Source organism: Bufo gargarizans, chromosome 9 (genome assembly GCF_014858855.1).
Source record: "Bufo gargarizans isolate SCDJY-AF-19 chromosome 9, ASM1485885v1, whole genome shotgun sequence".
NCBI classification, from domain to species: domain Eukaryota; kingdom Metazoa; phylum Chordata; class Amphibia; order Anura; family Bufonidae; genus Bufo; species Bufo gargarizans.
Window position 1 is genome coordinate 115,842,642 of NC_058088.1, and position 72,089 is coordinate 115,914,730.

At 45.3% G+C, this 72,089-nt stretch overlaps 1 protein-coding gene across 1 annotated transcript; it reads left to right on the top strand.

Moving 5' to 3' along the window:
• Positions 1-23,520: 23,520 nt before the first annotated feature.
• Positions 23,521-57,315, top strand: LOC122919634. The gene is made up of 8 exons (XM_044268771.1): positions 23,521-23,646; positions 44,059-46,818; positions 48,735-48,915; positions 48,995-49,087; positions 49,584-49,856; positions 54,663-54,703; positions 56,347-56,416; positions 57,029-57,315. Exons 2-8 carry the CDS (start codon positions 44,386-44,388, stop codon positions 57,097-57,099), a joined length of 3,162 nt encoding a protein of 1,053 aa, XP_044124706.1. The 5' UTR covers positions 23,521-23,646; positions 44,059-44,385; the 3' UTR covers positions 57,100-57,315.
• Positions 57,316-72,089: the final 14,774 nt, after the last annotated feature.

Genomic DNA, 72,089 nt, shown 5'->3' on the forward strand with positions numbered 1-72,089 from the left:
CCCAGTGATTGATGAGTCTGACGGTGGCACAACTTGGGAGTGCCACCGTCAGACTCATCAATCACTGGGGTGAGAGAAGAGGAATAGTAACACGACACAGCCACTGCCATACTGTACCCTGATGGTTGAACAACGTGCAGAATATATTTGAAGAAGGACGACACAGATCCTGGAATAAATCACATGTAAGATCCCTGCGTACGACATACCGCCAGGCGTAGAGGCGTGCGGCCAACAATACGGAGATCCTCTAACTAGCACTGAACAAGTGTGACGCCCCTTCCATAAAAAACAACTCCATCAATCAAAAAGCATGTATTTCTCTTTTTTTTATTAACAACCCTAACTAAATCTCCCCAAGGTGGTCATAGCTCTGGTGGCTACTAGATGGAGCCAACACAGAGCACAGAGCCATGGACTGCACTGCCGGCAGTCACCACCAGAGGGAGCCTGCACAATTCAACGCTGCTCATGGACTGTATCGGCTCCAGCGGCCACCAGGGGAAGCCCACACAGTTACCAGCCGCCTGTAGCTCGTGCAGACAGCAGAGGAGACTACAAGCAGGAACGCACGGGTAAGTGTGCCGCAAGATGACATGGGGCAAGTGCGGGCATAAAAGGGGGGGGGGAAACCATGCTGCTGCCAAGGACCCTGCCTAACTAGTGGCACAGCGGCCTGTGCCAGACATTGAAGGGGGGGGGGGGAGAAATTTGAATCAGGATCACGCTGACCCCTGCACCCTACGATTCATGCCACGTGGGAGCTGAAGCTGCCTGGCAGACGCTCCGGTGCAGTGTTGCTCCCCCTTTACCTAGGGAGCAGGCACTGCCGGCGGGACTTGTGAGAGCGAGACTGCAAAGCGTGGCAGTCACTTACCTGATCCAGTAGCTTGCGCACAAAACGAACTTCTGGGGGCTTGACCAGAGGCAATCCTCACGCACCGAACGAGGCCAGAGTTTGACACGTCGTTCATTGAAGGAGGGGCAGAGGTGACATTATATAGGCAACCGTGCCCCTCCCACAAATACAGGCCAATTAATCGGCCTTAACACTTATCATTTAAATTTTTACCACCAGGGGGCGCTTCTCCCCTGACCACAACCTGCAACGGAAAAGGTGTATCACTGTCACCACATATTTCATATGGCATCATATTTTCCTTATGCATTTCCACACTCTTGTCACCATCACTTTGCACTTTACCAGCACCATTGTTATCAATGGTCAATATTCTTTCCCCATGCAGGTCAAAGTGCAGCTCCCTTAGAACTTCACTTAAAGGGACAAGTACAGGTTCTGCAGGAGTTTCCTCACTATCTTCAGAAGTGTCTACCTTACCCCACAACAACGACACAATATCCCAGCCCAACATCACATCATATATGAACATATTTGTAACATCAGGTCCACAATACCCAGTTCTCACTGGAGTCTCACACTGAGTGCGAACCACCGTATAGTCGTTATTATCCGCATGACTGTCCCGCACATCTATCATTTGCGGCTCAGTCTCCAGTCCTGGTATCTCAACACCTCCCGGCTTGGCAGATAGCAACACACCATAGTTCACGGCTTCTGAAGCCCCAGGGCACTGGTCAGCAACCTGCCCAGTGTCCAGAACCGTGCTCACTGTCACTTTGTCTTTTACACCAGAAAACACGGAACAGTCTTACCCACAGATGTCACTGGTTCGGCAGTCTCAGGCGATGAGGGAGAGCCAGGAACATCTTCCCCGAGGTCACCGTCCTTCTCCTGGACATTAGGAACCTCCTGCCTTTGATTCCTGGTTACCTGACTTCTGACCATAGGACAATCAGGTTCACACTTTGTGACTTGACGGCATCTCCAGCAGCGCTCTCTTTGTTGCAGGACAGCTGCCTGCCGTTGTGGTTGGTTGCACCCGCATCATGGCTCCTCCGGACATCCTTTTCTTCCCGACAGTTGCCCTTGGCGACGCCACACATCACCTTTTTTACATTTTTTCAGCCGCATCATCGACACTTTGGACTTTTACAAATTGTCCACTCAGCTTTGCATGTTTTTTCTCCAGGACCCACTGCAATGGCGTCCTCAAAGCATCAGCACAGCTGTTACCCTGGTAAACGCTTTGGGTTAGGAGTTCTCTTTTTCTTTCCTAATCCTCCATGAGTTTTTCATGCTCCTGCTGCCACTTCAGGTGCCTTTGGTTAGCCTCCAGATTGGCCTGCCTCGGCTGCTCGGTGAGATCCTCCATCCACCCCATAGCAACAGACAGCCCAGGCATCAGAAAAATTTTCTGCAACAAGTCCACTAACAGAGACCCGGCCTCCAGGTGTCTCACTCTCAAGAGACAATTTCAGCATTCACAGTCTCTTTTGCATTGCAGACATTACAGTTTCTTTCCCAGGGCTGCTGGCCCTTTAAATCCACACAGCAATTTCCTTTGCAACACACAGAATTCAGCAGCACCTGCTCTTGCCGTTGCCCCTAGCAACCATTTTGTCTCCTTTCAGCAGGAACGTTTGACCGCATCCGACACCAATTGTGGGGGGTTAGCTCTTCTCTGGGGGTCATTCTCACAGGTTACTTCACCAGACACGGATATAATGTCTAAACAGTGCATTTATTGTGCAACACCAGCCACAACAAAATGACAAAATAATAAACACTTACCCGGCTAGGCTCTAACTAACACAGAGTTTCCTGACTCACCTAAGTTACAGTTCACACCCTGTGAACTCGTGCGGCTTTGTCAGCCAATGTCCCACAGCCTCCTGGCTGTACAGAGCACAGTACGCCCACTGTCTCCAGTTCACGGTTTCTTGTGGGGGATTGGGGCTCAGTAGTCTGACTGACTATGGCCCTGCGACCCTCCCAGGCGTCGCTGCGTCCCCCAACTCCAGGCTATCTCCCAGCCTTGTGGTCCCTCAGCCTTGCCCAGCTGAGACCACACAGACAGAGCCTCCAGGCCTCTGTCCACAGGTAACACACTCCCCCTTTCTGACACCCTGGGAGGTGCTTTATGCCAGCCTGACTACATCCAGATGGTCTCACCTGTGGTGGAATAGGGGCGTGGACCACACTATCCTCCCCTTCCATGCCTCCAACCTGCGTGAGACCTGTCACTGTCTCACACTGGGTACGGCTGGACTACTGGATTCTGGCTCACTTGCAATAAAATGAGTGTTGCTAGTAGGATTAATTGAGGGAATTAGTAGCAATAATTGAGATCCAGACTTGGAATATAGTTCAAACTTGCCTTTACTTGAGGAAGCAGTAATCCATGTGAGATACAGCAATAGTCTGAAGTTCCAGCAGGTATTGGCAATGTGTGGCAGGAATCTATCTTCTGCTTCTATCATGTGCCTGGAGCTCTCTTGCAGGATAAGTCATCTGCTTGTGGCTCTGTAAAATGGCAGGAATTACTATCTTCTGCACTATCTTCTGCTGTACTGGGGACTGACTAGCTGAGGAGGAATCTAGCTTCTCCTGGTCTCTAGACGGTACTCACAGTTGTGCTCACAGGGTATAGTTCTTCCTGGAGTTCTGGAGGTGGCTGCTTGCTTTCTACCAGCTGAGGCTGAAGGGCTCAGACTGGGAAGGATGATCTTTGGTCTCAGTCGAGACAAGATTCTGGCTTGGGATCCATAGAACTGGGAGCTCCTACTTGCACAGCCGTTTCCTAGCCGGGGTGGCTGGCACACTAACTTCCTTCACCACCCATGAGGCAAGACATGGGCGAGCCCACTCTGCACAAAGAGGGGGAGCTAAACTGGAATGTACTATTCCAGTCTAGATACACTAAACTGTACTAAGTCTCTGCTAAAGACATTGCTGCCACCTGCTGGTGTACATGGAAATTACAGCAAATACATTTAACAAGGGTTTCAATGCACATTTGTGAGGATGTGATGTTAAATTACACAGGATGACAATGCAGATACACTTAACAGGTTGTATCGGGGTAAAAGCGTTTCGTAACATAACTCTGGGATGTTACATTCCCCCTTACTTCGAGTTAAGCCACCCTCGGCTTATGCTTAGGAGGGAGAAAAAACAGCTCTGGGGTACCCAAATAAGTACAAAATGCTGCGTGAATTAGACATGTATGACATACAAAAACAAACATGAAACATCTATCCCCAGGTTCCTGTCTGCATGAGTAGGGTATCCAACATACAGTTTCCCTCTCTCTCTGTATAACCACTGAACCAAATACTGCACTAAGAAAACATTACTGACTGACTTTGAAGTGTTCTGGCCCTAAATCACCAAAGAAAGCATGGGGGTGTCTTTACTCCGTAATCCCACCATTATGTAATGGAATGCCCGCAAATGAAATGGTGGCTGTCACCACCAGATCTTTGAGAAGTTCTGTTAGACGTTCTTTAGTACCTTCTGCATTATCTTCTTTTGTTTTGCTTTTGTTTTGACATCTCTCCTCCCTCTCCCAGCTGTCATCTATTAGCAGTGATTGCCTCCCTATATATCTCCTTCCCATACTGCCTTACCTTGCGGTTTATACAACTTCCTGGAGTGTGCTGATGCTAGAAGCTGTTACTGCTGCATCCACAAGATAAGTCTGTTTCTTTATTTCTTGTGGGCTTGATCCTAGGTGACCCTGGCTCCCTCTGTATTAAGTGTAGGGAGCCGGTGGTCGTGTCCCCTCACTATTATAGGGTGTTCAGGTGTCAAGGTGTCATACAGTCGAGGAACGAGGGTATGCAATTTTCTACCATTGAGATTTTTGCATAGGCTGAGCAGTAAGGGAGAGAGCTAGGACTGTTACAGGGCTTAACCTTTTGTTCCTTAGTTTTGGTTCAAGTCAGTCGGATCTTCATTTGTGTCTTCTAGTTTTCTGTAACACCATACGTGACATTATAAACCACCAAAACCGTCGTAAGCATGAATCCGGTTTCAACCTTGATTGACCGCATGCAGGGTCTTTCACTGGAGGTAGCAGATCTCCGGAAAACTGTCTCTCAGTTTGAGGTGACCATTTCTGCTTGCATTCATGGAATTTGTTCTGAGCCTAAAATCTTGCTTCCGAATACGTTCTCCGGGGGTAGTGAGAATTTAGTTCGTTTTAGAGAGGTATGCAAACTCCATTTTCGCCTACTTCCCCATTCCTCTGGTGATGAGGAGAGGAGGGTGGGGATCATCATCTCGCTACTCAGGGATAACGCTCGGTCCTGGGCCTTTTCGCTGCCGGTGGGGGCATAGCCCCTCCGTTAAGTGGATGAATTTTTTTTAGCCCTGGGTCAGATATATGATGATCCGGATCGTATTTTTCTAGACTGCATCTTTTATGCCAGGGTAAACAGTCCGCAGAGATATACTGTTCAGAATTTCAGAGATGGGCAGCTGATACTGGTTGGAATGATGCTGCACTCCGAAGTCAATTTTACCATGGTCTTTCAGAGGGATTGAAAGATGCATTTGCCTTTCATGAGAGACCTATCTCTTTGGAGTCTGCCATGTCTCGGGCCGTTCCAATTGACAGGCGTCTTAGAGAGAGAGGAGAGATCACTCCTTCCTGTCATACTCAGTCCAACGACAGTGCGGCGGTCTCATTCAGTGCGCAGGGGTCTCTGGCTCTCTCAATCCCTTCTGAGCAGGAGCCCATGCAGCTGGGTTTGCTTGTCTCTGACAATAGAAGATTCAGCTCTCAGAGGAGGGATTGTTTCTGTTGTGGAGGTATAAATCATTTGGCAAATGTTTGTCCCTCTAGGCGATTCAGGCAGTTTTTTTAGAGTAATAAAGGAACAAAAAGAAAAAAATCCTCTAAAAACGTTTCATCTGTTACTATTGGCAAGGTTGATGCGGAAATTTAACGTTTTCCGTTTGCTTGTAGTTCCCGTTTTGTCCTAACTGCCAGGGTGGCGCTAGAGAGCAAGAACATTTTTTGTGAGATTTTTGTAGATAGTGGAGCAGCTGTCAATCTCATTGACAATCAATTTGCTATAACTCATAGTTTCCAGGTGCGCACTTTGGGAAAGGATATACCTGTTTTTGCTATTGATTCCGCTCCACTTTCCCAGAAATCGTTAAAGGGCATAGTTCACAATATCCGTTTGATTGTGAGTGATACTCATGTTGAGGATGTGTCATGTTTCATCCTAAGCGGGTTGCCTACTCCTCTAGTGTTGGAGCTACCCTGACTCACTAAATATAACCCCACCATTGATTGGCAAGCGAGGCAAATAAATGGTTGGAGTGACTTTTGCAGAGAGAATTGCCTCACGACATCTGTTTCAGAGGTTTCTACTAAGACTGTACCATCTTTTCTCTCTGAATTTTCGGATGTGTTTTCTGAGAATGGTGTTCAGGAGCTGCTCCCTCACAGGGAGTACGATTGCCCTATTAATCTCATTCCAGGAGCCAAGCTGCCTAAATCTCGTTTATACAATCTCTCCCAACCTGAAAGGGTCGCTATGCGTGCTTATATCTCTGAGAGCCTGAGAAAGGGACACATACGACCCTTGAAGTCACCTGTTGCCACTGTTTTTTTCTTTGTTAAGAAAAAAGATGGTTCTTTAAGACCATATCTGGATTTAAGGGAGCTGAACAGTATCACAATTCGTAACCCTTATCTGCTTCCTCTGATCCCGGACCTGTTTAACCAGATTGTTGGGGCTTGGAAGTTTTTTCCAAGTTGGATTTAAGAGGGGCATACAACCTGGTCAGGATCAGAGAAGGAGACGAATTAAAGGCGGCCTTCAATACCCCTGAGGGCCATTTTGGTTATGCCTTTTGGTTTGATGAATGCTCCAGCCGTCTTTGTGAACAGCATTTTTTATTATTTAATGGGGAAATCTAGGTATCTAGATGACATTTTGATTTTTTCTCCTGATTTCAAAACTCATAAGGACCACCTACGCCAGTCAGGTCTTGCTCATCCTGCGGGAGAATAAATTGTAAGCTAAACTGGAAAAATGTGTGTTTGCGGTTCCAGAAATTCAATTTCTGGGGTTTCTTCTCTCCGCTTCTGGTTTTCGCATGGACCCTGAGAAGGTCCGCGCTGTGCTTGAGTGGGAGCTTCCTGAGAATCAGAAGGCGCTGATGCATTTTTGGGGTTTTGCCAATTATTACAGGAAGTTTAGTTTGAATTATTCCTCTGTTGTTAAATCACTCACTGATATGACTAGAAAGGGGGTAGATTTTTCCTCCTGGTCGGTAGAGGTGCGTAAGACCTTTACTAGTATCAAGGAGAGTTTTGCTTCCGCTCCCATCTTGGTACAACCTGATATCTCTGCCCTTCATAGTTGAGGTGGACGCTTCTGAGGTGGGTGTGGGTGTGGTCTTGTCTCAGGGTCCCTCTCCTGCCAAATGGCGACCGTGTGCCTTTTTCTCGAAGAAACTCTCCTCTGCAGAGAGAAATTACGATGTGGGAGTTGTTGGCCATCAAGTTAGCTTTTGAGGAATGGCACCATTGGCTAGAGGGAGCCAGACACCCTATTACCGTGTTTACCGACCATAAGAATCTGGCCTACTTGGAGTCAGCCAAGCGTCTGAACCCGAGACAGGCCAGATGGTCTTTGTTCTTTTCAAGGTTTAATTTTGTTGTCAGGTTCCGCCCTGGGGTTAAGAATGTGAAGGCTGATGCCCTGTCACGTTGTTTTCCGGGAGGGGGGTGGCTGGCTCTTCGTAAGTCGGTTGAGGGTTTTGTGGCAGCCTGCGAGACCTGCGCTCGTGCCAAAGTCCCTCATTCACAGCCATCGGGTCCTCTCCTTCCGTTACCCATTCCTTCCCGTCCTTGGACACATCTGTCCATGGATTTCATTACAGACCTGCCTCGTTCCTCGCGGAAGACTGTGATTCTGGTGGTGGTGAACCGTTTTAGCAAAATGGCGCATTTTGTTCCTTTTCCTGGTTTGCCCAATGCTAAAACGCTGGCGCAGGCATTTATTGATCACATTGTCAAACTGCATGGTATCCTTTCAGACATAGTCTCTGATAGGGGCACGCAGTTTGTTTCCAGATTCTGGAAGGCCTTCTATTCTCGCTTGGGGGTTCAGTTGTCCATCTCTTCTGCTTTCCATCCGCAGTCTAATGGCCAGACAGAGCGCGTCAATCAGAATCTGGAGACATATCTGCGTTATTTTGTGGCGGAGAATCAGGAGGATTGGTGTTCTTTTCTCTCCCTTGCTGAGTTTTCTTTAAATAACTGTCCGTCAGGAGTCCTCTGATAGGTCACCATTTTTTGGTGCATATAGGTTTCATCCGCAGTTTGGAACATTCTCTGGAGAGGGGGCTTCTGGTTTACCTGATGAGGAGAGATTCTCCTCGTCTTTGTCATCTATTTGGCAAAAGATTCTGGATAATCTAAAGAGCATGAGTGAGAGATATAAGCGTGTGGCGGATAAGAGACGTGTGCCTGGTCCCGACCTGAATGTTGGTGATCTGGTATGGTTGTCTACTAAGAATATCAAATTGAAGGTTCTCTCCTGGAAGTTGGGTCCTAAGTTTATTGGGCCTTACAAAATCTTGTCTGTCATCAATCCCGTTGCCTACCGTCTTGATCTTCCTCAGACTTGGAAGATCCATAATGTTTTTCACAAGTCCCTATTAAAACCTTATGTCCAACCCACTGTACCCTACTCTTTGCCTCCTCCTCCGATTGTGGTTGATGGTAATCTTGAATTTCAGGTCTCTAGGATTGTTGACTCTCGTATTGTCCACGGTTCTATTCAGTACCTAGTTCATTGGGAGGGTTATGGTCCTGAGGAGAGGATGTGGGTTCCAGTGGCGGAAATTAAGGCCACTCGTCTTCTCAGGGCATTTCATAGGTCCCATCCTGAGAAGGTGGACTCTGAGTGTCCGGAGTCCACTCGTAGAGGGAGGGGTACTGTCACCACCAGATCTTTGAGAAGTTATGCTAGACATTCTTTAGTACCTTCTGCATGATCTTCTTTTGTTTTGCTTTCGTTTTGACATCTCTCCTCCCTCTCCCAGCTGTCATCTATAAGCAGTGATTGCCTCCCTATATATCTCCTCCCCATACTGCCTTACCTTGCGGTTTATACAACTTTCTGGAGTGTGCTGATGCTAGAAGCTGTTACTGCTGCATCCACAAGATAAGTCTGTTTCTTTATTTCCTGTGGGCTTGATCCTAGGTGACCCTGACTCCCTCCGTATTAAGTGTAGGGAGCCGGTGGTCGTGTCCCCTCACTATTATAGGGTGTTCAGGTGTCATACAGTCGAGGAACGAGGGTATGCAATTTTCTACCATTGAGATTTTTGCATAGGCTGAGCAGTAAGGGAGAGAGCTAGGGCTGTTACAGGGCTTACCCTTTTGTTCCTTAGTTTTGGATCAAGTCAGTCGGATCTTCATTTGTGTCTTCTAGTTTTCTGTAATACCATCTGTGACAGTGGCTTTATCCTTTATTCCCTTCCCTGCACCAAAGTCTGAGAAATTTGGCTTATAGCACGATCACTATGGTGACTAAGGGGTAGCTAAATTGTGGCTCTAAGGCTTGAGGTACCATACCTTAGGCAAAGGCTCAGAAGGGGAGGTATTTAGCGTCTCCATGCACTTCTGGCAATGTCACAGGAGGAGGGTAGTATAATCCCATGGAACTCCTGGAAATAAAACACCTCAGGATGGGAGCAATCTTGAACATATAACAAGCGGGAAGGAGGGGTCTATGACTACTAACCATTCCCGAGGCAGTGGGGTTACTCGTGTAGTAACTGGACCTGCCAGGATTTACCACTTGGTCCTACCCTGGGTACCTAGGATATATAACACCGGGTGTAGGCTATCAGTATTAAGCATCTGTATAAAGGCAGTCTGTATGAATAGAGGATAGAACAAGAGCTGTAAAATAAGGCATACTGAGTAAGTTGCTACATTTTTTGTAAAGTGCAATTGTCATAAATAGTGCAGGAAGGTCACATTGTGGCACCTAAAAGAGAATACACACAATGGGCATGTTATACTTGAACGTTACTTAAAATGTAAACTGGTACAATTAGTGCAAAAATATTAAATAGAAACCACAAAGAGCTTAGGTAATATGTTCAAGTCTTTTCTTTGGGTGCAAGCTTTTAACGTTGCAATAAACATTTTTAGTAAAAGTAGTGCAATTTTATTAATTCAAGGGTAGGCTCAAAAATAACTTGAGTCCTTTGACTTGAAGTGCTTGACTGTGAATCCTCTGGAAACAGGTAAAAAAGTAAATTGTAATCCACAGGACAATAAAAGTTAATTGTAATCCAAAGGAGGTATAAAATAGCAGCTTAAGAACCATAGTTCCACAAGGTTTTTATGTAACCTGAGAAAGGGGATAAAACAATGAACTTGGACGTGAGGGATTAAATGCTGATGGGGGGAGTCCTTACAGCTCATGACCATTAGGGTGAGGACAAACCAGGGCAACCTGAAAGAGAAAACGTTAAAAACACAATGCCAACGGGTCCTCAACCGTCAGGAACAGTCCACGACATGGCTCCCAAATAGTCCTTTATTTTAGAGGAGGATGCATTTAGAGCTACTAAAGTGCATCAGGGGGCGCTCTTGCCTCTGGTAGCTCATGGTTGCAGCTGTGGTAGTGCGCAGCTGTCCTCAAGTGGCGGCTTTTGGTGTTGGCTGTGCAGACAGCCTGGAAAAAGCAGCTGTAACATGTGCAAGTCGGGTTCCCTAGACGGTGCAGAGGTGGTTAATACCTCCGGCTGAAGAGGTTCTGGAAGGCAACTTGCAGGTGCCTGGGGCAGCTTCCAAGGAAGGACATAAGGTTGCACCCTGAGGTTAAATGTCAGCACAGAGTTATTTATCTGGCCCACTCGTAGTGTTGGTGGTGCAGCCAGGACAGGGATAAGTGGTGCAGGTTCTGGCTGGGGTTGCTCTCTGAATCTCAACCTGCCGTCTGGGGTTTCTTGCAAAGATCTGACTTTCCCTGCAGAGCCTGGGTCTTCCTGCCAGGTCTCTGGGGTGACTGCAGGGGTTAACGGTTTGTCCAGCAGAGTCACACCAGCAGCAAAGGGGCCTTGGACTGAGCGCATAGGGGTGTATTCCACCTGGTCGCCCACATACAGACTGTGGCGGGCCTGCGGCAAATAGGGACGCTTCACAGAGTGGCGGCCCACAAACATTTCTGTTCCAGAATAATTGTCCTGCAGGAATCCCACTCCGCGCTGGACAGAAAACCAGAGGACTGTCCCTGTCTGTCTGGTGAGCTTAGGATCGCCAGGCTGGGGGTCGTCTAAGACCTGTTTGACCCACTCTTCTATATTGGTCTTGTATTCCCATGGGGTCTGGGCATAGGCGGTAATCTCCCAAGGGACCTCGGGGTTAAGGCATCCTGGTTTGGTGATAGTAGCACTGGGCGGAGGAGTGGAAGTACCGTCCGTCTCCGCCGGCGGAGCAGGGGTAGGCCTGTTGGAGTTATTGGGACCCGCGGGAAGCAGTGCAGGGGCAACTACGGACCGGGCCTGGGCCTCAGGGATTGCGTCTGCTCCTACCTGATGTCACGGCCGGGCGGCCGGTTCCGGTGCCTCCTGGTTGTCATCACGGGATCCAGGTGCCAGACTGGTGCAAAGCCTGGGGGCTGTGTCAGCGGGAGCAGGCTCAGCGTCGGCGACCATCTTGGGGGACGTCTCGCCTTCGACGCTGTCTGCAGTAGTGGCGAAGGGATCCACTGCCTCCGAGGACTGGACTGGAGTCACGTCTTCTTCCGCGGGAGCGGGAACAGCGGCCTTTTCTTCTCCGGCGCTGGTAGCAATCGGGGTTGGAGGCTCCGTAGCCGCGGAGGGATCATTTCTCTTTACCAGTTGAGAAACTTAAATCTCTGGTGGGTGGTCTTCATAAACAGGCTCTCCTCCAATAACCATTTGGTTCCATTTTGGTGAAGGGAGCACAATCTTCCTTGGCTCTTCTGTCACAATCAGTGCAGGAAATGCAGGAAGTGAGGGTGGAGCCCAGAGGGAGGAGTCTGCACTCCCTTGGCTTGCATTTCAAAGTTTTTGGTGGGCAGGCTTGAGAGTTCCCGCTTCTAGGGGGGCGTAGTCATCATTTCCGTGCTCTTAAAAGCCATGAAGACACTGCACCATGAGGGAAAAATGACTGATTAACCTTTGCAGTGCTGACGCGCACAATGCAGCGTTTTCTGGTGCCGCAATGAAAGTAAAGTTTTCTGGTGCCGCACAATCTGTAGATCTTGCAGTACTGTAAAACATGCAAATTTATCCAGTTGAGCATACAATTGGATCCGGTTCTGTTGGCCTACAAATCAGTTCTGTTGGCACACAGCTCAATCCTGTTGGCACACAGCTCGATCCTGTTCCAGTGACGCCAAAAATGCAATAAGCAGGACCGTGGTACGGTTACGCGGCCGCCAAATTATGCAGTGGGTCCGGATATGGGTATAGAAGTCTATAGCTTTTGTTTGTGACGCCAATTGCAGTGTGCGCAGGGTACAGTCACAGAGCCCTTTAAGGTGTTGCAACTCACGTACCAGGTTAGGAATGCCAGAGTGGAGTAATGTCTCTGTGTGATAGTGGCAATAGTGTCAACAGTGTATCCTACTACCTGGGTACGGCTGGACTCCTGGATCCTGGCTCACTTGCAATAAAATGAGTGTTGCTAGTAGGAGTAATTGAGGGATTTAGTAGCAATAATTGAGATCCAGACTTGCATCCCCCACAAAGAGGGGTGAGCTAAACTGGAATGTACTTTTCCAGTCTAGAAACACTAAACTGAACTAAGTCTTCTGCACTATCTTCTGCCTTATTGGGGACTGACTAGCTGAGGAGGAATCTAGCTTCTCCTGGTCTCTGGATGGTACTCACAGTTGTGCTCACAGGGTATGGTTCTTCCTGGAGTTCTGGAGGTGGCTGCTTGCTTTCTACCAGCTGAGGCTGAAGGGCTCAGACTGGGAAGGATGATCTTTGGTCTCAGCCGAGACAAGATTCTGGCTTGGGATCCATAGAACTGGGAGCTCCTACTTGCACAGCCTTTGCCTAGCCGGGGTGGCTGGCACACTAACACTAACTTCCTTCACCACCCATGAGGCAGGACATGGTGAGCCCACTCTGCACAAAGAGGGGGGAGCTAAACTGGAATGTACTATTCCAGTCTAGATACACTAAACTGAACTAAGTCTCTGCTAAACACATTGCTGCCACCTGCTGGTGTACATGGAAATTACAGCAAATTCATTTAACAAGGGTTTCAATGCACATTTGTGAGGATGTGATGTTAAATTACACAGGATGACAATGCAGATACACTTAACAGGTTGTAGCGGGGTAAAAGTGTTTCGTAACATAACTCTGGGATGTTACAGATGCATTTGTCCATGGACTTCATCACTGATTTGCCTAGTTTCTCTGGGAAGAAGGTGATTTTGGTGCTGGTGGAACGCTTGAGTAAGATGGCGCACTTTATACCATTATCAGGTTTGCCCAATGCCAAAACTCTCACTCAAGTGTTTATTGATAATATCGTGAAATTACACGGCATTCTCTCTGATGAGGTGTCTGATAGGGGGGAGCAATTTGTTTCCAGGTTCTGGAAGGCATTCTGTACTCGTCTGGAAGTTCAGTTGTCCTTCTCTTCCCCCCTCCGTCGAATGGACAAACTGAGCGCACTAACCAGAATCTGGAAACGTATTTGAGGTGTTTTGTCTCTGAGAATCAGGAAGAGTGGTCTTCATTTATGTCTTTGACTGAGTTTGCCTTAAATAACCGTAGACAGGAGTCCACTGATAAGGCTACTTTTACACCTGCGTTTAGGTGCGGATCCGTCTGATATCTGCACAGACGGATCCGCACCTATATTGCAAACGCTTGTATCCGTTCAGAACGGATCCGTTTGCATTACCATGAACAAATTTTTTTTTTACTTACATTGAAAGTCAGTGGGAGGCGGATCCGTTTTCAATTGCACCATATTGTGTCAGTAAAAATGTATCCGTCCCCATTGACTTACATTGTAAGTCAGGACGGATCCGTTTGGCTTAGTTTCGTCAGACGCACATCAAAATGCTGCAAGCAGTGTTATGGTGTCCGCCTCCAGAGCGGAATGGAGGCTGAACGGAGGCAAACTGAAGCATTCTGAACGGATCCTTATCCATTCAGAATGCATTGGAGCTGAACTGATCCCTGAAACGGATCTCACAGGCGGACCCAGAAACGGCAGTGTGAAAGTAGCCTAAGTCACCATTTTTTTGGTGCATATGGGTTTCACCCTCAGTTTGGTACCTTTTCTGGGACTGAGTCCTCTGATATACCTGAAGAGGAAAGATTCTCTTTCTCATTGTCATCTATCTGGCGGAAGATTCAAATCAATTTGAAAAAAATGGGCAAAAGATATAAACGTATGGCTGAAAAGAGACATATGACTGGTCCGGACCTGTGTGTGGGTGATTTGGTGTGGTTGTCCACTAAGAACATTAAGTTGGTTGAAAATACCCTCTTGGAAGTTGGGCCCAAGATTTATTGTTTCCTTACATACGGCATACATATTAGGACATCGTCAGACATCATCCACAACTCCATCCTCCGTCAGGCAAAACTCCATCAGCCCTCAGACATCAGACAAAACTCCGTCCTCCGTAAGGCAAAACTCCATCAGACATCAGACAAAACTCCGTCCTCTGTCAGACAAAACTCCATCAGACCTCAGACATCAGACAAAACTCCGTCCTCCGTCAGGTAAAACTCCATCAGACCTCAGACATCAGACAAAACTCCGTCCTCCGTCAGGCAAAACTCCATCAGACCTCAGACATCAGACAAAACTCCGTCCTCCGTCACCCAAAACTCCATCAGACCTCAGACATCAGACAAAACTCCGTCCTCCGTCACCCAAAACTCCATCAGACCTCAGACATCAGACAAAACTCCGTCCTCCGTCACCCAAAACTCCATCAGACCTCAGACATCAGACAAAACTCCGTCCTCCGTCAGACAAAACTCCATCAGACCTCAGACATCAGACAAAACTCCGTCCTCCGTCAGGCAAAACTCCATCAGACCTCAGACATCAGACAAAACTTCGTCCTCCGTCAGGCAAAACTCCATCAGACCTCAGACATCAGCTAAAACTCTGTCCTCCCTCAGACATCAGCCAAAACTCCGTCCTCCCTAACTCAAAATACGCCCTACTACACACACTCTTCACCTGACGGAGCTGCTAGCTGCTGGAGAGGCAAAGGACCTGTGATGACGTCATGACCATGTGACGAGTCACGTGTGTGGGAGGGGTCAGATGTGCACAGCAGCTGGTAGAGTGTACAGAACAGTAGCCATCAAATAGAGCTCTGCACTAGAGATGTGTGTGTAACCTGCATGTAGCAGAGCTGTGTACTGTGTTACAGGGATGTATGTGCAACCTGCAGGTAGCAGAGCTGTGTACTGTGTTACAGAGATGTGTGTGTAACCTGGGAACTATAAAAAAGTGTAAAAAAAAAAACATAAATATTCAGATCACCCCCCTTTTCCCAAAATTAAAATAAAAGACACATCATGGGTTTCGCAATGTGTAAAAACGCCCATTGTATAAAAATATATTCCCCATACGGCAAACAGCAAAACAGAAAAAAAAAAAGAGTCCAAATGTCCGATTCGCCGTTTTTGGTCACTTCATTTGCTACAAAAATGTAAATAAAAAGTGATAAAAAAGTCTTAAACACCCCAGAATGGTATCAGTAAAAAGTTTAGATTGCCCCGCAAAAAATGAGCCCCGACCCAGCTCCGTACACATAATTACAAAAAAGTTATGGGGCTCAAAATATGGCGACAAAAAAAATCGGATATTTTAAATTTTTTATCACTATTAAAACGCAAGAAAAACTATACATATAAGGTATTGCCGGATTCGATCTGACCTGTAGAATAAAAGTAACCAGTCAGTTTTATCGCACATCGAATGTCGTAAATAAAAATCACGTAAAACTGTGGTGGAATTGCTTTTTTTTTTTCAACAGGAAGAATGGGCAGTTTTACCATCTGAGAAAATAAAGAGCCTCATCCACAACTACCACAAAAGACTTCAAGCTGTCATTGATGTTAAAGGGGGCAATACATGGTATTAATAACTGGGGTGTGTAAACTTCTGACCAGGGTCATTTGGGGAGTTTGTGTTGTGATTATGATTTATAAAGAGTAAACACCATAAATGGCTTCAGCCGACCACTAACCACGAGCGAGAGAAAAGTGTCTGTGTTATCATTCATATTCTCTGAACAATGGTTAAAGGGGTATTCTCATCTTAATGATCACTGTTACATCTGTTAATGATTTGACAGTGATAATTTTTCTAAATACATTTTATTACCCAATTCCCATCCTTTTTTAGAAAATAAGTCCCCTCTTACCTGATGTTGTCTTTGGTCTCCCCTGGTCACGGCCACCTCTCCTGTCGAATCCAGCCAGGCCACGCTTGCGCAGAAGACGGAAAATTCTCTCCCGGCTGGGCCGCGCAATGTCCTGAACGCGCATGCCGCTGCGCATGCGCCATGATGACTTCTTCCTGGCCAGTATAGTACAGAGCCGCGAATGCGCACGCCGACTCTGTACTATACAGGCCAGGAATAAGTCACCAAGGCACATGCGCGGCGCTGTGCGCGTTCAGGACATTGCGCGGCCCGGCCGGGAGAGAATCTTCAGTCTTCTGCGCAAGCGCGGCCCGGCCGGGAGAAGAATACAGGAAGTGAACGTCACGCTCAAGGAAGGCAAGTATGAAAAAGGGAAGATGAAAATACCCCTTTAAGAAATCATAAATTCTGCAAGGGTATGTAAACTTATCAGCACAACTGTAAGTAGCTCTGTGATATAAATCTGTGGAATATGGGAAGCACAAGAGGATGTGCACCTTAAATCCCATCTTTGTAAGGCCTCTTGCACATGGCCGCTGTGTGACTGTGGTCGTATTGTGGACCACATACTGCGGTTCCGCAATACACAGGGCACCAGCCGTGTGCATCCCGCATCCGTGATGTCGACCCATTCACTTGAACGGAACAGAAACACGGATCGGATCCCCACAGAAGCACTACAGAGTGCTTCCGTGGTGTTTCTGGCCATCCCTCCGCACAGCAAAAAAGTAGAACATATTCACGGACCCATTCAAGTTGAATGGGTCTGGATCTGTCCCGGCCGCTGCACGCACGTTGCCCGTGCATTGGGGACTGCAAATTGCTGTCCCCAATGCACGGAATGGACCAACAACGTTCATGTGCAAGAGGCCTAACACTTGTGATCTGTGTGAAGCGGCATATATGCATTCATGTTGCATGTATTTATTAATTAGGGCTACCAATTCTGAGTAACTCGGAGTGACAGGAGATTTACAGAATCAGATTTTTTTTTTTTTGTCGTCATATTTTGAGCTCTATAACTTTTTGGGAATTATGTGTACAGAGCTGGATGGGGGCTCATTTTTTGCAGGGCAATCTAAACTTTTTACTGATACCATTCTGGGGTGTTTAAGACTTTTTGATCACTTTTTATTTACATTTTTGTAGCAAATGAAGCGACCAAAAACGGCGAATCGGACATTTTCTTCTGTTTTGCCGTTTGCCGTATGGGGAATATATTTTTATACAATGGGTGTTTTTACACATTGCGACACCCATGATGTGTATTTTTTTAGTTCTTTTATTTTCATTTTGGGAAAAGGGGGGTGATCTGAATTTTTATGTTTTATTTTACACTTTTTTATAGTTCCCAGGTTACACACACATCTCTGTTACACAGTAAAAAGCTCTGCTACATGCGGTTACACACACATCTCTGTAACACAGTACACAGCACTGCTACATGCAGGTTGCACATACATCCCTGTAACACAGTACACAGCCTGCTACATGCAGGTTACACATACAGCTCCGCTACACAGCACACAGCTCTGATACATGCATATTACACATACAGCTCTGCTACACAGTACACAGCTCTGCTACATTCAGGTTACAAATACAGCTCTGCTACACAGTACACAGCACTGCTACATGCAGGTTACACATACAGCTCTGCTACACAGTACACAGCTCTGCTACATGCAGGTTACACATACAGCTCTGCTACACAGTACACAGCTCTGCTACATGCAGGTTACACATACAGCACTGCTACACAGTACACAGCTCTGCTACATGCAGGTTACACATACAGCTCTGCTACACAGTACACAGCTCTGCTACATGCAGGTTACACATACAGATCTGCTACACAGTACACAGCTATGCTACCTGCAGGTTACACATACATCTCTGTAACACAGTACACAGCTCTGCTACATGCAGGTTACACATACAGCTCTGCTACACAGTACACAGCACTAGTACATGCAGGTTACACATACAGCACTGCTACACAGTACACAGCTCTGCTACATGCAGGTTACTCATATAGCTCTGCGACACAGTACACAGCTCTGCTACATGCAGGTTACACATACAGATCTGCTACACAGTACACAGCTCTGCTACATGCAGGTTACACATACAGCTCTGCTACACAGTACACAGCTCTGCTACATGCAGGTTACACATACAGCTCTGCTACACAGTACACAGCTCTGCTACATGCAGGTTACACATACAGCACTGCTACACAGTACACAGCTCTGCTACATGCAGGTTACACATACAGCTCTGCTACACAGTACACAGCTCTGCTACATGCAGGTTACACATACAGATCTGCTACACAGTACACAGCTATGCTACCTGCAGGTTACACATACATCTCTGTAACACAGTACACAGCTCTGCTACATGCAGGTTACACATACAGCTCTGCTACACAGTACACAGCACTAGTACATGCAGGTTACACATACAGCACTGCTACACAGTACACAGCTCTGCTACATGCAGGTTACTCATATAGCTCTGCGACACAGTACACAGCTCTGCTACATGCAGGTTACACATACAGATCTGCTACACAGTACACAGCTCTGCTACATGCAGGTTACACATACAGCTCTGCTACACAGTACACAGCTCTGCTACATGCAGGTTACACATACAGCTCTGCTACACAGTACACAGCTCTGCTACATGCAGGTTACACATACAGCACTGCTACACAGTACACAGCTCTGCTACATACAGGTTACACATACAGCTCTGCTACACAGTACACAGCTCTGCTACATGCAGGTTACACATACAGCTCTGCTACACAGTACACGGCACTGCTACATGCAGGTTACACATACAGCTCTGCTACACAGTACACGGCACTGCTACATGCAGGTTACACATACAGCACTGCTACACAGTACACAGCTCTGCTACATGCAGGTTATACATACAGCTCTGCTACACAGTACACAGCTCTGCTACCTGCAGGTTACACATACAGATCTGCTACACAGTACACAGCTCTACTACCTGCAGGTTACACATACAGATCTGCTACCTGCAGGTTACACATACATCTCTGTAACACAGTACACAGCTCTGCTACATGCAGGTTACACATACAGATCTGCAACACAGTACACAGCTCTGCTACCTGCAGGTTACACATACAGATCTGCTACACAGTACACAGCTCTGCTACCTGCAGGTTACACATACAGATCTGCTACCTGCAGGTTACACATACATCTCTGTAACACAGTACACAGCTCTGCTACATGCAGGTTACACACACATCTCTAGTGCAGAGCTCTATTTGATGGCTACTGTTCTGTACACTCTACCAGCTGCTGTGCACATCTGACCCCTCCCACATACGTGACTCGTCACATGGTCATGATGTCATCACAGGTCCTTTGCCTCTCCAGCAGCTAGCAGCTTCGTCAGGTGAAGAGTGTGTGTAGTAGGGCGTATTTTGAGTTAGGGAGGACGGAGTTTTGGCTGATGTCTGAGGGAGGACAGAGTTTTGTCTGATGTCTGAGGTCTGATGGAGTTTTGCCTGACGGAGCACGGAGTTTTGTCTGATGTCTGAGGTCTGATGGAGTTTTGGGTGACGGAGGACGGAGTTTTGTCTGATGTCTGAGGTCTGATGGAGTTCTGCCTGACGGAGGACGGAGTTTTGTCTGATGTCTGAGGTCTGATGGAGTTTTGGGTGACGGAGGACGGAGTTTTGGCTGATGTCTGAGGTCTGATGGAGTTTTGCCTGACGGAGGATGGAGTTTTGTCTGATGTCTGAGGTCTGATGGAGTTTTGCCTGATGGAGGACGGAGTTTTGTCTGATGTCTGAGGTCTGATGGAGTTTTGCCTGATGGAGGACGGAGTTTTGTCTGATGTCTGATGGAGTTTTGCCTGACGGAGGACGGAGTTTTGTGTGATGTCTGAGGTCTGATGGAGTTTTGGGTGACGGAGGACGGAGTTTTGTCTGATGTCTGAGGTCTGATGGAGTTTTGCCTGATGGTGGACGGAGTTTTGTGTGATGTCTGAGGTCTGATGGAGTTTTGGGTGACGGAGGACGGAGTTTTGTCTGATGTCTGAGGTCTGATGGAGTTTTGGGGGACGGAGGACGGAGTTTTGTCTGATGTCTGATGGAGTTTTGCCTGACGGAGGACGGAGTTTTGTCTGATGTCTGAGGGCTGATTGAGTTTTGCCTGACGGAGGATGGAGTTGTGGATGATGTCTGACGATGTCCTAATATGTATGCCGTACTTACAAAATCTCTGCCATTATTAATCCGGTTGCGTTTCGTCTCGAACTTCCGCAGGCTTGGAAGATCCATAATGTGTTCCACAGGTCTTTGTTGAAAAACTATGTAGAACCTGCTGAACCATCTCCCTTGCCACCACCTCCTGTCTTGGTGGATGGTAATCTGGAGTTTCAGATCTCCAGAATAATTAACTTGCGTATCCTTCGTGGTTTCCTTCAGTACCTTGTACATTGGAAGGGTCATGGGACAGAAGAAAGAATGTGGGTTCCGGCAACTGATGTCAGTGCTAGTCGCCTTCTGAAGTCTTTTCACAGGGCACACCCAGATAAGGTCGGTACTGGGAGCCCGAAGGTTACCCGTAGAAAGGGGGGGGGGGTACTGTTACTGCCTGCCCTGTGAGAGATCTGAGAAGATCGGATAGACTTGCAGCACGTGAGTCTATCTGACAGGTATTTCTGTGTTTCCTTCCTGTTTGTGGTTGTGGGCAGGATATCACCTCTCCACAGGTTCTGCTCATTAGCCGTTTAGGAGGTTCTATTTAAGTCCACCTCTTACTGCTGACTTTGCGGTTGATATTTTCCTTCTGGAGTTCTATACTGGTAGTTTGTGGATCCTCTACTTCCCGCTTATCTCAAGCTAAGTCCTCCTGTTTTCTCCTTTGTGCGTGTGTTGCTGCTAGGTTTCAGGGAGACGCTGGTCCCTTCACGATGGAAGGTACCAGCTGTCTCATTCCCTTCTCCCTAAGTTAGGGTTTGCTACAGAGTCAGCAGGGCTTAGGTTCCAGCGTATGAGTTTGTTTACCATCAGGACTTGCTCATACTGTCAGCAGTCAGGGAGAGGCTCAGGGATTGTTAGGAGGTTACCATTCCCTCCTCCTTAGCTTTGGGGCCTAGTGTGTTTACCTGTTGCTGTTTGTTTACTTGGTGTTCTTCTTATACCCACTTGCCATGACACAAGGACTTGGGTGTAAATGTGTGTACATAGTTTGTCTTAGGATTCTGATTTTTTGCGGAGCTGAGACTTGGCCACTCTAAGGTCCAAAATAATAACAGAAAAACAATATATGCACAGTGACCATCGTGGATTGCATAATCTAACTACATTCCATTAGGGGGTGAAGCTCTTTGGTTAAAATAGTTAAAAAGTTGGAGTTCATCTATGAGATAGAAGTATCTGCGGAGTAAAAATTTTTTGTTCCTAATCTAGTCTCTGACATTCGCTGAAACGGGCTCCCCAGCCATTGTGTTGCTTTCAGATGATGCTAACTCATTTGGTGATGTAAGTACCTTCATTCTGGATGCAGTTATAATTATGTAATTAGTTGTTTTGTTTTTGTCTAACCTTTGTACATTTTCTTTTTGGTGTTAGTGTCTTTACCTAATTTTGCTAAAAAGGACATACATTTGCCTAATTATCCTTATTCCTTTAATAAATTTATGTAATTATTTTACTATTCCTAAAGTGGTGTGTGTAGCCTCTCTGTAAAGAGTATCTGAACCTGAAATGGTATATTTGTTAGCAAGTTACCTAATTTGTTAGCAATACACATGGCTTTTTTCACATATCTAGTAGGAGATCCGGCAGGCTGTTCTGGCACAGAGCAGCCTTCTTCTTCACCTCCAGACCCCATTGCCTGCAATGAGGTCCAGCGGTGATCCGGCTGATTTCCAGCATAAATGCCGGGTCTGTTTTATCTGTGAAGTTGTCTGTAAAGAATCCGTGTTTGGTCCGTGTCTCATCTGTATTCCACAGACATTGCTCAGCTGAAAATTAATTTCCAGAGCATCTCCTACCAGTGGTCATGGATGCTACCTATGCTGTGTCAGTGATTTTTCATGGGTTCATAGGCTTCACTGGGCATCTTCGGGCCACATCATGGACCAAAGTAGTGCATGGTGATTTTTCCCCCGAAAAAATACTGATATGTGAACACACACGTTAAAATCAATAGGTACGTGTGTTAACAGCATACATCAGTGAAAACTGAAATGTGAACGAGGCCTTAGGCTGTGTTTACATCATGTTTTTGTCTCATCATAGAGTTCCACTGTAAAAAAAAAGTGTAAGTTAGGGTACTTTCACACTAGAGTTATTCTTTTCCAGTATTGAAATCTGGTAAAGGGTCTCAATACTGGGAAAAAACGCATCAGTCTTGTCCCAATGCATTCTGAATGTAAAGCAATCCGGTACCATTGAAATGTATTAATGCCGGATCCGGTACAAAGTGTTCTGGAAATTGCAGCATTGCCAGATCCGGTTTTCCGGTCTGCGCATGCACAGTTCTTTCTAGCTTGAAAAAAATAAAATACCGTATCCGGATGATACTGGAAAGACAGATCCGGTATTTCAATGCAAAACAGATCCAGAAAAAAAAGATATCTGTACACGGATTTCCGGATCCATCAGACAGTTCCGGATTCTTCTAACGCTAGTGTCAAAGTACCCTTAACGTATAATTTTTTTGCCGGACTCTGCAGGAGGGAAAAGCCCAGTATGCTATACTTTTGTATCCTTTCCCCCCCCCCCCAACTTTATTGTTAAACAGATGTCAAAAACTCTGATCTGATCCAAGCCTGTTATTTTGCTGAACTTTGCAGATGGAAAGTCTTTTCCATCCTTTTTCTTTCCAACAAATACAAACATGGGGCAACTATGTGATATGAAGAGCACTAAGAAAGTAACAGTCACGACAGACGCTCCCTATAGTCTGGTGGACTGGCAGGCGATAGGTAAGCAGTCAGAGGACTAGATACATATTATATCTCTGGTATTATCTACAGCAGAACTCTTCTCCGCCGCTCCCGCCCCACTGCGCATGTCTCTCAGGTCACACCGTCAGGCGCCGTCACATGACTCCCAGTGACCTCCGCTCCTGATCCGCCCCCGACAAATCTAATTGGTGCGCTGACTTTTCGTCGCCACTAGCCATTGGGTGGTTTCGTTGTAGCCTGGTCACGTGGTAATGAGAGACCAACAAATATCGGGAGCGCGGTTTGAATTAGCATTTGAAGCGGTTGATCTGTTTTTGCCGTGCGGGAGTTACCGTAGGTGTGAGCCGCTGTGCACACTGACTCCTGGGGCTGACGGTAAGTGGACGGGTGCTCCATAGCGGCTGTATGTGGCAGGTCACTATGTATCAGCTGAGTGCGCTGCCCTGGATATTATTCCGTTTCCAGTACAGGCAGTGTGGTCCTTCGTGGCAGTACAGGGGCCCCGGTCGTGTGATCACCTTCATCCAGGTCCCTGTTACTGGTCTGCCATCCTGGGTGATGTGGTTACTTGCAGGGGACCACCCCTATATATGTGACAAGTTACTGCGCTGAATCACTCTGGTTCATGACATTGTGGAAAATAAGTTCCACATTTTTTCGCACTAAATCGCAAATCCATTATTCTCACCCTCCTGCACGGGAAGCAGACAGTGGTCCATGGGTGCAGCCACTGGCATCTAATGTGTACAAGCACTTTAGTCCCCCAGATGGGCATCACCTGACAGTCCGGTCATAGTCGCTGTATCAGACAGGGCAGAGGGCGTCTCCGGCTGTGACCGGACTATCGGGCGGCTGACTGTAGTGACAGTCACCAGGTCCGCGAACACTCCTGACGAAACGTCAACCTCCGCCACACTGCCTGTGGTCTGCACAGTAGGGGTTGTCAGAGGCACCGTTCAGAAAAACTCCAGTGGGACACTTTACCTAGCACTGTGACCTCTTGGGTCTAAGGACTGGTGGGGATCCCAGTTTGAGAACCCCTTTTTTGCTGTAACACATAGCAGTTATGATGCAGACACCCAGGATTGTAAAGGGGTGCTCCAACCTGGAACATAAAACTAGAAAACGCCTGACAGCGTCAGGTTCTGGAATCAGCGAAACGGACTGCAAAAGGAAAAGCAGCTGCCCCCCTCCATTTACTGCTATGGGAGCCCCAAAAATACAGTACTGGCGGTAACATAGCCCTGAACGGCGACGCTGCCGAATGTGTCTGGCGTTATCTGACCCCCATAGGAGCCTCATAGAGGCACTCCTATAGCGTCAGTGTCTTAATGATGTAATGGGGGACACTATGTGATATATATCTCTATCTTACACTTTATAAGAGAGAGTAAAATAATTTAAAGGGATTCTGTCACCTCCCCTAACCCAAAATTGGATTTTAAAGCAGTCATGCAGCACAGCTTACCTTGAATCGGCTGTGCTCTTCTATCTTGTAATCCGTCCAGTAGTTTGAGAAAATCGACTTTTATGATTATGCAAATTAGCCCTGAAGGTGCCCAGAGGGGCGTTTTGTACCCCTTAGTGTGCCCAGTAACGCCCCCCTTACAGTGCCCAGCAAGCCTTCCTTCCGACTGCCTAACCTCCCACAGCCTCTCATCCCTCTCCTCCCCCTCCCTCACGGCCGAACGAACTCTCGCACAGGCGCAGTGCCCAGTGACGTCCAATGCTCGCTCTTCCCTCAGTCAGCAGGCTCTGCCTCTGTGGTTCGCGGGTTAGACCCGGCAGCAGATAGTAAAGTGTGTGGGCGGGGCTTTCTCCTGGCGCAAGAGCACGCTGGCTTCTTCCGTGGTTCCTTTTACGAAAAACCTGGCATGCAGCATACGTCTGCAGCCTAAGTTTGCTTTAGATCTTAAGGCAGAGGGTATAGGCGCAAATGGCGACAAGAGTACAAAGTCTTGTTGCCATTTTGCAATTCTAAGTCGCATTGGCGACCATTTTGGTCGCCATCTGGAGCCCTGTTAGGGCAGGCACATTGGTAAATCTCCCCTTTTATGGTCCACATTATGTAGAACTTCAGGGATGAAGATGCTTCCTCTGGTAATGACAGGATATTGCAGCAGTCTGCATAGGTTGTCCCAGTCATTGTGCATTTCTCTAATGGGCTTGGCTGCGTTTACTAAAAAACTAAAGGCCCCTTTACGCTGCTTGATGTTTGGGCAGATTATGGCTAACACGTGTGTGTTTGAATTCTCGTTAGCAATAATGTGCCACTGAGCAAGCAAACAATCGTAATGGGATCATTGATGCGGACATCTAAATCGTCGTTTGCTGCCAGCGAACAATGATTCTGTGTAGGGTTGAGCGATGTGCACAGAAATATCGATAATTTTGTCCCGGTATTGATACGATACCGGGATTTCAACTTTTTTCGATACTGGGCTGCGCAGTCTAGTATCTCTGAACATGAGCGTGCTGCTATCAGCAGTCTCTCCCTCCCCCTGTGCTGCTGCCACCAAAGAACGGAGAGAGGGGCGGGCGCACTGCGCCACTAATGATGGGACTTTTCTTGAGTCTGGACTTAGTTAAGTTTTAGGCTACCCAGAGCAGCGCCCACAGATGTCCCAGCACTTACTAATCTTCCTGGGTGCCGCTCTGTTCGCCCGCTGTGACCCCATTAGTCTCCTGCTCCATATGCTAATTACTACCGGAGCAATGGGGAGGAGACATCGGCTTCTCTAGTGGGCGTTCCTTCTCCCTGGCTGTAGAGCTGTCCAATCACAGGGAGAGGGAACGCCCACTAGAGAAGCTGATGTCTCCTCCCCATTGCTCCGATAGTAATTAGCATATAGAGCAGGAGACAGTAATGGGGCACAGCGGGCGCCCAGGAATAATAGTAACTGCAGGGAGATCTCGGGCGCAGCTCTGTGTAGCCTAATAGTTAACTAAGTCCGGACCCATATAAGGTAGTCTTTAACACATAATACAGGAGGCAGGTGCCGGCAGCAGAATCACATAGTCGGCATTCTGCCTCTGACAGGGAGCTGCGATCAGCGGCAGTTAACCCCTCAGGTGCTGCATCTGAGGGGTTAACTGCCGCTGATCTGCTGCCAGTACCCGCCTCATGTATTTGTGGCAGTGGCAACAGTCCCCTCGCCTCCTCTCATTGGTCATGGTTTCTGATCGGAGCCCTGGCTGTGTAACCCTGGCACATGGCAGCCAGAATGCTACTGAAGTCCTGGCTGCCATAGTCGGCTCCCTGTGCACAAAGCACAGGGCAGCAGGGTGAGTGTGAAGTCCTAATCACCCTGATAGAGCTCTATAAGGGTGAATAGGACAAGGGATGAAAAGATGGTTATTAACCTCTTCAGGACACAAGGCGTCAGGTACGCCCTGTGTATTTCGGATCAGACGGGCAGTGACTGGAAGCCGGTGCCTGCTCAAATCATTGAGCAGGCACCTCAGCTAAATGTGCGGGGGGGCGGTCCCGTGAACCGCAGGTCAATTCAGACCGGTGGTTTGCGGCTTTTTATTGTGCAGGTGGTGGTGGTCCCCATGGGGCTGTGGAGGGGACCTGACCCGATGCCTTCCTGGGGCATCTGCGCTGCCTTCTGGTGACGAGCCTGTGAGATCCAGCCCCCTGGATCTCACAGGCTGGAAGCTGTACGAGTAATTAGGGGTGGGCGATATAGGCGATATGGGTTTTGAGCATATCGCCGGATCGCGCTCACCATCTTCTCCTGAGCCGGCACAGAGAAGGAGGGAGTCCCTCCCTCCCCACTGTGCACGGCTGCCGCTGACCACCAATAACAAAAGAGGAGGAGGGGAGGGACTGACAGTAAATCATTGAGTTTTCACGATTTCAGTGAGCACCTGAAAACTCAAATCCGATTGGTATATTCTAACCCCCAGGCGTTCCCATGGTGACAGGGACGCTTGCCTGGGGGTTCGAATATACAGGGCCCCACCGCTGACAGTAGAACATTTAAAAACTAATCAGTAACTTTATTAATTGGGGGGGGGGGGGGTCCATGGATGTCACCGTTTAGGGGAGTGCACTCGGCTCCCTGCTGTTGTGTGCACAAAGCACAGGGCAGCAGGGAGAGTGTAAAGTCCTATTCACCCTAATAGAGCTCTATTAGGGTGAATATGACAAGGGTTCTACGTTCTAGCCCTTAAGGAGGCTAATAGTTATTAAATAAAAAGTAAAAATAAAAAAGTTTAAACACGCCCCCTCAATATAGAAAACAATATATTGCATATCGCACATGCTTAAAATGATATTGCAATATAGATTTTAGGCCATATCGCCCACCCCTATGAGTAATACACACTATTACTCATACAGCCAATGCATTCCAATACAGAAGTATTGGAATGCACTGTAAAGCATCAGACCCCCAAAAGTTCAAGCCCCAAAGTGGGACAAAAAATAAAGGCCCCCCCCCCCCAAAAAAAAAAAATTAGTTTCAAGTAAAAATAAACAAATGTTATTTTCCCCAAATAAAGTTAAAAAATAAATAAATGGTGAAAAAAGACATATTGGGTATCGCCGCATGCGTATCGACGGCTGTAATAAAATAGTACCAATCTAACCGTCGCCTCATCCCGCAAAAAATGAGCCCCTACCGGAGACAATCGCCCAAAAAATTAAAAGAAACTATGGCTCTCGGAATATGGAGACACTAAAACATGATTATTTATTTTTTTTGTTTAAAAATTGAAATCATTATGTAAAACTTGCATAAATAAAAAAAATTGTATACATATTAGCAAAATTTAGAAAATGGGGGCTCACTCACTGTTCCACTAGTGGAAAGGTGCACTGCCCCACAGCACTCCCTATTGCTGATGGAGTAAAATAAATTGGATTGAATTGGGTGTCACTCAATATCGTGCAACCATATAGACAAGTTGGATTATATCAGAATAATCTTTATCATATCACACTCAAAAATATTCATGACATGTTGCATAAATCAATATACATTAAAAATAACACATATATTAAAACCTTGTAAAATAGCTAAAATTCGATAGCACAGAGTCCATGAGAAGGGGCTATTTGGCCGTGACTGTTGACAAATGTTCCCAAAATTTGTAGTCCAAAGACCAATGCAACTTATGAGTCACACAATTGGTGACAAAGTCATTGATAAATCCGCAAGTTATATAGCAGCTGTAGGTCACACAATTAATGGAAGAATCACTGGTGAATCCACAAATTGTATAGCAATATTCAAATTTGCACTATATTCACGGTACTTTACCGCTCCTATGGTCGGTCCGCTTGTACACCAAGATTTTTCAGTGCGGTGCTCTATTGTGAGCTGCAAGGACCTGTGGATAGTCTATGTATAGAGTTCCCCACGCTCCTGGATATTCGTTATGGCGGTGCAGCTTGGTTTCACCGCTCTGACCTGCCAGTACCTGTGTGGCGTCCCACGTGGTTTGCTGGGCGGTCAGGTGACTTGCAAATCCAGGCGGGGTTTTCAAATTTCTTAAAGCAACTATGGAATAAACCATCTGCACTAAAGTCCTATTAGGAATATGCGGTTATAGGTGCTTCCTTCTTAGTAGTCCCTCACTGTCATTACCATATGCGTTTTCGGGGTAAAAAGACCCCTTCCTCAGCTGTGTAGACAGTGATGGCTGAATGTCCTTTTTTATATATCAGTCTTTAAATTGTGCATTGCATGTTGGGACAGTGAGGGATTCAGAAGATATGGATTTCAATTTTAGGATACACGGTTTAAATTCTCATGCATCGATTTCAAAGACAATTCAAATTCGGTGCCATGTATGAATTATAGAAACGTATAAAGAACGCATGTGTTTTTTTTTTTTTGTTTGTTTTTTTTTCATATTTTCGATATTTCTTAGTACCATGTATAAATTACAGAAGCTTGTAAAAAATGCATATGCGATTTCATATTTTCAATATGTTTCTCTTAATAAAACGATTCATATTAGTGGCTAAAAGATAGAGATAGATATCAAGCTAGAACCATATGTGTTTGAATCCTAAATATATAAACATATACAATTTAAATCCTAAATATAAAAAGACCATAAGATCAAACAACGCATCATAAAATTGAAAAACGCATATGCAGTTTCTTAGCTTTTTTTTTTGTTTGTTTTTTTTCCCCAAAAATTTTAAAGATGAAATTGGAGACTGATGGTATTGTGTTGGAATATGGTTTGTATATTCATCCTCATATGGTATAGTGGTATACAATAGAGGTGGGCATGGAGTATGTGGGGGTGCGGGCCTACCAGGAAGGGGAGATCTGGGTGCTGGAAAAAGAGCCCGACACAGATGTCCCATTCGTGATAGACCAATGCCCCTTTAAAGGAACCCAAAGAGTTCCATATCTGCATTCAAACCCTTTGGGATTAGGGTGTCAAATTCGAAAATCCTCTTTAATCCATTTCTTGACATTTTGGAGGATGTGGTTCCCCCTCTCCATGGGTATCCGACTCTCTCAAGTGCCATATACGTAAGGGTAGATGGATCACTTTTATGATGGTCCCTATAGTGCTTGGATAGAGTGCAGTTCATATCCCTTTTTTATGTTGGTAACATGTTCTGATATTCTCTTTTTTGGTCCGTTTAGTTCGTCCTATATATTCTTTACAACATTCTATCAGATATATCACGTTGGTTGAATCGCATGTTAGGCCCTCATTGATGTTTAAAGTAAATGTGTTTTGAGTTGAAACTGCTTTTTGGATTTTCTTAGGAAATGTAGTAATTCTACAATTAGAGCAACGCCCACATCTGTGGAAACCATTAAAGGATAGCCAATTCTGTTTGTTTTGTATACCTTGGCTTTTGTTTTTTATTGAAGGGGCAACCTTTAAACCCAAAAATTTAGGATTCAAACACGTATGGTGATAGATACCGTAGATATTTTAGCCACTAATATGAATCGTTTTATTAAGAGAAACATATTGAAAATATGAAGAGATCGCATATGCGTTTTTACAAGCTTCTGTAATTTATACATGGTACTAAGAAATATATCGACAATATGAAGAAAAAAAAAACCACTTGCGTTCTTTTTCTATAATTCATACATGGCACCGAATTTGAATTGTCTTTGAAATCGATGCATGACAATTTAAACCGTGTATCCCAAAATTGAAATCCATATCTTCTGAATCCCTCACTGTCCCAACATGCGATGCACAATTTAAAGACTGATATATAAAAAAGGACATTCAGCCATCACTGTCTACACAGCTGAGGAAGGGGTCTTTTTACCCCGAAACGCGTATGGTAATGACAGTGAGGGACTACTAAGAAGGAAGCACCTATAACCGCATATTCCTAATAGGACTTTAGTGCAGATGGTTTATTCCATAGTTGCTTTAAGAAATTTGAAAACCCCGCCTGGATTTGCAAGTCACCTGACCGCCCAGCAAACCACGTGGGACGCCACACAGGTCCTTGCAGGTCAGAGCGGTGAAATGAAGCTGCACCGCCATAACGCCATAATATCCAGGAGCGTGGGGAACTCTATACATAGACTATCCACAGGTCCTTGCAGCTCACAATAGAGCACCGCACTGAAAAATCTTGGTGTACAAGCGGACCGACCATAGGAGCGGTAAAGTACCGTGTATATAGTGCAAATTTGAATATTGCTATATAATTTGTGAATTCACCAATGATACTTCCATTAATTGTGTGACCTACAGCTGCTATATAACTTGCGGATTTATCAATGACTTTGTCACCAATTGTGTGACTCATAAGTTGCATTGGTCTTTGGACTACAAATTTTGGGAACATTTGTCAACAGTCACGGCCAAATAGCCCCTTCTCAGGGACTCTGTGCTATTGAATTTTAGCTATTTTACAAGGTTTTAATGTTATTTTCAATGTATATTGATTTATGCAACATGTTGTAAATATTTTTGAGTGTGATATGATAAAAAATATTCTGATATAATCCAACTTGTCTATATGGTTGCCTGATATTGAGTGACTCCCAATTTGTATACATATTAGGGATCATCGTGTCCTTGACAACCTGCTCTATAAAAATACCACATGATCTAACCTGTCAGATGAATGTTGTAAATAACAAAAAAATAAACGGTGCCAAAATAGCAATTTCTTGTTACCTTGCCTATCTTACCAGCAAAACGTCCACCCTATCCCGTAGTTTCAAAAATGGGGTCACTTTTTTTGGAGTTTCGACTCTAGGGGTGCATCAAATGGGACATGGTGTCAAAAAAAAAAAAAAGAAAAAGTCCAGCAAAATCTGCCTTCCAAAAACCGTATGTATTCCTTTCCTTCTGCGCCCTGCCATGTGCCTGTACAGCAGTTTACGACCACATATGGGGTGTTTCTGTAAACTACAGAATCAGAGCCATAAATATTGAGTTTTGTTTGGCTGTTAACCCTTGCTTTGTAACTGGAAAAAAATTATTAAAATGGAAAATCTGCCCAAAAATTTAAATTCTCAAATTTCATCTCCATTTGCCAATAACTCTTGTCATTTACCCTTTAGGTGTTGCACGTTTGTAAAATCAGTTTTGAATACCTTGAGAGGGTAGTTTCTAGAATGGGGTCATTTATTTTTGGGTGGCTTCTATTGTGTAAGCCTCACAAAGTGACTTCAGACCTGAACTGGTCCCTAAAGAGTGGGCTTTTGAAAAATTCAGAAATTTCAAGATTTGCTTCTAAGCCATGTAACATCCTCCAAAAATAAAATATCATTCCCAAATTGATCCAAACATGAAGTAGACATATGGGGAATGTAAAGTAATTTTTAATTTTTTTTGTGTGTAGGTATTACTATGTATTATAGAAGAAGAGAAATTGAAACTTGCAATTTTGGGCAAATTTTGTATTTTTTTTATAAATAAAATTTTATTTTTTTAACTTCATTTTAAATTTGTCATGACGTACAATATGTGACAAAAGAACAATGTCAGAACGGCCTGGATAAGTCAAAGCGTTTAAGTTATCAGCACTTAAAGTGACACTGGTCAGAGTTGCAAAAAAAATGGCCTGGTCCTGAAGGTGAAAATGAGCCCTGTCCTTAAGGGGTTAAAATGACAGGTGGGCTCAACACGTTTCTGGGGGGGAGTGATAAATGCCCCCCCCCCCCCCTTCTTAATCAGGAGCAGTACAAGGTAAGATTAAAAAAAGGCAAATGCAGTCAGAATAATATAACTTGCCAAGGAGCCTTAAATACCCTCTCATAAGACCATGTGTTGGAAATGGAGGTGAGAACAACATCACTTCCTGTGTCAGGGAAAGTGTGCATTTCAGAGTGGTACAGTCTCCAATGGTCCAGGGTTAACATAGTCTACTCTAGGGGCTTAAAAGATGGTAGCTGACCTGGGGCTGCAGGGGAAGCACTAGTTTCCTGGGGTTTCACTACATATAGGTAGAATAAAAAGGATCTGAACAGGACCAGGCTGTACTTCCGGTCCCAATGGTGGTGGAGCGCAAATGCAGCCGTGCGCTTCCGATGTGTTCTTATCATTGTGATTATTAGGTGACAAGGCGTAAGATTCTATCTATAATCTCTCCTTTCTGTACAGAGCTGGCTTTTCTGTCTTTCCCGTCATCTGGGAAGCAGACACTCATCTCTGCTCAGTGACATTATAAGCACTCAAAGCTCAATTCTTTTCTTGAGCTACTTTCGCACTAGTGTTTTCAATTCCGCTATTGAGATCCATTAAGAAAACTGAACAAAACGGAATGCACCAAAATGCATTCCATTCTGTTTGGTTGCGTCCCCGTCGTGGACAGAATAACTATGCAAACAGCGGTTTTCTATCCTCTGTGGTGCGGTGCACGGCCTGACACACATTGTAAGTCAATAGTAATTGATCTGTGTTCATGACTGATGAGTTATGGCTATAGAAGACCTAATACAACCATATCTGTTTATGACAGATGCATCAGGGCTCCAGATGGTGACTCCTGCACCCCCCCCTGCTGTTGCCACCAATGGACTGATGGCAGAAAGGAGGAGGGGCGGGCTGTGGTCACTGCACCACTAGTGAATATATTGTATGCCTAGGTGTCCCTAGATTTGCACGTGTCATTGATATTAAAATGTAACGTTTATTTCCACCTCATCACCACGACGGCTACAAGGAGATTGACCCCTGTTGGGGCCAGGAACAGAGAGGGTTTAAATTCCCCCCCCCCCCAAAACACCAGTGTTTCCTGTCCCTACAGAGGACAGGGGCAGAGAGTCTCCCTGTGGGGAGATGAAGATGGTTCTTTTCCTGGCACCTACCCCTGCCCTCCTGCGGTCGGCGTACTAATGCTGGGCAGGGGTGAAGGAGGGAGGCCTCGCTCCATTATTAGATGTGAGCGCTGAATGCGTCCTGTACGGCATACCTGGAGTCTGTGTGCGGTCATGTCAGCTGAACCCCGCTCCCCTGGAGACCCTCCTGTGCTGCCTACTGTAAGTCCCCTGTGGGGAAGCGCTTGTTACTCTGCTACTTGATCTTAGACACTGTACCAGGTTGCCTACTCCTCCTCCACTTCTCAGACTTGGGGCTTTATCTCCATGGCATTTATTTCATGGCTGATAGGGATTATTTCCCCAAGGTTCCTAAGGAGGCCCAGAAAAAAATCAGGAAACAGGCCAAATGCGTGTCCTGCCTCAAACTGCTTCCGGACGATTATCACAAACTCTGCAAGGACTGCATTTCTAGTGTCATTGAGGTCTATGATCCATGATGAAGTGAAGACCCCCCCCCCCCCCCCTCAGGTAACCCGCCTCCACCTAAAAGGCAAAGGGAACCCTCTCCCTCCCTATCTGACCCGGAGGTAACAGGGGAAGATGCCTCTACATCTAGAGCCTGGGAGGACGAGGTTTCCTCTGATATTGACACGGCTGAGTCAGAGAGGAAATTTTGTTTCCCCTCACCCATGACGGCACCCCATGCGACCAGGGACCTCCCATCCGGGACAGGAAACCCGAGAAGATAAAAGGTTCACACCCCCACCAAGCACCAGTTCAGGTTTCCTGTCCTCAGGATAGGAAGTCCCTGGGAAGCTCCTACGTTGGTTCTCACCTGCAACCGGGGGGAGGCCCAGGTTCTTATCCGGTGGGTGGCCTCCCCCAGGTGGTGAAACTCTCTCCGGGGCTGCTACCTCCAGTCTGGGTTTTCTCCCCCACATCCCGGCGCTGGTCCGAGGGAGCCGCTGTGGCCGTGTTCAGGCGGCTTCCCTCCTTGCTTCCTGTCGGCGTCGGAGGGGGCGTCTCCGCATGCGCGCGCCCCGACGCGGGGGGGGGGGCTCGACCTGGAAGTTGGAAAAGTGCCAGTGTGTGCCCTGGCGCGTCTTTTAAAATATAAATGGGGCAAGGGGTGAACCCAGCCGGCTGATGTGGCACACAGTGTGGTGCTGAAGAGGCTCTTTTGTTTCCAGCAAGATGTCAGAGCCTGTAGACGGACGCGCCGAACCCCTGGAACCCTCAAGGCCCGCTAGTCCGGTACCAGTCCTGAGGAGTGGGGGCTAAAAGATCATTGGTGAGATGTATCTTTTTCTTTATTAATGGGGTGTTATCTGCTTGGTTTGTTTAGGTGGCAAAGACCCCCCCCCAAAAAGTGGCCTCAAAAACGAAGCATAAGGAATGTGCAGGATGTAAGGTCCCCCCTAGCATCCTCCTATTCTAAGCCGTTATGTACCCCATGTATTGATAAGTTGGTAGAGGAGGAATCCCAAAGACTTTCCAAAAATGAGATCTTTAATAAGATCTGAGGTCAAAGCCTCCTTAAAATCCTTGAGTAAGAATCGCCCGCAGTCTCCGGAAAAATCTCCGGATATTAGAGATTCGGATATAGACCGCTCTGATGTGGAGGAAAGAGAAGCAGGCCAGTTACACTCTAATGACGCCACTTCGTCAGCAGAGGAAGAAACTATTTTTCGCCCGAAGATGCCCAAAACCTCAAAGCGGTCAGAGCAACCATCTAACTGGAAGAGGTGAAACAGGCTAAGTCTACAGTAGATATTGCCTTTCAGGGGTTAGGTCCCAGGAAGCAGAGGGTTTTCACCATTCACGAGAATGTTCAGGCATTAATTAAAAAGGAATGGAAAAATCCTGATAGGAAGTTTTTTATTCCAAGCTCCGTTAAAAGAAAATATCCCTTTGACGAGAAAGTAGCAGCTTGTTGGGACAAGGCCCCTACAGTCGACGCTCCGGTGGTGAAGATCGCCAAGAAGTCTGCTCTGCTGTTTGATGACCTGGGTAGCCTGTCTGATCCTCTTGACAAAAAAGCGGATTTTTATTTAAAGAAGGCCTGGGAATTAGGGATCGACCGATATTGATTTTTTTAGGGCCGATACCGATACCGATAATTTGTGAACTTTCAGGCCGATAGCCGATAATTTATACCGATATTCTGGGAATTTTTATTTTTGAAAAAAAATATTAAAATTCCCACAAATCTGCTGAAAATTAATGTTTATTGTTAATGTGTATTTTTATTTTTTTTTGTAAATCTTTCTTTTTCATTTATATTTAATATTTTGGTGTTTTTATTTTTATTACTTTTTTTTTTTTTTTAAACTAACTTTTAGCCCCCTTAGGGACTAGAACCCTTGTCCTATTCACCCTGATAGAGATCTATCAGGGTGAATAGGAGCTCACACTGTCCCTGCTGCTCTGTGCTTTGTGCACACAGCAGCATGGAGCTTATCATGACAGCCAGGGCTTCAATAGCGTCCTGGCTGCCATGGTAACCGATCGGAGCCCCAGCATTACACTGCTGGGGCTCCGATCGGAGGAGCAGGGGAGAGGGGATCCTGTGGGGGGGCGCACTGCGACTGGGGTGGGGGGGGAGGGGGGGGGCGCACCACTGCTTAATACTGGGGGGCAGGGGGGGCGCACTGCGCCACCAATGTCTGATACTGGGGGGCTTGGGGGGGGCGCACTGCGCCACCAATGAAGCTTAATCTCTAATTTATTCATATACAGGAGGCGGGAGCTGGCTGCAGGATCACATAGCCGGCTCCCGACCTCTATGAGCAGTAGCTGCGATCCGCGGCACCTGAGGAGTTAACTACCGCAGATCGCAGCTACAGCTCATAGAGGCCGGGAGCCGGCTATGTGATCCTGCAGCTCCCGCCTCCTGTATATGAATGAATGTGAGATTAAGCTTCATTGGTGGCGCAGTGGCCATAGCTCCTCCCCTCCTCTTGTCCCCTGTCCTCCCATTGGCTGGAGCGGCAGCAGCAGCACAGGGGGAGGAGACACTGCTTCCTTCTCCCCTGTGCTGCTGCTGAGGGAACACGGAGAGCGCTGTCAGCAGCGCGATCTGTGTTCCCAGGACGTTATCGGAATATCGGCAAAATAAATGCCGATACCGATAACGTTCAAAATCCTGAATATCGGCCGATAATATCGGTAAATCCGATAATCGGTCGATCCCTACTGGGAATCATCCTCTACCTGCCTCCCTTCCTACCTTTTTTAAGGTTGTCGTGTTTTTTTTTTTTTTTTTTTTTGCAGATGCCTCCACAGATATAGTTAGGTTCTCAGCCAGATCATCCGCCATGTCCAGTGCAGCTAGAAGAGCTATTTGGCTGAAGTCCTGGAAAGCTGATCAGGGTTCAAAGGCTAGATTGTGCTCCATCCCCTGTGAGGGTGACAGGCTCTTTGGGTCGTCCCTTGACGATATACTTGAGAGCCTCAGACAAGAAGAAGGGTTTTCCAGCTCCTCAACGCCCCCCTTTTTTTTCGTAGGTTCCAAAATAAAAAGCAAAGGGGTAGGCAGTATGACAGAAGGGAAAAGGATAAATTTCCTAAGCAATCCGGAGGTTTCCTTTTTAAACCCAAAGACCCAAGGATAAGCAATGACGCCGAACCCCAGGTAGGGGGAAGATTATCTTTCTCCCAGCCTGGAAGACGATAACCAAAAAACGGCTGGATCCTGGGAGGGATTGGAGAGGGGTTCCGGCTAGAGTTTCTGACCCGTCCCCAGGATTCGTTCATAGAGACAGATTACCCCAAGGATCTAGTCAAGAGACAGGCCTTAGAGTCAGAGGTCTTGCTGCTTCTACAGAAAGGGGTGGTTGTCCCAGTTCCGCAGGCAGAGAGGGGCAGGGGTTTTTACTCCCCCCTTTGTTTTTGTTTTAAAAAAAAAAAAAAAAGGCTCCTTCCAGGTAATCCTGAACCTGAAGAAGTTAAACAGATTCCTCAGTTACAAGAGATTTTGCATGGAGGCCATAAGATCGGCCATAGATCTCATATCAAAGAATTGCTGGATGGCGACTCTGGGCTTAGAGGACGCGTACTACCACGTGCCAATTCATGTGTCCTCCCAAAAATATTTGAGGACAGCAGTCTGGGTTCAGGGGGAATGTCTACACCTGCAATGCAGAGCCTTGCCCTTTGGGGTTTCACAAGCCCCAGAATCTTCACAAAAGTGATTGCGGAAGTAGCCTCCTTCCTAAGATTGTCAGGGGTTCCGTTGCCATATTTAGACGACTTCCTGTTTATTTCCCAGACCAAGGAAGGATTGATTCAAAACATTGGGGTTTCCTGCGCCCTGTTAAAGAGCCTGGGCTGGAAAATAAATTGGGAAAAGTCTTGCCTGACACCATCTCAGACTTTTGTATTTTTAGGCATCCTTTTAGACTCCCGAGTAGAGAAGACCTTCCTCCCGTCCGCCAAGATTTTCTCCATCAGGGAGCATGTTTGGGATCTTTTCAGATCCTACCTCTGCTCGTTCAGGAGGGCAATGGCAGTACTGGGCCACCTGACAGCAACTTTTCCAGCGGTCCTATATGCGCAGGCCCACACGAGGAAGCTACAGTCATGCATTCTGCGCCAATGGGACGGCTGCAAGCTGTCGTTAGACCGGCTTTTCCACTTATCCGCAGAGGCAAGAGTGTCTCTTCTTTGGACTGTGGCGGAGAATCTCTCAGCAGGAGTACCATGGTCCTTTCAGGATCCGATAGTAATAACGGATGCCAGCCCATGGGGTTGGGGGGGGGGGGGGGGGGGCTCACTCAGAGAACAGAGGTTGGCAAGGGAGGTGGGATTTGAATACCAGAAAAGCCACCTCGAACTTCAAAGAACTAAAAGCAGTAGAAATGGCATTAAAAACGATAGTTTTGGACATATCCTTCAGGAACATAATTCTATACTCGGACAATTTGACAACAGTGGCATACATCAACCATCAAGGCGGAACAAGAATACCTTCTCTGGCAACACTGTCGCCAGATCTTTCAGCTAGCGGAACAGGAACGTCTATCCCTGTCGGCAGTCCACATAAAAGGGAAAGAGAACATAGTAGCCTATTTATTTTTTTATTTTTTTTGTCGCACCCAGCTAAAACAGGGAGACTGGTGCCTAAACCCAGAGGTTTTCTCCCAGTTAACGCAAAAATTCAGCCTCCCCACGGTCAACCTATTTGCCTCCAGGAAGAACAGGAAAGTGGAAAGGTTCTTCTCCATAAATCGTCTGGACGATCCAACAGCTTTAGATGGATTCGCACAGAACTGGTCTCAGGAGGAGGGTTACGCCTTCCCTCCTTTTTCCCTAATTCCACAGGTCCTGAAGAAAGTCCAGAGGGAGAAAGTGACAATTACCCTAGTTGCCCCAGTGTGGCTGAAAAGGTCCTGGTACTCCTGCCTCCTAGACCTAGCAATAGCCCCCCTCTTGGATTCTGCCTCCTCGGGAGGATCTATTATGTCAAGGCCCGATCCTGCATCCCAATCCAGAAATCTTGCACCTGGCAGTGTGGAGACTGAGAGGGAGATTTGGTTAGGTTGGGGTCTGTCTCAATCAGTAGTGTCCACCATTCTGGGAAGTAGAAAAGCTACCACAGCTAGAAAATGATAAGATCTGGGAAGTCTTCTCCTTTTTAGGGATCAATCCTGACCCCTTCTCTCCTCCAAATGTCTCAAGGGTCCTAGACTTTTTTTACAAGCTGGCCTGGATAAGGGGCTTAGGGCTTCCACCCTAAGAGTACATGTGACAGCCTTAAGTTACTTTTTTGATTCTCAGCTGCCCCTTCATCCTTGGGTTAAAAGGTTTCTGTCAGCAGCCTCCAGGATCCGCCCTTCGATAAGACCTTTGTCCCCTCCTTGGGACCTAAACACGGTCTTGACGGCCCTGTCACAGAAACCTTTTGAGCCCCTGTCAGACATACCCATAGATATGCTCTCCTTTTTAAGATGTCCTTTTTACTGGCCATCACTTCAGCTAGGAGGATTTCAGAGATTCAAGCCTTCTCGGCTTTTCCTCCTTATACCCAGATCTTGGACGACAAAGTTATTATTAGGCCTCTCCCGTCCTTCCAGCCAAAGGTGGTTTCGGACTTCCATAGAAGTCAGGATGTTGTTCTTCCATCCTTTTGCCCAAATCCCTCTAATTTAGAAAGGGAGTATCATTGCCTGGACGTCAAAAGATGTTTGCTTGCTTATTTGGAGTCTACCTCGGCCTGGAGGTTGGAAGAAAACCTCCTTATTCAGTTTTGGGGTAGGAATGAGGGGCGGAAGGTGTCCACGGCAGTTATTGCTAGATGGGTAAAAAGGGCCATTTCCGAAGCCTATTTAGCGCAGGGTCTCTCGCCCCCTTCAGGGTTTGGAGCCCACGCCACCAGAGCGGTGGCTACGTCCTGGGCCGAGAAGGCGGATGCCTCCCTGGCCCAAATTTGTAGAGCAGCAACTTGAAGCTCTCAACATACCTTTTTTAACATTACAGGCTCCAACTTCATGCAGATTCCGCCTTTGGTAGGAAGGTGCTTCAGGCGGTTGTCGCGCCCCCCCCCCCCCCCCCCCAGTTCCTCATTAATGGTCTATTTCACTTGGGGTGCCGTCATGGGTGAGGGGAAAACAACATTGCTTACCGTTAATTGTTTTTCTCGATACCCATGACGGCACCCCCAAAATTTTGAAGTCCACCACAGCCTTCATGGCAGATGCCTCGGCCGAATCTGTTACTTCAAAAATGAAGCTATGCTCCATCCCATTTTCAGGGGAATATGTCTTTGGCCCGGTCTTGGACCGTATCCTTGAAAAAGCCGCAGACAGCAAGGGTTTCCCTGAGGAAAGATCCTTTAAAAGGAAATATCCCTTTCGGGCCCCCTTTAGCCAGAATAAACCCTTCAGGGATAAGGGACAGTCAGGGCGTTAAAGCTATCCTAAAGGGGGCAGGGATAGAGGTAACCCCTCCTCCTCCCAAAGTAAGTCCTCCGACAAACAATGATGCCAGCGTGGGGGGGAAATTGAGGAAATTTCTGACTCCGTGGGAGTCCATTAGCCCGAATCCTTGGGTCCGGGACATCATAAAATTCGGTTACCGAATCAAACTTTCCTCATCTCCCCCAAACAGCTTCATTGCGAATCCAAGCTCCTCCAGTATTCGTATAAAAATTCTACAGGGAATTCAGAGCCTTCTAGCTATGGACGTGATAGTACGGGTCCCTCCTTCTCAACTGGGGCAGGGCTTCTATTCAAGCCTTTTTCTGGTGGAGAAGAAAGAGGGGTCTTACCGTACAATTATAAACCTGAAAGCCTTGAACAAATTCATAACTTATCGAAAGTTCAGGATGGAATCCCTGATCCCCTTAATAGGGAAGAACGCCCTGATGTGCTCAGTAGATCTTCAGGATGCCTACTACCACATCCCAATTCATCCGGAATCCCAGAGGTTCCTAAGACTTGCTATCCAGGAGCACAGGGGGGGTAACCAGCCACTTCCAGTTTACGGCCCTCCCCTTTGGGATATCATCTGCACCCAGAATCTTTACGAAGCTGGTAGTCGAGATGGTAGCCTTCCTGAGACACAAGGGACTAGTGATTTGTTCCATACCTGGACGACTTCCTCTTGGTTGGGAACTCGGAGGACGATCTGAGATCAGACTTACTAACCTTCCTATCTCTCATCCAGGATCTAGGATGGTTGGTCACATCTTGTACCTTCCAGCACTATCCAGTTTTTAGGGGTCATCCTGGACTCCCGGGCTCAACATACCTTACTTCCACCAGACAAGATCAAAAGCCTCCAACTGAAGATTCATCAGTTTCAGAACAGGAGGTCTTGTCCCATAAGGGAAGCCATGAGCCTCCTGGGCCGCCTTTCATCCTGCATCCCGTCCGTTCCCTGGAGCCAGTCCCACTTTCGATCTCTTCAGCTATGGATCCTCAGATCTTGGGACAGACGACAGTCCTCACTGAACCACAAGGTTCAGATTCCCCCCTGCGGTGAAGATCTCCCTGAACTGGTGGAAATGTTCAGCCAACCTGTCCTTGGGAGTCACCTGGGAGAAGACCCCCCCTCCCATCCAAGTTCTCATGAATGCAAGCGGAAAAGGATGGGGTGCTAAAGTGGGAGGTCACTTCTTTCAGGGCTCCTGGATTCCGATAACCCGCTCCCAATCTTCCAACTTCAGGGAGCTGGGAGCGGTCCGAAAAGCTCTGAAGGCGGCAGAAGCCCTCCTTGTGGGTCATCACATAAAAATACTTTCCAACAATACGACGACGGTGGCGTACCTTTCTCATCAGAGAGGCACGAGATCGGAGAAGCTGATGTCCATCGCAAGAAAAATCTTCGACTGGGCAGAGTCCCACGTGAGGTCCATCTCCGCAATTCATTTGAAAGGGATACTAAACGTGGAGGCAGACTATCTCAGTCGCCAGTTGATAGACCATACCGAATGGTCTTTGAATCTGGATGTGTTCCAGACTCTGGTGGGAAAAGTGGGGCACTCCACAGGTGGACCTGTTTGCCTCCAAGAAGAACGCAAAGGTGCCAACGTTTTGTTCATTGAACCCTCGAGACAACCCTTGGGCTCTAGATGCGCTGACAATTCCTTGGGACTGGAATCTCTGCAACGCATTCCCACCCTTGCCTCTGCTTCCCAGGATAATTCAAAATCTCAACCTAGAAAACTCGACTCTGATCCTAATAGCTCCCTATTGGCCGAAAAGGAGCTGATTCCCTTCCTTAAAGAACCTATCGCTAGAAGACCAATGGCCTCTTCCCTCCAGGAGGGACCTTTTTTCATCAGGGGCCGATACTTCACCCAAACTCGAGTTTCCTCAAGTTATCTGCCTGGATCCTGAAGTCCAGAGGTTGAGATAACAAGGGCTTTCTGATCAGCCAATCATCGCTGGATCAGATTTATGAGAGCTGCTTCCCGACTTCGTCCCTCCCTGAAAACCAGGATCCCCAATTGGGACCTCAATATGGTGCTCACAGGCCTGACCCTCGCCCCGTTCGAGCCCTTGGCCAGTTGGAAGTTGGAACCCTGGAAGTTGCTTTCTGCTCCTGATGACATGCTAATATAGGGGCATAGAAACGCATTGAGCATATGTATAAGGGTTTATGTGTAAGTGAATAAGGGGAACCTTGGGTGTTATGGTTAGAGGTGCTGGTGGTTGTAACAATCATAAAAAAATAAATAAAATAAAAATGCTCACCATTGAATGAAACATCCCAGGGAAACCTAAGTTTGGTGTTGCCTGTGTATTAAATGGAGAGAGACATAGTATGTGGGGATACACAGTATTTAAAGGGGTTGTCCGGGTTCACAGCTGAACCCGGACATACCCTTATTTTTCACCCCGGCAGTATCCCTGAGGCTAGCATTGGAGCATCTCGTGCTCCGATGCTCTCTTGCTCTGCACTAGATCGTGCAGAGCATTGGTTCTTTTGTTTATCATAACACACTGCCGGGCAGAAACTTCCGCCCGGCAGTGTGTTCGGTGACGTCACTGGCTCTGATGGGCGGGCTTTAGGACTGCCTTTAGCCATTTTACTGGCTAGGGCAGCGCCAAAGCCCGCTCATCAGTGCCGGAGACGTCTAGGTGAAAATGGAGGCATGTCCAGGTTCAGCTCTGAACCCGGACAACCACTTTTAATAAAATATATTAATGATGGCTTGTATTTCCATATTGGATAACAAATAATATTTGAGGAGTGGGTAAGTGATTCTTTTATTATGCAACACGCTCTTAAAAGGCTACATTAAATGGAAAAAGGGTTTGTCACCCCACCCAACTTTTTTTTTTTTTTTTTTTTTTTTGTGGTACTTCTAATCCCTATACTGCGATATCTATAAATTGTTAATCATTTTCATTCTGTAGATGAGGCAAAAAAACGTACTTTTATAATATGCTAATTACCTTTCTACCAGCAAGTAGGGCGTCTACTTGCTGGTAGCAGCAGCAAAAAACCGCCCCCTCCTCCTATTGATTGACAGGGCCAGCCGCGATCTCCTCTTCCGGCTCGCCCTGTCTGCATTTCAAAAATCGGGTGCCTGTCTTGATTTGGCGCAGGCGCTCTGAGAGGAGGAGGCTCGCCTCCTCAGCACTCCCTCAGTGCGCCTGCACCGATGTCACCAAAAGAAGTCGCAGGCGCAGTGAAGGAGTGCTGAGGAGGCGAGCCTCCTTCTCTGAGCGCCTGCGCAGAATCAAGACAGGCACGTGATTTTTGAAATGCAGACAGGGCGAGCCGGAAGAGATCGCGGCTGGCCCTGTCAATCAATAGGAGGAGGGGGCGGTTTTTTGCGGCTACTACCAGCAAGTAGACGCCCTACTTGCTGGTAGACAGGTAATTGGCATATTATAAAAGTATTTTTTTTTGCCTCATCTACAGAACGAAAATGATAACATAATGTATCGCAGTGTAGGGATTGCAGGTACCCCAAAAAAGTTTAGTGGGGTGACAGAAGCCCTTTTTAAAGATAACCAAACTTGCAATAAAAATTGATCTCTAAGACTTATTGGTGTGGCATGTCCTAAAACTTGACCCATTTTGTTTTTCTCTTGTTTTTGTTTTACAGGTTGCAAAAGAAATCTAAAAATCTGTATATTTCATTGACTTGGACTAGTTGTCGTCATATTTAAACCTGGAGGGATCTACCCCAAAAACAACTAAAGTGCCAGTAGGCACAAAAAGCCCCCTGCATCAGCTGCGACGTCTGGTGCTGAAGGACATAAGAAATGACCTCAGTGTGAACAGTGGACTAAAACACCCATCAAGTTCACTTAAAAGGAGAGTGAGTGAATCTGGATGTCAGTCTTTACTACAGAGCAAATCAAGCTTTGGAAAAGGCGATCTGGAAAAAAATATAGATTGTGGCTTTTCAAGCTCTAGAAGTAAGAAAAATATGAATATTTATGCAGACATTACAAATACTCCACTGGCCCTCCATGATAAAGAAAGAAACGAAAGCATCAGGACAGAAATCTCAGTGCAGAGTGCCCTAAAGAACAATGATGGTACAGTCTCTCCTGTTATATTTCAAGAAAATTTGCCGCCCGTGCTGCATGAAATCCAGTTCTCTTCTCCTGATTGCCATTCAGAATCTAACATTTTGGGCATCTCTAATATGCCCCTGTCCTATTTTACAGATCCTATAGTTCCCAATGAAAATGAGCAAGAACAAGAGTCTGTCCAGATCGCTTCCATTAATTGTAACAAATATTTTAGCACTCCAATGCCATCTAAAGAAAGGGTAAGGAAAAAACTTACTCCTGTTATGGAAGTGGAATTTGAATCAAATATGTCAGAGGAATGGGATCCTCAAGACAAAGTACCCAGAATAGATGAGCTTCACAAGGCAGATGTCTTGTCGCATGAAAGTCCCACAGAAACGCTACTCTATAGAACTTTTTTTGCTGCAGAGTGCCAAGAAATAGTTAATCAGATTGAGAACATAGAAACTGAAGTGAAGAGTCCAGGCAAACGAAAATTGGAAGAATTTGAGTCTATCATTGATTCCGAACTGCCTCCATATGATTGCACACCAATGAAGTCCATGCTGGCTTGCGAAGTGGCCAAAATGTTGTGTTCTCTGGAAAGTAGCCCCCTTAAGGAAGGGGTATCGCTATTTGGGGAGAGCCTGTTGGATCTCGAGAAGACTGATATGCAAATAACTGATTTTAACTTATCTGAATGCGGCACTAAAAATAACAAAGTGCATTCTCTGAGCGAGACTGCAGAGCTTTCCTTTTTGAGTGACAGACTGGATGGTATATGCGTAAAAAGGCAGAAGATAGAACCATTTGAGAAGACTTACCCAGGGGTAGACCCTGTTAACCATATAAATAAAATGTCTCCTTTAGCACCTGAAGTACCCACTATAAAGCCTGTGCATAGCTATGCCACTAGCAAATGTGATGAAAGTGTAACTACAGCCCTCCCCAAAAATCTCCTTCATATGGAACATGCGCTCTCTGACGATAAAACTGAACCGGCTGTATTGGTAGAGGATACGGCTGTTGTGCAGAATGTCAGCCAAGTGATTAAGGCTTCACTTCAAGACCTGATCACTACTACTAGGAGTCCTACACCTGTACATGAGATTACTAAAGGCTGCATTAGGCAGTTCACCGACACAGGTGAAATTAAGCTGTGTGCCAGTACTAGACAGCCCATTGCATTAACCTATGATGATCTGCCATCTACTGATATCGCTCAAGAGACTGAGGCAAGCAAATCCCCTCCCAACACCAGACAGAGTTTTATATCAATAAGTGATGAGATGAATATAGCAAATGCCACTCGGGAAATTGAAATATTGCCAAATAACAAAACAGTAGATATACCATGCAGTCAAGAGGAGGTCAGTATATTTAACACTGCTCTGGTGTCTGAAATGGTGGGACTGCCATCTGGTTGTACTACACAAGACATAGACTTGGTTTCTGATATAATTTCAGGAAATACTATACACATAATTGATGGTCTTTCCCTTTCTGCCAATATCGCACAGGACATTTCTCCAACGCCTGAGGTGGTTACTACAGACAATGCAACACAGATAATTGAAACAGGACCTCAATGTCCTGTGAACACCACAGAAGACCTTACATCCATGCATGAGAACAAAACTACCAATAATGAAATGGAAATGGTGGCACAGTCTTGTCTAAATGCTACTCAAGACATGACTGCCTCGGACGTTGATGTAATAGCTAACACCACTCTGGCCGCTGAAGTTGAGCCCCAGTTTGTTCATGATGTGAGCGTCTTTACTGTTGGGTCACTTTCTTTTATCACCTCCACACCTGTCCCTGGACTAAATGATTTTGAGTTTCAGAAAAGTGGCAAAGAACCTGTTCAACATGACCCTAACATGTCCAGTGGCTCAGTGTTTGATTATTCCACAAACAAGGTCCACAGGGACCTGAGAATGATCACCCAGAAGCGGCCTCATGTTGCACAGGGATTGAACTGTAATGATGAAGGAAAACCAGAAACTTCGCAAGGATCATTTTTCCCTCCCAGTATGCAAATAGGAATGGTTCATTCATCAGCGGCAATGCCAAAACCAATGTCTGGCATCCCGTCAGCACGCCGTTCTTTAGCGTTGCATCAAAACTCAAGTCAGAATCCGGCAAGGGAACAAACGGGCTCTAAAATTGCACCAAGGGGCATACCGGGAAAAGGTATGATCCGCCCCCCAATGGCCCGCCAAAGTTTGCCAAGGCCTAGTCTGGGAAAACCAAAACAAGCCATGGAGGGCGCTGGAGGAGGCAATATAACCAACAAGTTTACTGGAAACAGGCTAAAAACTCCAAAAGCTCCTGCTGTTAAGGTTTGTAGACTTGATTTATTTAGCAAACTCCATCATGGTGAGGACACTGTTTTGGTGTGTGGACTTTTTATTAATTTATTTAAAAATAATCATGGGGGGGGGGGGGGGCTTTACAGTAGAGTGCACAGTTCCATTGAATGATTATATGCATGCTCATACAGGAAGGGTTATCAAAGGGCAGCTGTCAATTGGTGAATATAACTGCACTGGACTCAAACCCATGAGAAGCAAGGAGGTGCAGGAGTAGCTGAGAAGATATCTAGATAAATAGAGATATATGGATAGATATATTATTATTTTTATTTTTTTGTAAGATTATTCAGTTTAAGGCTGTGTGAACATCCTTGTTAGAGGACAAAATGGCATAGCATGCTGCACTCTTTTGTCCAGTAAAATTCTGGGTTTTCATATGGATTTGTAATGTAGCATTTCCTAAATGGATTTGTCTGGCAGGCATCCTTTTTTTGCCTCACGGCTTCATATTGTATTCCTGAGAGGCAACTGGCATGTTCCATTGCATGCTGTATTACAGAGGTACTCTCCATTAGGAGTAATACTTCCAGTTCAGGGTATAGTGTCATATGGAAGCACCAGCCAGTGGTACACGGGGTGTGTGTGATTAGATATATCTATCTATCTATATATATCTATATATCTATCTCCTTCGTAGTGCTAGTGAATTCCCACTTAAAGGGGGTATCCCCATCATATACAATGGGGGCATATCGCTGGGATATGCATTCATTGTCTGATAGGTGCAGGTCTCACCTCTGGGATCTGCACCTAAAAGGAGCGAGGAGAGCTGTGGCTGGAGGACCCCAGGTTTCCTGGGGTCCGTCCACCACCAAGCGCTGCTCCTATACTAGTGAATGGGAGTGTACTGCGCACGCATGGCCCCTGCTCCCATTCATTTCTATGGGGCCAACAGAAATAGCCGGCTATTTTCAGCAGTCCTATTGAAATTAATGGAGGGCGGCTGCGCAATTCGCTCTCCATTTATTTTCCCTGCTCCGTTGTAGCTGCGTGTCCCAGAGGTGGGTCCCGCACTTATCAGAAAATGGAGGCATATCCTAACGATATGCCCCCATTGTATATGATGGGGGGGAAAACCCCTTTAAGCCTAGTTCACACTTCAGTGATTTCCATCAGTGACTGAGCCAAAACCAGAAATGGAGTCTACACAAAGTATAATAGTAAGAGTTTCACCTGCTGTTTCTGACCCGCATGTGGTTTTTACTCGTAATCACTAAAAATCGCTGAAGTCTGAACTAGGCCTTAATCTTCTGCAAGTCCAGCGCCATCACTTCTGGTCTGTTTACATCCAGGCATTGGTCAGACGAGTGACTAGTTACCATGGTCATATATTTAGATGGATAGTAACTGCTGCTTGTAAGTAAAGAGACCATTGGGGATCAAGGAGGTGGCTTAATGAAGTTTGCGTAAATAAAGTGGTTATCCAATGTTTAAAACATGCCCTCCCCACCCAAAAAAGCCTGGGCCCCTCATATAAATTATACTTGCCCCACTCCCTGGCACCCATGCTGATCCCTGCATGGCCACTGCTGTAGCTCCTTGTTGCACAGATCAAAACATCTGGCAACAGTGGGGAGCAGCTAATAGCAGGCTGAGATGTGACAAGGCTCCCTCCATCACCAGATGTTTTGATCTGCTCAACTGGGAGATGCAGTGGGGATCAGGGACAACGTGGGTGCCGGGGAGCAGATTAAGTATAATCTGAGAGAGTCAGGAGCATTGGGGGGCATGTTTTAGACATTGGATAACCTTTTTAACTTGGGACCCCTAGAATGCATTGCCTGATGAGAAATTCATACTTGCCAGCTACCTGCCACTATGCAGGCTAGGGGCCTTCAGTTTATTCCTGATAAATGTTTGCATTTAGATATCTTATTCTACAGGTAAAGTCTGGTACTACGCATTCTCAGCTACCAACTGCCCTTTCTGTTAAACCACCTACACGATTTGGGGTAACAGGTCATACTGGACGTCTCTCTGTTGGAAGCCAGAATGCAGTTGCCAATCTGCAAGATACTCGAAGTGGCGAGACTGTTTTGGTTGTGCGTCCGCCAACATCAACTGGTGAGACTACAGCTTTCCCAAAGAAGTGTATACTAATGTTTTATCTATTGTAGAAATGAACTTCATTTTTCTTCAATAGGTGTCAGAACCGGCCTTCCAAGACCAGGAACATCTTCAATACGTCCCCCTCTTCTACAATCCCAAAAAGTGTCCCCGAAACTTAAATTTCAAGGTGAACAGAAATTAACAATTTACTAATATTCTCAGTGAGATTTTTAATCGTTACAGAGATGGCGATGATGAGCTGCTTACAGCATTAGGCATGGGCTGGGGAGAGAATAAAAAAAGTACCTTAAGAAGCTTTTCTTCAGGAGTAGAGAAAATATGAAGTTTGATTCAGCTTTTTCAAATACCCAGGGTGCTGCTTCACTGTGGAGTGATTTCTGCGATGAGCTGCTTCACAGCACTTCACCTTTACTGAGCAACAGCTGTAGCATCTAACAAGTAGACCTCTACAGCTGCGCCCTGGGCACTTGAGAGCAGAATGTGGCAGAATAAAGTCATACACCGGGATGTGAAAAGCTCCATAAAAGGTATGGCTTTACCCAGCCTCTACCAAATAGTGTAAGCAGGTTAGATGCTCAAATGTTGACCGACTCAATTTAAAGTTGTGTATAGCTTTTTATACAGCAGGTATTATTACTGTTTATCACAATTCTATGTTCCAGGGTTACCTACAAAAAAAAATCTGGGAGAACTTCCAACACTTGGGTTACGAAAAGAAATTGGCTTAAAAGCTGAAAGCACATCAGCTGTAAGATCCACTGCAAAACAGACAACTCCTTCACTGGGCGTCCCTAAAGAGGCTGCCTCCTTTGAAGCCAGTTTTCAAGCTAATGCCTCTTCAAACCATGCTGTGCAAACCAAAGCAGAAAACCACAAGGTTTATTCCTCGCTGACCGCAAAAGAAGAGATTGAAAGAAGTCCAACTAATTCTACTGGTATGTAAAGAGAATCTCCACATACAGACACTGTGTAGAAAATTGGATTGGACTGCATAGAGAAATCCAAAGAGAGATTATATATATATAATTTTTATACATTTTGACACAGCCTCCACATTATTTTATTTATTTTTGTCTTGTCACTCTGCTGTTACTGACAAAATGACAATCTGTTCTGATGAGTGATGTGGCTGTACTTGTCGCTATTGCCACATTTGCAAAAAAAAAATTGGCTGCTGCAAAAAGACTTGCATCCTTGATAACTGTTAAATTAAAGTCATCGTTTGAACTTCTAAGACAAGGACAAGGGTATGGACCCCTGTCAGGATTTTTGTCTTCAGGTAGCAGGGCCTTCCCCTTGTGTTCGAAGGTTAGCTGCTTCTTTTATTTTATCCAACTCCTCAGATGAGGAAACCAAGGTGGGATTTTTGGGGACTCCAGTTCCTCTTCAGATTAATCTGTGGAAAATCTATTGTTATATTCCTCCGAAACGGATACTCTACTCAAAGCTTTTACAGCCACTATGCAGTTAAAGAGCAAAATCGGTGCAGGACACTATCTTCTGGGACCTCTGCCCTAGAAAGCCTAGTATCCTTTTGTTCCCAGATCTGTTAAACATATAATACCAATTTAATGAGGTGGAGTTGGCCTCATGGGGCAAAGACTTTATGGATTTGTAGGGCTGCGATATATTTGAAAAACATGTGGGTGGCCTCAGTGGCTGCTTTTAAGCCCAATATTTCAGCTACCTTGACTGCTGCCTATTTCCTTTAAAAGGATTTTCCAAGATTTGAATACTGATAACCTATCCTCAGGATACATCATCCATATCTGGTAGGAGTTGGACCTCCACCAATCAATCAGCTGCTTGAGAAGGCACCAACGCTCCTGTGAGAAGCATAGTGCCATACATTGTATAGCAGCTGTGCTTGGTATCGCAATTTGCCCCATTAACTCCTCTGGGGCTGAGGTGCCTGTAGGTCTCATGACTGAACGTGTCGTCACTGGCCTAGGAAAAATTTGAGAAGGCTGCAGTGCTCAGAGTGCTGGTGCCTTCTCAAACAGCTGATTAGAAGGGGGTCCAGGGTGTCAGACCCTCACCAGTCAGATAGTGGTGTAAGGGATGGTTACCATGAAGAGCTGGCCTTCACTCCTTGAGTAAGATTCAAGATTACAGATTTGCAAAAAGATTTTGCCCTAAGAAGTTTATTTTTATAGGAGAAAGTGAATCCCCAACTGAATATGTGCTCCCAACCTGACTGGCACCTTTGGTGATTATGACGTGATCCTGAAAAAATCCAAGGCATATCCTAAGATGGGTTTACCCACCAAGTAAGGGACGCAATCACTTGTGTACTTTAACTGTAGGGGGATCATCCAGAGAATAGTAAGCAATAAGGGAGTCACCAACTCGCTAAATTTCTCCACTGCAATGAAAGGGCCTAAATGACTACTGGAATAGCTCACTTCATCCTCCCCAGCTCGGACATGCCCTCCATGATCGTAGTTAGTCTTCCAAATGTCAAGCTTGTTACTTCCTGTAAAACGGGCGAAACTCCAAAAAGTAGAATATTGTGCAGAAGTTCATTTATTTTAGTAATGCAACTTAAAAGGTGAAACTAATGAGAGAAACTCATTATATGCAAAGCAAGATATTTAAAGCCTTTATTTGTTATAATTTGGATGATTATGGTTTATAGTTTATGGAAACCCCAAATTCGCAATCTCAGAAAGTTAGAATATTGTGAAAAGGTTCAATATTCTAGGCTCAGTCTCGCTCTAGTCAGCTAATTAATCCATAACAACTGCAAAGGGTTCCTGAGCCTTTAAATTGTCTGTCTGGTTCAGTAGGAATCACAATCATGGGGAAAGACTGCTGACCTGACAGTTGTGCAGAAAACCATCATTGACACCCTCCATAAGAAAGGAAAGCCTCAAAAGGTAAATGCAAAAAAAGCTGGATGTTCCCAAAGTGCTGTATCAAAGCACATTAATAGAAAGTTATGTGGAAGGGACAAGTGTGGAAGAAAAAGGTGCACAAGCAGCAGGTATGACCGAAGCCTGGAGAAGATTGGAACGGCCTTTTCCTGACAGTGTTGGAATTTCACAAAGGGGTGGACTGAGGCTGCAGTTAGCGCAACCACACACAAACCGATCCTGGACATGGGCTTCAAATGTCGTTTTCCTCTTGTCAAGCCTCACCTGAACAACAAACAACGTCAGAAGCCTGGGCTAAAGAAAATAAACTTCTCTTTTCTAATGACGGCAACTTTTGCATCTCCTCTGGAAACCAAGGACCCAGAGTCTGGAGAAGAATGGATAGGCACACAATGCAAGATGCTTGAAGTCCAGTGTGAAGTTTCCACAGTTTGTGTTTAATTTGGGGAGCCATGTCCTCTGCTGGTGTTGGTCCACTGTGCTTCATAAAGTCCAGAGTCAACACAGCCATCTACCAGGAGACTTTGGCGCACTTCATGCTTCCTTCCGCAGACTAGCTTTATAGAGATGGTGACTTTATTTTCCAGCAGGACTTGGCACCTGCCCACACTGCCAAAAGTACCAAAACCTGGGTCAATGACCATGGGATTACTGTGCCTGATTGGCTAGCAAACTCTCCTGACCTGAACCCCATAGAGAATCTATAGAGCATTGGCAAGAGAAAGATGAGACCAAACAATGCAAAAGAGCTGAAGGCTGCTATTGAAGCATCCTGGTCTTCCAGAACACCTCAGCAGTGCCATAAGCTGACAGCATCCATGCCATGCTGCATTGAGGCAGTAATTGATACAAAAGGGCCCAAACAAAGTACTGAGTACATATGTATGGTTACTTTTCGTAAGTCCTACATTTTTTTTCTTCTTCCCCATGTAATACTCTAATGTTCTGAGATTGTGAATTTGGAGTTTTCATAAGCTGTAAGCCATAATCATCCAAATTATAACAGAGGCTTGAAATTCTCTCGCATTGCATGTAATGAGTCTCTCTCATATTAGTTTCACCTTTCAAGTTGCATTACTAAAATAAATGAACTTTTGCACAATATTCAACTTTTTGGAGTTTTACAGGAAGTAACAAGCTTGGCATTTGGCAGACTAACTACGCTCATGGAGGGCATGTCCGAGCCTGGGAGGATGAAGTGCGCTATTCCAGTAGTCAGTTAGGCTCTTTCATTGCAGTGGAGAAATTTACTGAGTTGGTGACTCCCTTATTCATTTTCTCTGGATGATCCCCCTACAGTTAAGTGCACAAGTGATTGCGTACCTTACTTGGTGAGTAAACCCATCTCGGGATATGCCTTGGATTTTTCAGGATTAAGTCATAATCACCACAGGTGCCAGTTAGGTTTGGAGCACATATTCAGTTGGGGATTCTTCAGGGTCATTAGAATGCTTTAGCAAGTTGGCCCGGTTCTCAGAATGCTCGGCAGTTAAGCTTTTTTGGCTCTGAGGATTTTTGATGGAGGGAAGACATGTCAAAATTGTGCTGACCAATATTGGCCCCACATTTTTGGGTTGGGGCTAATATTCTTTTCCTGTTTCTGATAAAAACAGAATTGTGCTGCACTGAAATGGTGAATAATCAAATGGAGTCAGTAAAATTCCTAGTCTTAATTAAAATCAATTACAGCACAAGGACCTACAGCCATTGGTGCTGGCATAGTAAATATACTTATCTGTAAATCCAGTACAGTGTTTAAAGGCTATGAAAACCTTTTTGGGTCAATTTTTTTATTTTATTATTGCATTATTTTATTTTTTTAGCCAAAATGAATACTCTTGTCTGTTGGTCGTTTCAACTGTTGTCCTGCAGCCCTAATATTTTGCTTTGTTTTACTTCGAATTGGTCCTGTCTGACAGCTCCATGTGTTGCCCTGGTCTCTGAACGCCTGACACCTCATAAACACTAATTTGGTAAGAATGGGTCTTAAATCAGTTACTGGTTTAGCTATGAGTCTATAATCTGTCGAGTTCAGAAATGGGGGCTATCCATGGAGCAGTCAGACAAGACTGACTGTATGTAAAACAGAAAGCAATAGTCTGCAAATATCAGAACCTTTCTCTGCAGATACTGAGAAACCGAAAGCGGTGCAGGAAAAGCTGTTAAATTGTGAAAGACCAGTTGAAAAATTTATCTTAAGTCCAAATTTAGTAAAATGCTATAATGTTTTCCACAAAGGTGTTCATAGCCTTTAATAGGTGACAACCACTTTAGTGAACCAAAGGGTAGGAGTGTTCTGGTAATGTGGATTCACACTGCTCACTAATCGGTCCTATGAATTGCTATTGAGAACATGCAGCTCCTTGCAATTTAAGTTTGAACGTGCATTTTAGAGAGGTTGGTCCATCTCCGACATTGCTGCTGCAATCAATGTCAGTTAGGTTAGTGTCCCACCTCTTGGACCTGCTTCTATCTCCAGAACAGGGCCTCTGAAGTGAGAGGGAGCACACCATGCATACTCTATTCCCTTCTATTGCAGTACTGAAAATAGAGTGAGCGCACTTGGCTACTTTCTGAAGTCCCAAGGCGGTGAATGGAGACCACACATGCAGGGCCACCTCTCCATTCACCTCTGAGACTGCTGGAAATGGTAGACTAGAACATAGGACATGCCAATCGATATTCCCTCAATGTCTAATATGGGAATAACCTTTAATTTACCCACCATTATGCTGGAAATGCCTGGTGTCCTATTAAGGTGAATATACATTACAGCTGGATTATTTGTTTCATTTTATGCCACTGTCTTACTATGTAATCCTTTCTAAATATATTATTATTATTTTTTTTTGCTCCCTGTAATAGAATTTGCTGAATCCATACATGATGGTTGCAAGCACCTAGAGGTATTTAACAGTTTATTTTAGTTTTCTAACGTTTTCCTTTTTGTATTGCTTTGGTAAATGTGATGTTGAAGACTAGAAAACTAGAAAAGGTGTGTGTGTGTGTGTGTGTGTGTGTGTGTGTGTATATATGTATATATTTTTATTCTCTAATTTGAGGAGGAAAATAATAAATAAAAAAAATTGAATCAAAAGGTGTGCTTTTGTAGGTTTTTTAACTAAATGGTGGTCTGTGGGTGACACTGTTATGGCATGATATCTTATGCTATGTGTCATCCACAGATCCCCTCCATAAGTGTCCCTGTAGTGTGAATGACCCCCCCCCCCCCCTCCCCAAATACAGGGGGTGGGGGTCGCATCTGGTTTTATAATGACAGCGGGGCCCTTGCAGTGACTGTATTCTACTACACGGGCCCCGCTCACTGTATATAATCTTATCTGTAATTGTAGGCATTGTTAATGTATACAAATTCTGGGTAATCGGCGCCTGTATTACGGTACTTACAACCGCTCAGTAGCAGGGAGGAGGAAGGCCGGGAGGACGGGCGCTGGCAGTATGAGTCACTACGTCATGCGCCCACGCTGCCTGCTTCATTCATAAAGTGGGCGGCGCGTGACATAGTGACTCACGCTGCCAGCGCCCGGCCTGCCTACTCCCACCTCTCTGCTACTGAGCGCTTGTAAGTACCGTAATACAGGTGCTGGTTACCCTGAATTTGTATACATTAGCAATGCCTACAATTACAGATACGATTATACAGTGAGCGGGGCCCGTGTAGTAGAATACAGTCAATGCATGGGCCCCGCTGTCATCACAAAAGCAGACGCCGGCCCCTCCTCCCTCACAGCTGATACACCCTCCGCGCGGAATATCATTGAAATTCGGCAAAATGCAGTATTCACCCCATAAGACGCACTGCTATTCCCCCCCCCCCCCCCCCCCACCTTTTTTTTAATAATGGCACCACATTGTACTTTTTCCTTGATCAGACAGGTAACATTTAATGGGAAGTTTATTTTAACACTCCGTGAATACAGTGGAGAAAAGTATTTAATTTGCTTTCTCCTAATGGTTCTCTAACTCCTCCTCCCTCATCACTCCTTAAAGGGTTAACACTTTAAATGTTTAAGAGTTGTCTCATGTCAGCTTTAGCCTACAGTTTGCAAGCATGGCCACCAATGCTAGATTGCAGGGTGGTCGTAACCATGGAAACTAGCAGTGTATAATGTGATGTAAAAAATGGATCAAGCCAGCAAAGGAAGCAATATGGGTAATTGCACATTAGCGTTGCCCTAGCTGTTTTACAGCATTTCTAAAGCACGCCCATTAGTGAAAAAGGGGATAGTCCAAACAAAGGAAGTTTAGATCCAGGACGGGAAGTGGAATACAATGAGTAGCTTCCAAAAGATACATCCAGAGCACCATCTGCCTGTTTAAAAATTAAAAAACTCACTGATGTGATGGCAATATTTTTATTTTTTTGCATGGTAAAGCCTCATGCAGACGCCCGTGAGATACCGGACTGGCATTGCTGGAGCACAAGGCGTCCCAGTCCGGTATCTCAGACCGTGTTCCACAGACAACTGCGTGAGGCTTAATGGAAGTGTCCCTTGTGTTGTAACAGTCGCCTCCTCTTTATACTTAGATATGTAAATGCTGTCATTTGAGGTATCACAAACTTCTGCAAGAGAATGAGGATCTTAAGAGACGTCTTGGTGAGAAATGCTGAATATTTAAATTTTTTCTACCACTAAAAGGCTAATGTTGTAAGCTAATAAGGTTGTATATTTTTGTTGGAAGATTAAATCCTGGACGTTTTAATTTGAACAACATGTTGGAAATTGATAGCGGTGGTATACGGTGTACATGGAAATGGCTATTTTCCACCAAATATTAAAGCTTTTCTATAATTTGTCACAACAATTGAGTCAAAACAAGACTTAAAATGGTGCACTTTACTTGCACAAGTGACATTTTATTAAGTAGAGAAAGTTAATACAAGGCACTTACTAATGTATTGTGATTGTCCATGTTAACTCCTTTGTTGGCTTGATTTTAAAGGGGTTGTGCAGCTTTTTCTTACTGATGATCTATCTTTTAGAGAAGGCCTCATTTGGATAGATAATTGGCATCTGATCGGTGGGGGTCCCAGGTGTTGGACTCCTGCTGATCAGATGTATCCAGAGATCAAGCTTGCAATATACACAATAACAATACATTAGTAAGTGCCTTGTATTAGCTTTCTCTACATGATAAATGCCATTTGCTGAACAAGTTAAGGTTTGTATTGTGCCGTGTCTAACACCTCTTGCTGTTTCTTACTTTAGGTCATGTACTGCCTACACAAGTGGAGGTGACTCGTATGGCTATGAAGAGTGAAGATCTTGACCGTATATGAAGGATTAGTTGCTTGTATTTCAAATACCTATGATTGAAGCTGCCTAAGTCACTGGGATAAAAGCTGCTAAAATATATACACATTGGCTTGTTCTGTCCCATTATAGCTGCCGTGTACATCTATGTTCTTTACTGTGTGAATAACTGCTGTTGATATTGTAAGATTTGTATTTTATATTAATATGTAAAGTAAAAAAAATAAACTATCACTTTTTCACTTGATGGATTCTTTATATAGATCACTAGCAGAAGGACCCGGCTACACATGGGTATATTTCATCTATTTAATTTTATGTTTCTGTGTATCGTAGAAATTGACAGTTTCCCCCATAACATTGACCTCCACAGTGCTTGCCACTTTAAGGACGGGGGCCGCCCCTTTAAGGACTAAATAAAAATGGCTTTCCATAGAAATGAATGGAGCATACTGGGAGTTGTAGTTTCACTACAGCTGTAGTGCCAGAGCTTAGCTATCACTGTACTAGGTGTAATGGAAACGCCGCTGCTGCTCTTAGAGGTTCATTTGCGTATATTAACCCTTTCCTTGCGCAGCACTTTTACATGGCTTTTGTTTTTTCACTCCCTCCTTACCCAGAGCCATAACTTTTTTTTTATTTTTTTTTCTAACTGCGTTCACTATGTGGTAAAACTGACTTGTGCTCTTCATTCTCCAGATCAGTACGAATCTGGCGATACCACCTACACTACTGAAAATAAAGTTGGGCCTCTTTCAGACAATAGATTGTCATCATCCAGACTCACCCTGCCCTTCCAGCACTGACTGGGTCGCATACATTATATTGATTTATGATGCTCTGTGAACCTTAATGTTATACAATACATTCCAGATCTGACATATTGCTTTCAGTGTTATCCAATACATTCCAGAAACTGTAAGGGCTACATAGCATTATATTGATTTAAGATACTATGCGACCCCTGTCAGTGCTGGCAGGTCAGGACTGGTGCTATCCCTGACCTACGCTGTGGGACTAGCTTGTGTGAAAGTGGCCTTAGGGATATTTTGGCTTGTTGGTTAAATTTTAGGATCAACCTAAAATGCACTCTAAACTTCTACAGGTAAGCTTGAAGGCAGTTGAAGAAAAGCTTCTGGCCATTTCACAAAGAGCCTCCACATCTAAGGCCCCTGTCTTGGAAGAACAGGGTCTGATATTTCTGAAAATGCTTCGGGAAGTCCACTCTGTTCCATTGAAGATACAGAATCCTTATTAAAAACAACCAGGGCTATAAAAAAAGAACCCCTATCCATGCAGGACCAAATGGTTTTTTTTTTTTTATTATTTTTTTTTTTTAGTCCAACATTAAATCCCTTTATACATAATTAGTTTAAGGACCCAGAAAATACAAGTTTTTGACATGGGCTAATTCTGGTATTACCTTGTAGGGTGGCCCCCACTGATGCAATGGGTGTGATTCTTTTTTTTTTTTTTTTTTTTTGGTCTGCTGTGGCCCCCAGATTTGCCGTGCTGTATTATAATGAGCAGTAGACTTGCAATGGGGAGGAGATGCAGTCTTCTGCTGTGGGCATCTCCTCCCTGGCTGTGAGCGCGATCCAATCAGAGTGGACTGCACACAGCCAGGGAGAAGGAGCTCAAGTTCTCATGAAATTCCTTCACCCTGGCAGTAAGCAGTCCGCTCTGATTGCATCATGCTCACCATGATGGAAGGAAGGAAAAAAAGATGGAATCAGTGGGGCTGCCCTACAAGGTAATACCATAATTTGCCTATGTCAAAACTGATGAAAGGTCTTCTTTAAGACCAGAAATTTCTGCCACTTATACAGCTAGAAGGCTGTCCTTGTGGTTGGGTCAACTAGATTACTTTGTCTGGCACTCCCAGAGAGGATATTCTCATGTCCATCCCAATGCTTAAAGGGAACCTGTCACCTGGATTTTGGGTATAGAGCTGAGGACATGGGGTGCTAGCAGCCATCTAGCAACCCATCTGCAATACCCAGTCCCCTTAGTTCTGTGTACTTTTATTGTGTAAAAAAAATATATATATATATATATATATATATATATATATATACAGACGTGGACAAAATTGTTGGTACCCTTTGGTCAATGAAAGAAAAAGTCACAATGGTCACAGAAATAACTTTAATCTGACAAAAGTAATAATAAATTAAAATTCTATAAATGTTAACCAATGAAAGTCAGACATTGTTTTTCAACCATGCTTCAACAGAATTATGTAAAAAAATAAACTCATGAAACAGGCATGGACAAAAATGATGGTACCCCTAACTTAATATTTTGTTGCGCAACCTTTTGAGGCAATCACTGCAATCAAACGCTTCCTGTAACTGTCAATGAGACATCTGCACCTCTCAGCAGGTATTTTGGCCCACTCCTCATGAGCAAACTGCTCCAGTTGTGTCCGGTTTGAAGGGTGCCTTTTCCAGACTGCATGTTTCAGCTCCTTCCAAAGATGCTCAATAGGATTGAGGTCAGGGCTCATAGAAGGCCACTTTAGAATAGTCCAATTTTTTCCTCTTAGCCATTCTTGGGTGTTTTTAGCGGTGTGTTTTGGGTCATTGTCCTGTTGCAAGACCCATGACCTGCGACTGAGACCAAGCTTTCTGACACTGGCTAGTACATTTCTCTCTAGAATTCCTTGATAGTCTTGAGATTTCATTGTACCCTGCACAGATTCAAGACACCCTGTGCCAGACGCAGCAAAGCAGCCCCAGAACATAACAGAGCCTCCTCCATGTTTCACAGTAGGGACAGTGTTCTTTTCTTGATATGCTTCATTTTTTCGTCTGTGAACATACAGCTGATGTGCCTTGGCAAAAACTTCGATTTTTGTCTCATCTGTCCACAGGACATTCTCCCAGAAGCTTTGTGGCTTGTCAACATGTAGTTTGGCATATTCCAGTCTTGCTTTTTTATGATTCGTTTTCAACAATGGTGTCCTCCTTGGTCGTCTCCCATGTAGTCCACTTTGGCTCAAACAACGACGGATGGTGCGATCTGACACTGATGTTCCTTGAGCATGAAGTTCACCTTGAATCTCTTTAGAAGTCTTTCTAGGCTCTTTTGTTACCATTCGGATTATCCGTCTCTTAGATTTGTCATCAATTTTCCTCCTGCGGCCACGTCCAGGGAGGTTGGCTACAGTCCCATGGATCTTAAACTTATGAATAATATGTGCAACTGTACTCACAGGAACATCTAGTTGCTTGGAGATGGTCTTATAGCCTTTACCTTTAACATGCTTGTCTATAATTTTCTTTCTGATCTCTTGAGACAGCTCTTTCCTTTGCTTCCTCTGGTCCATGTCGAGTGTGGTACACACCATATCACCAAACAACACAGTGATTACCTGGAGCCATATATATAGGCCCAATGGCTGATTACAAGGTTGTAGACACCTGTGATGCTAATTAGTGGACACACCTTGAATTAACATGTCCCTTTGGTCACATTATGTTCTGTGTTTTCTAGGGGTACCATCATTTTTGTCCATGCCTGTTTCATGAGTTTATTTTTTTACATAATTCTGTTGAAGCATGGTTGAAAAACAATGTCTGACTTTCATTGGTTAACATTTATAGAATTTTAATTTATTATTACTTTTGTCAGATTAAAGTTATTTCTGTGACCATTGTGACTTTTTCTTTCATTGACCAAAGGGTACCAACAATTTTGTCCACGTCTGTGTATATATATATATATATATATATATATATATATATATATATATATATATATATATATATATAATATGAGAGAGAATATGAAAAACGGACAGCACTCCAGATAAGATAGTGGTGTTTATTCACCCATGTGGATGGCAACGTTTCAGCTCATACAAGAGCCTTTTTCAAGCCTTGAAAAAGGCTCTTGTATGAGCTGAAACGTTGCCATCCACATGGGTGAATAAACACCACTATCTTATCCGGAGTGCTGTCCGGTTTTCATCTCTAATTGATGGGGTGTAATATATATATATATCATTTTTTTACACACATTAACCTGAGATGAGTCAGAGCTTGAAAATGACTCTCCTGGTCACTCAAGTAATATTTGACTGTTAATTTGCATAAAAGGTGGGCAGTACAAAAATGCATAATACTTATTGAATTCTTCTGGAAATGAAAATATAAATGTAATATGTTTAGGGTAACACAATGAACATATAGAAACACTCAGTGAGGGTAGCATAGTAGAGATGACAGGTTCCCTTTAACCGGCTCTGGACCGCCTAACGCAGGATCGTGTTCCGGAGGCGGCTGACTCTGGCACCTTCACGCGCCGGCGCGTCATCTCGCGAGATTACGCTCACAGCCGGCCCGCACAAAAAGTTAAAGGACAAATTCGTCATCAGCCTACCAGCCAATGATCGTGGCTGGCGGCAGGCTGATTATTTTCAAAAAAACAAATCAGAAGCCATATAACACTATATATAGCTTCTGTGCTCCTCTGCTGGTCCTTTTTCGTTGGTTGGTTCCAGCAGAGGAGTACAGTTCACAGTGAGTACACACCAACAGTACACTTAGCCCCAGATCACCCCCCATCACCCTAATTAACCCCTTGATCGCCCCTGTCAATCACCTAGTGAAAGGGAAAAAAGTGATCAGTGTAAACTGTCACTTTTTTTTTCCCACTAGTATTGACTGTTTGGTTTAGGATAGTTTAGGCCCCTTTGTTAGGCAGTTAGCATTAAGTGGCGAGCACCAGAAGGGCAGTTGAAGCTGGTACGGTGGCACAAGCATTAGTTCCCCCGTCGCAGCCACCACGCAGACAGGCCCGTAGAGTCCCTGAAGTGCTGGCAAACCCTGATTGGCAGCCCCCAACTTCAGACGCACCAGTAGTTCCCCCTTTCACCGCCCAGTCTGATGTTCGGGTTTAGACAGCTCAGATCGGTTCGGCACTGGGATTTTTTTGAGCTGTTCTTGACTGCGGAGCAGAAACAAATCGGTATGCCACTCAATTTATAGCCGCCAACCGGGAAGCTATTATGCCCAGTCTTTCCAAGTTTCCGAAAAAAAAAAAAAAATCTGGGCCTTCTCAACATGGGCCTAACAAAAAAAAAAAAAACATAAGATGCGGTCATATTGGTCCACGAACCCAATTCATCACATGCCCATGTTCTCTGCTGCCATGTCCAGGGCACGATTTGAGGCCATCCTGCGTTTCCTGCACTTTAGTGACAACAGCACCTCTCGTCCCAGAGGCCACCCAGCTTTTGACCGGCTCTGCAAAATTCGGCCCCTCATAGACCACCTTAACACCAAATTTGCTGATTTGTATACCCCTGAGCAAAACCTCTGCATAGACGAGTTCCTTATACAATTTACCGGGCGCTTGGCTTCAAACAATACATCCCAAGCAAGCGCGCCCGGTATGGGGTCAAATTGTATAAGCTCTGTGAAAGGGCCACATGCTATACGCACAAATTTCGTGTCTATGAGGGTAAAGATCAGACCCTGGAGCCGGTCGGTTGCCCTGACTACCTGGGGAGCAGTGGGAAGACAGTCTGGGACTTGGTGTCACCCTTATTTGGCAAGGGGTACCATCTTTATGTGGACAATTTCTACACAAGTGTGCCCCCCTTCAGGCATTTGTTCCTAGAACAGATTGCTGTGGCACCGCGCGACCTAGTCGCTGGGGCTTCCCCCAACTGCTCGTTAACACCTGTCTTGCAAGGGGGGAGAGGGCTTCCTTGTGTAACGAAAAACTGCTCGTGGTGAAATGGAGAGACAAGCGTGACGTTTACATGCTCTCCTCGATTCACGCAGACACGACAATACAAATAGAACGAGCAGCCAGTGTCATTGAAAAGCCCCTCTCGGTCCACGGCTATAATTTGTTCATGGGAGGGGTGGACTTCAATGACCAGATGTTGGCTCCTTATTTAGTGTCCCGCCGCACCATAGAATGTGTCGGCAGATAACCATTTGGCCCATCTAGTCTGCCCAATATACTAAATACTATGGATAGCCTCTGACCCTATCTTATATTAAGGATGGCCTTATGCCTATGACGCTGGTTTAAGGTGTCTGTATATTTAATTCAATTGGCTGTATATAATAGTTTTGTTCTCTACAGTAAGGCTGGGAGAACAGGATCCTTCCTCAAATTTCAGGAAGAGATCATCGAGAACCTCCTGTATCCAGGAGGTTCCGTGGCCCCATCCACCAGTGTAGTGAGCCGTCTATACGAGCGACATTTCCCCAATGTTGTTGCTGGTACCTCAACCCAAGCGCCACCCCGAAAAAGATGTTGTGTCTGTAGCATGAGTGGAATAAGGCGTGGCACCTGCTATTTCTGTCCTGACTGCCCTGACCACCCTGCCCTATGCTTAGGGGAGTGTTTCTGGAAGTACCACACACAGGTACACTATTAGCATAGGGATTACGTTACACAGGACAGGCACACAGGGCTGTTAGGGCCCTTTCACTCACAGCTGCTGCAAACCTCTCCTTTCACCTGGGACAAAGTGCATAATGTACTTCGCCTCTGGGCGATTTGCGCTTTGCATGTTGTCCCATGGGGAAGGAGAGGTTTGTCCTATAAAAAGGTGAAAAAAAAAAGAAAAACCAAAAAAAAAATCACCAGTAAGCAAAAAAGTTAATGTTCTGTTCCTAAAGTTCAATAAAGTTAATGTTCTGTTCAAATGTTATTATAAAGTTCATGTTAATAAATTTATTGCGTTGCGGCCTGTTTTTTTTTTTTTTTTTTTTTTTTTTATACCAGCTGCAGCACTGATGTGCATTCTGACTACACAAACGATTACACAAAAGTCGGTGTATGCGGCGCTGCAAGACGAGATTTCTCCTCTGCAGTAAAAAAGATACGTTTGCCGAGGCTTATGAGCTGAGGGGGTGGCGGTGTTCATATGCTTTGGCAAACACTTTGTATATATATATTAAAAAAAAAAGGCAATAATTTTTTCATCCACATCGATTGATGTGAATGGAGAAATCTGCTTTGCCAGGGCATACGAGCTAAGTGGGTTTGGATGTTGGGCGGAGCTCCTATGTCCTGGCAGACGCCTTTCCCCTCCTCTTTATTTTTTTGGGCAGAGATTTTTTCATCCACATTGATCGATGCGAATGAAGAAATCTGTGCCATTCATTTTTTTATTTCAGCCCAGAGGCTGAACGAAAAAAAAAATATCTCATTACCCTCAATATAAGGAGAATAGCAGAAACTCCTAATGCTGGTCTCACATGTAATGATTGCGGAGACTCTCAAATGCCAGGGCAGTACAAACACCCCACAAATGACCCCATTTTGGAAAGAAGACACCCCAAGGTATTCGCTGAGGGGCATATTGAGTCCATGAAAAATTGAAATTTTTGTCCCAAGTTAGCGGAAAGGGAGACTTTGTGAGAATAAAAAATATTTCCGCTAACTTATGCCAACAAAAAAACCTTCTATGAACTCACCATGCCCCTCCTGGAATACCTTGGGGTGTTTTCTTTCCAAAATGGGGTCACATGTGGGGTATTTATACTGCCCTGGCATTTTAGGGACCCTAAAGCGTGAGAAGTCTGGAATCCAAATGCCTAAAAATGCCCCCCTAAAAGGAATTTGGGCCCCTTTGCGCATCTAGGCTGCAAAAAAGTGTCACACATGTGGTATCGCCGTACTCCGGTATCGCCGGAGAAGTTGGGCAATGTGTTTTGGAGTGTCTTTTTACATATACCCATGCTGGGTGAGATAAATATTTGTGTCAAATGACAACTTTGTATAAAAAAATTGGAAAAGTTGACTTTTAGAGAGATATTTCTCTCACCCAGCATGGGTATATGTAAAAAGACACCGCAAAACCTATTGCCCTACTTCTTATGAGTACGGCGATACCACATGTGTGACACTTTTTTGCAGCCTAGGTGGGCAAGGGGCCCACATTCTAAAGAGCACCTTTAGGATTTCACAGGGCATTTTTTGCACATTTTGATTTCAAACTACTTCTCACGCATTAAAATGCCAGGGCAGTATAACTACCCCACAAGTGACCCCATTTTGGAAAGAAGACACCCCAAGGTATTTCGTGATGGGCATAGTGAGTTCATGGAAGTTTTTATTTTTTGTCACAAGTTAGTGGAATATGAGACTTTGTAAAAAAAAAATCATCATTTTCCGCTTGTGACAAAAAATAAAAAGTTCTATGAACTCACTATGCCCATTAGCAAATACCTTAGGGTGTCTACTTTTGAAATGGGGTAATTTGTGGGGGTTTTCTACTGTCTGGACATTGTAGAACCTCAGGAAACATGACAGGTGCTCAGAAAGTCAGAGCTGCTTCAAAATGCGGAAATTCACATTTTTGTACCATAGTTTGTAAACGCTACAACTTTTACCCAAACCAATAAATATACACTTATTGCATTTTTTTTATTATCAAAGACATGAAGAACAATACATTTAAAGAAAAATTTATATAGAAATGTAGTTTTATTTGAAAAATTTTACAACTGAAAGTGAAAAATTTCATTTTTTTTGCAAACATTTCGGTAAATTTCGATTAATAACAAAAAAAGTTAAAATGTCAGCAGCAATTAAATACCACCAAATGAAAGCTCTATTAGTGAGAAGAAAAGGAGGTCAAATTCATTTGGGTGGTAAGTTGTATGACCGAGCAATAAACCGTGAAAGTAGTGTAGTGCAGAATTGTAAAAAGTGGTCTGGTCATTAAGGGTGTTTAAGCTAGGGGAGCTGAGGTGGTTAAGCAGTCGTCTAACTTTCTGGCGGCTGCCTCAGTGGACATTGTGAAGCTTTCAGCTAAGATGGCGGCTCTAGCCAACGCCTCCCGCAGAGCAGTCTGGTTGAGGTCATAGTCGGGTGATACAGCATTATAAAAATCGGTTATGTTCCCTGCCATGTGAAGGAGACTGGATATTTGGAACTGCCTTAGATGACATCCTGGAGAAAGCTTCTGACAGGAAAAAAGGTTTCCCTACAGAATCAAAATTCTTCCACCAGAGACGTCCTTTTGCGGCCAGAGACGTCCTAGATTTGACCCGAAGAAAAAAAAGAATCCAAAAATAAATTGCCTCCCAATGACGTCTGAAGTCCGGTGGGGGGAAGGCTACAACAGTTCCTGTCAGCCTGGGAACGGATTGGGGCCTCTCCTTGGGTACTCTCAACCATACAGGGGTATCGTCTATAATTCCTGCAAATCCCTCCAGATAGATATCTGGTAAACTCAAAACTGAACAGAGAGAATAAGGAAGTGATGGACCAGCAAAATATTTTGCATCTACAGAAAAACGCCATAGTACAAGTCCCACTAGAGGAACAAAGAAAAGGATTTTACTCCTCAATATTCTTGGTCAGAAAACCAAACGGTTCCTTCCGAGCCATAATAAACCTGAAGGATCTGAACAAATACATTGTGTACAAGAAGTTCAAGATGGAAACGATAAAATCGGTAATCAATCTCCTGACAAAAGACTGCTTCATGAGCACAATAGACCTCTCAGATTCGTATTATCACGTGCCTATTCACAGAGACGAAGAAATTCCACAGCACATCCAAATAGTAAAAAAAGTAGAAAAAAGGCTTTATTCACCAGACACGCGACGTTTCGATCCGCTCAATGGGATCTTTCTCAAGCAGTGACACAGTGGGCAGTGCAGTATGCATATTTATGCAGCTTCACATCATTAAACAATCAACAAGTCAAGTACATTCATTAAAGTTAATAAATTCAAAAATAATAATACAGACAGTACTATCCATATATTTGTACAATCATATCCTGTCTCGGATCTAAATACAGTGATATAGTGTCGTTCCTTCTCATAAAAAAATTCAACATAACAACAAAATAAAGCATAATACTCTGATTGTGACAATAATTAACACAGGTGTAGGTCTTCTTAAGAACCTAAGGTGTACCTTCAGTAAGATGATGAACTGGGCCCCAGGAGTGCGCGGTGGAGTCAATGCACGTGGATCCCGGCGTATCAAACATTACAGTGCGCATGTCAAAGGACCTTTCAAAATACTCCAATCACGTGATCACCTGTTTGAACCGATCATTGAAGTGTGCATGTCCAAGGACCTTGGAACATGTGATCGTAACATGTGATCGCACATCCGATCATGTGATTAGGTGTATCACGTCATCGAAAACAATACAAGATTCCAAGTACTCTATAGCCTTGCGAACACATCAGAGGACATGATCGCATATCCGATCTTATCATCAAATGTATAATCGCCATATCAGAGGCATTGTAGCATTCCAAAAATGCCTCACAAATATCAAGATGCAAAGTCACCACGGTAAAACCTGTAAACAAGCGCATGAAACCGACAGATTACACAAGCATACAATGGCTCTTGACAGGGTCCCATTGCGATCAACATGATACTCGCTCAGATGTAAAGGATAAAACAAATGGGTCAGTGGTCAACCTGAGAGACAAAAGGGTGACTACATAGACGGAAGTACCGTCACTATAGGAAAAAAAGGTACATAATCTGCGGTAGTACCGCCAATTTTCAAATCGAGTATTGAACTCAACATGGTTATTATTCAGTGGCCCCCTAGTCTAAACGAGGAGTCCAGCTAATGTGGCTCGCGCTGTCACCACAAAACCACAGGCTGGAATATCCCCCCTGTCCGTAGGATACCATTCCTGGAAATCCAACATGGCAGACCCGGGATCATCCTCTAGATTGCGGGGGCAAACTTATAGAAGTCCATTAGAAAATCCTAAATGTCACCAATCTCTCTGAGGCCACTGACTCCAAAGACATATCCACACATCAAACCAGAACATGCAGATAACACAATTGGACATCATAGAAATCCCATAGTCATGCCGTGTATGGTCATATTCATGCGCAAGGTACAGGAAAAATAATGCACAGAGATCACATCATCGATCAAATCATTATTATATCCGCAAAAAAATCATGCTATCTATTGAAGTGTAAATAATTCAGGTCCCATCATGATCCAGTAGACTGACCTTCCACCGCTCACTCCTGGCGTAAACAAACCCCCATAATCCTGAGGGAAATAAAAACAACATATAAGATCACCCTGTTTAATAAACAAGGGGCACTACCACATACAACTCTATATAGAAACAGGCGAGCAAAATCCCAGGCGTCACCACTCAGGACAATAACCAGGGCCTATAGTCCACATTTAATCCTTGGGGTCTCAATGTATTTAATTTGGCAATCCATCGAATCTCAAATTTTTTGAGTAGCATATGTCTATTGCCACCCCTGCGTGGAGTGGGAATATGGTCAACCAACATGCATTTGAGGTCCCTTTCTTTGTGGCCCATGTTACGTTCATATGTTCCAAGGTCCTTGGACATGCGCTCTTCAACGATCGGTTCAAACAGGTGATCACGTGATCAGAGCAGGGGCGGACTGGGCCGGGGGGCAATTGCCCCCTGGGCCTCCCTGGCTTGCTGCCCCGGCTGGCCGGGCCGGAATAAACTGCCACTTTAAGCCAGGGAGACGGGGAGCAGGGGAGGCGTGTTGCCGGCAGCCTATCAGACAGGCCGCCGTACCGGCGCAGGCGGCGCGATGACGTCATCGGCGCGATGACGTCATCGCGCCACCTGCGCCGGTCCTGCGGCCTGACTGAGCCGCTGCGCTGCCGTAAAGTGATTACATCTGTGCTGGCTGGAGGCGGGACCGGAGTATTCCAGAGAAGCAGGGAGGTAAGTATAAGTCTGACTGACATATTATTTTTTTTTTCTTTATTTCTGTCCCTATCTGGCTAATGGCCCTGGGCTGGCACTTTATGAGGGGGGTGGGGGGCAGGGGGGCACAATCTGGCTAGTGGCTACTCCTGGCACATTATAGGGCCCCCCCCCTAATCTGGCTACTGGGCTGGCACTTTATGAGGGGGGTGGGGGGCAGGGGGGCACAATCTGGCTACTCCTGGCACATTATAGGGGGCCCCCCCTATCTGTCTACTGGGCTGGCACTTTATGAGGGGGGTGGGGGGCAGGGGGGCACAATCGGGCTACTCCTGGCACATTATAGGGGGGCCCCTATCTGTCTACTCCTGGCACATTAGTGGGGGGCCCCTATCTGGCTACTCAAAGGCACATTAGTGGGGGTCCCTATCTGGCTACTGGCACATTAGTGGGGGGCCTATGGCTACTGGCACATTATGGGGGACTATGGGTACTGGCACATTATGGGGGACCTATGGCTACTGGCACATTATGGGGGACCTATGGCTACTGGCAGATTATAGGGGGGGCTATGGCTACTGGCAGATTATAGGGGGGGCTATGGCTACTTGCACATTATATGGGGGGGCTATGGCTACTGGCACATTATGGGAGGCCTATGGCTACTGGCAGATTATAGGGGGGCCTATGGCTACTGGCAGATTATAGGGGGGCCTATGGCTACTGGCAGATTATAGGGGGACTATGGGCCGATGGCAGATTATAGGGGGGCCTATGGCTACTGGCAGATTATAGGGGGACTATGGGCTGATGGCACATTATGGGGGGCCTATGGCTACTGGCACATTAGTGGGGGGGTTATGGCTACTGGCACATTAGTGGGGGGGTTATGGCTACTGGCACATTAGTGGGGGGGCTATGGCTACTGGCACATTAGTGGGGGGGGGGGCTATGGCTACTGGCACATTATAGGGGGGCCTATGGCTACTGGCACATTATAGGGGGGCCCTCTCTGGGTACTGGCACATTATAGTGGAGGGGGCCTATGGCTACTGGCACATTATAGGTGGGCTCTATATGGCTACTGGCACATTATAGGGGGGCTCTATCTGGCTACTGGCACATTATAGGGGGGCCCTATCTGGCTACTGGCACATTATAGGGGGCCCTATCTGGCTACTAGCACATTATAGGGGGCACTATGGGGACATTAGCTCAACTGGGGATATTACAAGGGGGTATTTTGTGCACTGTCTATTATAAGGAAAATTATTTCTACTGGGGGGGGGGCATTATGGTGGGCTTTATTACTCCCTCATGGTATGACCCCCTAGTAGCAGCACCAGCCTCTCCCTGCTCTGCTGTCCCTCTGCCCCTTCTCCAAATCCTTATTATGAAATCTTTCTCATTAGGATAAAACACAACATCAGCTCCGCCAAGCCCCCGGCCAAAGTGTGGAAGTGGTGTCCGAGATCCCCAAGGGTCAAGTAACTGTAAGTTTTCAAATGAAATATGTTTATGTTATACACATATAGCCTACACTGTGCCACACAATATACAGTTTCTCCTGCAAAAGTCATCAAGTGTCATGGGGGGGGGGAGGAGAGAATACACGGATGCAACACTGTATCAGCCAGAAAATGACACTTTCGGCATTATACCAAAAATGCAATTTTCGGCTGATATGTTTCGGCGGCCGATATATCAGAGCATGCCTAGTTTATTTTGTTTTACTGTGTTGTAATTTACATGGCTGACGAAAGTGGCAAGGGGGGGGGGGGGTCAGGAGGAGGCAGGGGAAATGGGAAAGCAGGAGGGGGGCTCAGTGGGCCTCTGGGTGTTACTTGCCCCCTGGGCCAAAAGTTGCCAGTCAGCCCCTGGATTGGAGTATTTTGAAAGGTCCTTTGACATGCGCACTGTAATGTTTGATACGCTGGGATCCACGTGCATTGACTCCACCGCGCACTCCTGGGGCCCAGTTCATCATCTTACTGAAGGTACACCTTAGGTTCTTAAGAAGACCTACACCTGTGTTAATTATTGTCACAATCAGAGTATTATGCTTTATTTTGTTGTTATGTTGAATTTTTTTATGAGAAGGAACGACACTATATCACTGTATTTAGATCCGAGACAGGATATGATTGTACAAATATATGGATAGTACTGTCTGTATTATTATTTTTGAATTTATTAACTTTAATGAATGTACTTGACTTGTTGATTCATGTGAAGCTGCATAAATATGCATACTGCACTGCCCACTGTGTCACTGCTTGAGAAAGATCCCATTGAGCAGATCGAAACGTCGCGTGTCTGGTGAATAAAGCCTTTTTTCTACTTTTTTACTATTTGGATGTGCTGTGCAATTTCTTCATTTTTATACTTTGGAGGTGGATCACCCCCACAGCCGCTGGCACTCCGACTGTACCCTACAGATAGTGGTGCTGCCCACACCTTTCTACCTGTGTATTCACAGAGACGAGCAGAAATTTCTGAGAATGGCAGTTTGGTTCCAAGGAATAGAGATGGCCTTGTGGTTTGCCCAGCAGTCGTTTTGCGGCGAACTTTGCTCACGAACGGGCGAACATATTGCGATGTTCGCTGGCGCCATATTCTTTTACATTGTAAAGAACTTTGACCCACGACTCATCCATCAGGTGGTACAGGACAGCCAATTGAGACATTTCAGCACATAGACATACCCCCTACCTTATAAACAAACCCAACCTGGCAGCCATTTTACATCCAGTCTTTTGCCAGTGTAGGGAGAGGTTGCTGTGTGGAGCAGGGACAGACTGTTAGGAACACCAAAGCTAGCTAACATAGAAAGTATATTATAGTGCATTTGTATTGTGCAGCAGTTGTGTGTGTTTCTGCTGCGATACTGCAGCTACACAGAGTGCCAAATGCCATTGGAACAAATAATTTCTACTGGTGTGATATACTAGTTACCCCCCAAAAAAACTGATTGAAGCAGGGGTGTTATATACCAATTATATACTTTCTATATAGTGCATTTGGGTAGTGCAGCATTTGTTTGCGGTTTTGCTGCGTTACCACAGCTCAGAGTGACAAACGCTATTGGAACAAATAATTTCTACTGGTGTGATATACCAGTTGCCCCCCAAAAAAACTGATTGAAGCAGGGGTGTGATATACCTTCTTCCACAAATACTGCTCTTCTACAGGGAGTGCAGAATTATTAGGCAAGTTGTATTTTTGAGGATTAATTTTATTATTGAACAACAACCATGTTCTCAATGAACCCAAAAAACTCATTAATATCAAAGCTGAATATTTTTGGAAGTAGTTTTTAGTTTGTTTTTAGTTT

Coding starts and splice junctions, on each gene's coding strand:
- LOC122919634 (XM_044268771.1), top strand. CDS start 44,386: ATGAATATTTATGCAGACATTACAAATACTCCACTGGCCCTCCATGAT. Junction 46,819..48,734: donor CAAAAGCTCCTGCTGTTAAG/GTTTGTAGACTT, acceptor CTTATTCTACAG/GTAAAGTCTGGTACTACGCA. Junction 48,916..48,994: donor GCGTCCGCCAACATCAACTG/GTGAGACTACAG, acceptor TTTCTTCAATAG/GTGTCAGAACCGGCCTTCCA.